Below are 72,089 nucleotides of genomic sequence, written 5' to 3'. Positions count from 1 at the left end.
TTTATTGCTAGATTCACTGAGAGCCAGATCACGCGACCAGGCCCTCCCACTGTTATGTATGTCCCGCTTTCCCCTCCCCCTCCTCAGTGTTCACTGAAATCTCTCCTTAGCTGTAATTACAGGTGTTTTGCATAGTGACGTGCTTTCTGATAGGCCCATCAGAAACATACACTTTGCCTAATTCCTGTTCTCTGTGTATAATGATTGTTCATTTCATCTCGTTTCAGACTACAAAATCTAAACTGGTATGTACTTTTAAGCTGTTTTTTTCCATTGTCAGTTCTGCCACTAATCTTAATGTTACAAACAGTTTTTTTCCTTTCTGTCTGTCTTTTTACAAATATGGATCTTACTTATTAAGAGTCAATACAATCAAACTCAAACCCAATCTTCCAGACAGATTCTATACTGCAGCTACACCTAATAATCAGCCCTCAACTGCTCAGAGATCTGGGAAATGCGATATTTAAATGTTTAATTATTTAAAAAACTTTTCATAACCAAAAGAGACAGGTTGGCTCCTAGCAAGCACTCTGTTTCCTCCAAGAAGACAAAAGACAGACGGTCATGTCACTGACCAGCATCCATCTGCAGTTTGCTTCGACTGCCAAGCGCTGACCATTGGCCAAAAACTGCCTATCACCTAAACTGGAAACCTCCAAATGTGGACATAATCACTGGAATCGACAGTCTAGCTGCGCAGGTAAGGTAGACCTGTCTTCCTAAAGATTTCTTAGTCCACAGGGTCTTCAAAAGCCTGGCAGCTCTACATTAAACAACAAAGGTCAAATGCAACCTTCAGCGACCAGGGAGGACCAAAGAGTAGCTCTAGGTGCCAACCAAGTAAGTTCTCTGTCATTTTTTAATCAGTAACTCAAATAAAATCTTATCCTTCTCAAAGATCTCTGACAGTCTGATAGCTGAGAGGTTTTGCCAGGTTGTCTCACCAAATAAAAATACTTTTCATTATAATTTCTGGTTTTACAAACCCAAAAAGTTCTTAATACAATATATATGTCTAAAACTTCTGTTTTTCTTATGTGTTCCAGGGAGCCAAATTAAAAAACCCATTATAAACAGGTCAGATACAAACTTCTCAATTCCCTGGTCCTAAAAAAATTTTTCCTCAATTTAACTTTGTCCTCTGTTCTGCCAACACCCTAACCAGGTACAAGAGACACCAGACATTTCCATGCCACAGACACCTGTCCTGTCGGAAACAGAGACCAGCTATGCCAAGATGTGACCAGCACCCAGCTTCTCTCGGATCTCCCTCACCCCCACACCCCCCAAGGACGACGCCCACAAATCAGCCGGAAGCAGTCTTGAGAATTTGCCGCCCCAATTCCTTCAACCTGTAATGTCTAACCTTCTACTTTTTATTATAAAAAGGATCCGGGAATGTTATTCCATTGGGACACTTTAAGAACTAACCACGCCCATCCCAGCCACTTTTGGACCCTCCCCCACCGCCATCTTCTCTCTCTCTCTCTCTCTTTCTCTCTCTCTCTCTCTCTCTCTCTCTCTCTCTCTCGCGCGCGCACATGTGTGTGTGTGTGTGTGTGTGTGTGTGTGTGTGTATGTGTGTGTGTGTGTATGTGCATGTGTGTATGTTTGTATGTCTTTGTTTTCTCTATGTTTGTCTATGCTTTTTCTTTCTTTAAGTAATAAATGTCTAGCTTTATGTATAGCCTTATGTCCATTTACTCTGCTGTTTACCGTATCCAGCCGCTTGACTCTGCTGCTCGCCCGGGGACCCTGCACTGCTTTGGTGGCGGCAGCCTCTGTCTGGCTCGCATGCTGCCGGGGCCATCCCATCATCATATTCTTTTAAAAAGAACAATACTACAAGGTCCTCTGACAAGTGTGGTCACAGTTCCTGTTGGAAACTTGTATGTTAGTCAGGGCTCCAAGAGAAATGAAATCACTTACACAACTTCAGCAAATTGAGAAGCGCTCAATATAGGAACTATTTATGAAAGTGTGGGTATGATATAAGAAACTCAAAGGCAACAGTAAAATAATAGCCCAACTTCAGTAAACTGGCTTACTCTTCCCAGCCAAGAGCAGGAATTGGCAAGGGGGGAAAGCAAGTAGTAGAACCAGGAGACATGCCATAGTGGACAGAGAGTCTGGTTAAGAGCTTTGGTGACGAGTGAGTGGCAGGGTGGAGCCAACCCATGATACAGAAGAAGGGTGAATTTGATTTTCTTTCCCCTCCTCCCCTCTCTCCCTTCCTCTGATTAGCTGTATGTGTTTTCTGTTGCTGAAACCCAGCTAAAGTTAGAAGCTGGAGCTGCTACTGATATGGCTTCTCGGGGACCTACACAGAATGCAGCAGGGTGCAGAAGAGAGCTGGAGTACTGAGGTGTTGGTAACAGGCCCACCTAGTTCTAGAACAGTTGTCACCTGCAAGGTTTCTCTCCAAACACAGGAGGGAGGTGTAGAGGAAAAGATGGCCGGCTCACACAGGACCAGGCTAGCTCCGCTCTGCTTGTGTAGCTCATCACAAGGACAAGCGGACACTCTTATGCCTTCCTCCCTCTCCCACTTCTGTCAATGTCTCAGTTGGATGTGGCATCCCACCCTCTATCCTTGCACAGGGTGGAGGTATTTCTGCTTCACTTTCCTCCAGCAGGCTAAGAGAGGCCAGCAGTCCACAGAGGATGGGATTTGGGACATGAATCGTCAGGCTTTACTGAGCAGCTGTACTTGTCCACTGATCAGGTCACAGGGCCAAGAGGTTGACACATACCCGCCCAGCCCCAGCCCCCAGATGTAGCAGCAGGCTAACCAGCTACTAGCAAGGATCTGTCAAAGCTTCTCTAAATGAGTCATATGGCCTGAGGAGGAAAGCAGGGGGAAGCTAAGCTTCCATTTCTTTGGAATGATGTCAATCATGCTTCATAGTTTTAGATGAGAATATCAAAAGCAAACAGATTTGAGAAGCCTGCCCAAGTTTGCCTCACTGGCACATCGCATGGGACCACACCCTCAGTCGCTAACAATTAGACACACTAGAGGCGGGCATCTGCCTCTTTCTTTTACATGTACTTGTTTACTATGTGTGCGTGAGTGTGTTTGTGCTTTATGTGTGCCTGGGTTTGTGTGTGTGTGTGTGTGTGTGTGTATGTGTGCATGTGTGTATGTGTGTGCACTCGTGTATATGTGTGTTTGGGTGTGTGCCTCTCTGTGTGTGTCTGTTTGCTGAGAACACAGTGATCACAGAAAAGTCAGAGGATAGATAACTCAAAGGAGTTAGTGTTCTCCATGTGGGTCCTGGGGATTGAACTTGGGTCGTTAGGCTTGACAGCAGGTACCTTACCAATCACCAATCCAGCCGTGTCTTGATCTGACATCTAGTCCTTACCACCGAAACAAGCAGACCTGGGAAACCACAGTAACATAATGTTAGATGGTAATCAAGATGACGCAGGAGAAGGCGAAACACATAGTACCAGATGTCCTGCAAATACTAAGGCACTGTGGGAAATAATAAGGCACTTGTCATCCTGCTGCCTAACTGGCAAGCTACCGAAGGGAGCTGTTTCTGTCCTGTGATTTTCCAAAGTCAAGCCTTCTCCAAAACAATTCCTCAGCAGGATGACTGCTAAAAGCACTGAAATGCATTTGCTAATAAATTTCCTTAGAACTGAAAAATAATCCCATTTTTCTTTTGTATCATTTCCTGTCCATCTCCCCCAAAGAGCTTTCACTGTGGCTTTTTATTTTTGGTCACAGTAAAGCCAACGTTAGGGGAGCAATTAAGGGCCCATTTCAATATATAGCACACCATCAAAGCGGCCTGCTGCACCAGAGGGATTCTGGGAGCTGCCCTAGGACATTGGGAAGCGATTCTGCATTTCAGGATCACTACAGCTTTTCCACAGCCCATTAAGCTGATCCCTAAGTGGCAAGGGATGAGGCCGAGAGGGAGATGGGATGAGGCAAAAAATGTGCTGAAGAAATGGGAATGAGTCAGCTAAAGGGAAGCCAGTTCGTGAAGGCTAATAGCTCTCCAACCTTCTTAACCATCTGAATTTATTAATCACATTTGAGCCTCTTTCATTATCCTTTACAGTTCTAAACTTGTAGATATTACCAGTTTTCCTAAGCTAGGATCAATGAGATGAAGAACGCTGTGACTAAACTTTAATGCTGGAATGCAGGAGAATTGTCTATGTGATTTTCTTTGGGGCTTGCCGGCTCTGGGGTACCGAGCAGGACAGAAAGCCCAGCAAGCAGGCCCCTTCATATTACATTGGAAGCTTTGCATGACCCTATCTACCCCCTCAGTAGTTGGTTAAAATACCTTGATAAGGAGAGAGCCAGCCTCACATCTTAGTTCTTTGGTAGGATGGTCAAGGAAGAAAATTAGTTGGACACTTTCTTTAGGTTTTCAATGCTGTATGTCAAAGAAGAAATGAGTCTGGGATGTTGTAATGAGATTGCTTGTTTGTTTCCCCGACATAATCACACAGAAACCATATTATTAGCAATAGTATTTGGCCAATAGCGTAAACATATTGCTGGCTAACTCATATCCTAAACTAACCCATCTCTACTAATCTATGTATTGCCATATGGCTGTGGCTTACTGGGTGAAATTCCACCCAGCATCTGTCCCCAGCAGGGCTACATGGCTTCTCTCTGACTCCACCTTCTTTCTCCCAGCATTCACTTTAGTTTTCCCCACCTAACTAAGTTCTGCCCCGCTATAGGTCCAAAGCAGTTTTTTATTCATTAATGGTATTCCCAGCATACAGAGGGGAATCCCACATTATTGGAGGGGGCATCCAGTTTATTAAGTTGGTAGGAAAAGATATTTTGTGATAGGAGAACATTTGACACCCAAAGCATACAAATTAAGTGGGTGCCTTAGCTTTCATCTAAGATGAAAACACAATAAACATTTAAAGTATAATGTTCATTTATTTTAAAAGTGGAATAAGCCACCGTTAAGATCCAGTGAGCTTTAATGATAGTACATAACCATATAACTACCGATTAAAGTTCTAGAAAGTTCCTTCACCCCGCTTTTTAACTTCTTCTCCATGGGAAGTTTGCCTGCTGTTGGGTTTATAAGTGAAGTCATGCCGTATGTATTATATCTGGTTCCTTTTACTCAGCACCCGTCTAGAGTCACCCATGACTTTGCCTGTCAGTAGCTTTTCCTTTTCTCCTTGTGCATACTCTTTCTATAAATACAAAATGTGTTGATCTGTGCTACTGGTGGACATTTATATTTTCTTACCTATTAAAAAATGTAACTGCTAGGAGCACTCTATTTGTTATGTTTTTGGATATGCTCGCACCAGCCCAGACTAGCCTGAAACTCACTAAGTAGCTAAGTAGCCTAAAGTAGCTGTCCTCCTGCTTCGGCCTAATGAATGCTGGGATTCCATGACTTCATCTTACTGTAGGGTAAATTTATGCACGCTCTCATGCAAGCCTTTTTGTGGGCATGCCCTTGCCTGTCCCCTGGGTATGTACCTAGGAGTACACACAGTAACTCTTTCATTGTCCAGAGAATTACCAGGCTATGTTCCTCATTTCCATCTCCACCAGCAATGGACAAAGCTTGCAATGTCTCCACATTCTTCCCAATATTTTTTTAACCAAATTTCTTAAATTGAACACATGCTAAAGAACGTGAAGTTCTATTCACTGTGCTTCTGATCAGCATTTCTCCTAGTGCGCGATCATGTTGAACACCTTTCAAGAGTTTATTGGCAAGCTGTCCATCTTCTTTGGATGAATATTCAGATTCTTTGCCCATCTTTTATTAGATGGTCTTTTGAGTTAAACAGGGCAGGGCTGCCCCTTTCAGTCAAAAGAAAGAACAAAAATCCAACACATTCTCTTAAGTGTACATGGATTTTGACTGTGTCATATGGAACCAAATGATCTTGGGAGTAGTTCTCAGAGCTGGAAGTGCATGCCATCAGAACCTGTTTTTTGCCTACTAGTCACTTGGCTCTGTTTTTTTGCTGAGTGTGCACCTTTCTCGGCTGGGCTCCAGCGGCTCCAGCCACTCCAGCCTTGCATTCTCTCTCAGGTTCAGGCCAAAGAGGAGAGAGCTGTTGTCCCTGCCAGCACTGCCGGCCAATACTGGTTCTGACTGCTTACATAGAAATTCCAACTACAGTGCCCAAGAGGAGTGGGATTTATAGGTCAGGCCTGAAACTTAAAAAAAAAAAAAAATCAATGGGGTGTAGGAAATTTTCCAGGGAGAAATTAAGTTTACCAATAGGGAAATGTATGGTAGGGTGTCGAAAACCAGCAAATATCTACCCTGGGCTTCCCAGCTACCAGATTGACTTTTACTGGGGTGTCATTAAGGTGCAGTGAGCCAGACTCAGGGAGTGTCTTTCAACCACAGTCTGAGCAGAAGACCGAGGTCACCGTATCAGTGAGGCTTCAGAATGTCAGTGGAGTGAGCTAATTCCCCTGATCTGACTTCCAGGGGTGGGAGTGAGTACTAACCCCACCCATTACCAAGGATACCAGATTCATATCTACATAGCAGGTCCTTTATTCCTTAATGTGGTGAAGGATGGGAACTGGGCCACCACAACCCAGAATTTCACTGTGAGAAATTCTTAGGACAGCAATCTGGCTAATGAGATTCTAAAGGGTGTTTTGACGTGGGTTACATTTTTACTAAGTCACTTCTGCTGAGGCTACTGCTGTCTGAGATGGCTCAGGCATGGTGATATAAACTGTCTGGAAGCTTAATTATCCCCTGACAGGACCTGGATTGGCCTCTCTTCCTCTCCATGGCCCTGTACTTGATTTGCATAAGCAGTAGAATGCAGGAAGTCTCTGTCCTGTCCGGTCCCACAGTGGTTCAATCCCAAAGAAACACAGAGATGCTTATAAAAGTTATGAACTGTTTGGCCTCTTAGCTCAGGCTTATTATTAACTAGCTCTTACAACTTAAATGAACCCATAATTCTTATCTATGTTTAGCCATGTGGCTTGGTACCTTTTCTCAGTGAGACATTCTCATTCTGCATCTGGCTGGTGACTACATCTCTGCCTTTCCTCTTCCCAGAATTCTCCTACTCTGATTGTCCTGCCTTTACTTCCTGCCTGGCAACTAGCCAATCAGAATTTTATTAAACTAATAGAGTGAAAAATCTTTACAGTGTACAAGAACATTATCCCACAGCGTTTCCCCCTTTTTTCCTTTCAAAACAAAATAGGCAGGGCAAAAGACAAAGAGAATTCTCAGGGGCATAATGGAGGTCTGTGATCATGGCAGGAAAAGAAGGAAGGCTGATTGGAGGGAGGTTGGTAAAACTTCAGGCTGTGGAACATCAATAGAAACTCTGAGGAAACCTAGCAAAGAGCCCTCACAAAGATTTTCACCATGAGAAATTCTCAGGGTTGTGATCTGGCTAATGGGTTTCTAGAGGGGCTGTTTTTGAGGTGGATTATATCTTCACTAAGTAGCTTCATTAAGAAAGGAGTCTCATCTAGGGAGTGGTGTTCACCATGCTGGACAACAGTGCCCCATCATTCTCAGTCACTGTGTGAGGGTGCTTGGGGAAAAGTGTTGCACCCCAGAGGCTAGGTAGATCCAAAAGCAGGTTTGTCAGCTCTCTGCACCCTGAGTAACAGGATCTTTGGTTTGTCTCTTTTATTTTGAGACAATTCTATAACCCAGGTTGGTAAACCCATTATGTAACCCAGGTTGGACTTAAACTCATGATCCTCCTACCTCAGGTCTCCCAAGTGCTATAAATTATAGGTGCAAACCACCTTGCCCAGCAGCAGGTTTTCTTGAAAAGAGGTGTTCACTGCACAACTCTATGGTGGCCCAGCTCCACAACTCTCCAAAAACCTGTGAGGCAGCTCTCAGAGGAAAACTGGAGGCTGCTGTGCTCCACAGGAATTGTCTGGCCACTTCCATTGGGATGTCTTTGTGTGAACTCTCACTTCTGTGCCTTAGACCTCATCTTCTGAAATGGTTCCTTTGCCTGGAATTTTTTTTCATCAGACTCCTGTCCTAGTTTCACTTAAACTGCTGTAATTTTAGTTGTTTTTTTTTTAATTTTGGCAAAAAGCAACTTTGGGGACAAAAGTTTTATTTTAGTGCAAGGTTCTTAGGTTACAGTCTATCATAGCTGGGAAGTTTAGATGGCAGGAAGAGCTAGCTAGTCACATCACAACAACAGTCAATATTGGAGAGAAATGAATGCATGCATGCTTGCTGCTCAGCTCACTTTCTCCACTCTCACACAGTTCTGGACCTAAAGCCAGGGAATGGTGCCACCCACAGTGGATTGGGTCTTCCCAATTAACATAATAAAGACACGCCCCCCAGGCCAACCTGATCTAAACAGTCCCTTACTGAGACTCTTCCCAGGTAACTCCTGATTGCAGCCACTTGGCAAAACTCCCCAATGGACTCAATCCCTCATTTATGTCTCAGCTCACAATCCTCATCCCCCTCCTGGTGTTACCTTTCTTTACCCTATCTGTTTTTAAGAATGCGGTTTTAAGTTTATTAAGTGTCTCGATATTGATTAGAATTGACTTCAGATGGATGTGTCTGCTCCTCTACCTCTACAGCCCAGGAGAGTGACTGGCACAGAGCAGATGCCAATAAATATGTCACCAGTGGGAAAAAGGAAGAAAGAAGGGAGGTGAGCAAGAAGGAGAAAGGGAAGCAGGAGGAAGAAGTTGGTGTAGTCACTTAAATCACACAAAAGTCAGCAGATTCCACTAACCCTTTTGCTTTCCGATACAAACTTTGTTTCTAAGGTCACTGCATCCCCAAAGGGAACAGTGAATTTGTATATCTCAAAGTCAGAATTCTAAGTTAGAGATGAAAATCATATTTGCTGACTACTTTCACTTACCCAGGTTCCCACACACATAATCCTCCCCCAATACCACTTCACAGCAGGTGATCATCCCTACTTCATGGCAAGGAGATAGGCAAGGAGATACTTGATGTGGCACAAAGCATAGAACTCACTGCCAAAATCGCCCACTATCAACGAATAAAAATATGACTTCGACGCTATATGAAGAGGGAGTGGTCAAATCCACTCACCATTTGCGAGTAAGTGAGATAGCAATTAAGAGTCACTTTACAGAACCAGACGTGGTGACATAAGCCTTTAATCCCTGTACTTGGGAGGCAGAAGCAGGTGGATCTCTGTGTTTAAGGCCAATCTAGAGAGGGAGTTCCAGGACTGCCAGAGCTACACAGACAAATCCTGGCTTGAAAAAAAACCAACTCCCCCAACAAAAAAGTCACTTACACAGGGTGAAGTGAGAAATTACTTTTGCAATCAATAGATGGAAGGTTCACCATCACAGTTATCCGATCCAAGGAAGATGCCATATTTTTATGACAGAGAGTATTTATTTATCTTTTTCCAAAGTATGTTACAGGGGCTAAGGAGATGGCTCCACCAGCTCATGCCAGCATGAGGACCTGTGTTCAGATCCTTGCACCCACAGTAAAAAAGCTGGGCAGAGCGTCTTTGTCCATGGTACCAGTGTCAAGGAGGTAGAATCAGGTGATTCTCTGGAGCTCACTTTCCAGATAGCCCAGCTGAATCAATCCAGGTTCAGAGAGAGACTTTGACTCAAAAATAAGATGGAGAACTATTGAGGAAGATACCTGGCATCAATCTACACACACACACACACACACACACAAGCATGCATGTCTGTTATGAAATGCATGTTTGCCTCCTGCTGATATCCATAACAGTGAAGGTATAAGTCCCAAAGTGATCATGTTAGGTGGAACTGTGGGAGGTGGTCAGGTTTAAACAAGGTCATGATCCATAATGGGATCCATGTCCTTATACAAAGAAGAGGAGACACCAGTCCTCTCTCCAATATGCAAGACACAGCAAGAAAGTGGCCACCTAAGAAAAAGAGCCATCAGCCACTGAACCTGCCAGGACCTCGATCTTGGGATTCTCAGCCTCACAACTGTGAGAAGGAAACATTCATTGTTTAAACTGGAGCTGGTGGTGTTTTTGTTCAAGTGACTGCTGCAGCCTGAGACAGAGCCCTTGTCGACTTGGAGCTACACGAAATTGAAGACCCCTCTGAAAGAGTCCATGTGGTAGCACACCAATTGATAGACGAAAGGGATGACAGAATTGTAAGCTCATTGTGAATGTCGAAGTTGGTGGGCGAGTGCTAGCCTTTACAAGATCTCAAAAATCTGCCTAGCAATGTTTTTAAATAGTTAGAAAGAGAAAGGGGATCAGTGAGAGGGGGAGGGGCGAAGGTTATGGGGTGAATATGATCAAACATTATATACATGTAAAGCTATAGCGAGACACAATTCTACAAGTAAGTACATTATATACACACAATGCTATAGGAGGCACAATTCTCTAAGTAAGTACATTATATACGTACAGTGCTATAACGAAGCACAATTCTACAAGTAAGTACATTGTATACACACAGTGCTATAGCAAGGAACAATTCTACAAGTAAGTGCATTATATACATGCAGTGGTATAGGCACAATTCTACTGTTCTACTTAATCACTATGTGCTAATTTAAAAAGATATGTAAAAAAAATCTGACCATCAACTATTTTTTTCCATTACCAAAGGAACCCCAGCAACTTCACAGTGGAGAAATCTTAGATACCTCCTCCCTGTGACTCATAGTTGCACCAACTTCACATGTTCTACCAAGAAACACCTGGACTGCAACAATGGCTGTTGGATTTCTTCCAGAAACAAACAACCTGGTTGTCACAGTGGCCCACACTTGAAGTCCTAATTACCTGGATGGTTGAAGTGGGAGGACTGCTTGAGTCCAGGGCTAGGGGACAGCCTGGGCAATACAGCAAGTCGCTGTTTGACATTTAGGGTGTGTGTGTGTGTGTGTGTGTGTGTGTGTGTGTGTGTGTATGTGTGTGTGTGCATGTGCCAACATGTGTTGAATGCATGCTTTTGCAGTCGTACTTATCCATGCGTGTGTGTATATGTGAAGGCCAGATGTCGAAGTGCAGGGTCTTCCTCTATTGCTCTTCACCTTATTTTTCTAGACAGGGTTTCTCACTTCGCCCGAAGTTCACCAGTTAGCTAGACTGGCTGGTACTTTACTCACTGAGCCGTCTCCACGGCTGTCCAGATCCCATTTCTTAAAAAATAAATAAATAAATAAAAAGAGAAATAAAAGGACAACCCAAATATAATTTAACTATCAGGTGAGCTGCAAAAACTAAACCAGAGAACATTCTCAAAAATGACTTTGCTGTCTTTTTCTTCTCTCCCCCCCCCACCCCCGCTGTCTTCTTAAAGGATGCTAAATTTGGAGGAAGTCTATCAAGGGCCCAGGACTGTTCCAGATTAAAGAGACCACTACAAAGGGCAACGCCTGCTCTGAACGTGGATCTCCCCCTGGTAAAATGAAATGCTAAGAGGACATTACTGGAGAAATCAATTTACTGTGTATATGGACCATTTAGGTAGGGGTATCAGGTAGCATAACTTTTCAGTCTGTAATTTCTCATTGTAGTCCTTTTCTCTCTGGCTATATGAGAGACTGTCCTCTCAGTAAATATTCTCAAATGTTTAAGGGGTCCCTAACACATAATGTGTATGTGGTCTCCAATAGTCTCAAAAAAATTTAAAAAAGAAAAACACAGGAGAGAAAAGGAATGATTAAAATGAGCCAAAGCAATCCCAGACAAGGGGCGCAGAGACGTGGGATCTGGGTACAAAGGGAAGTTCGAGGAATGTGCTCTTAGTCTCAAAGGCCCTCTCTTGGTGTGAATCTTGGGGCTGGGGACACATTTTCGGTAATTATTAAAGGATGTTTTTTTTTTTTCCTTTAGGCTTTTGAATTATTTTTTTCAAATCAAAATAAAATCAGGAGTGTTCCATCAAAGCAGTCCTTTCTGATGGAAATGTAAGCACTCTGCTCTAAGAGCTGGGTCATGCTGCCAGAAGGAGTTGTTTACCATGAGCTTCCTTGCAAAACAGAATGTTTTTATGATACCAATTTTGCAAATGGAAACAAAATGTATGCAAAGAACAAAAGAGAGAAGGAAGCACAATAAATGGACTTAAAATAATTTCCAATGGCCTGGCCTCACTTCCCTAATGCCCATGTTGATGTTATGAGCAGCCGGTGATGAAGCCCTCATGCCAGGCGGTGCAGGGAGAAGTCAGTCAAGGTCTGGTCTTCTACAGGGAAAGCGCTTGTAAATTAAAAACCACCATCTCTTTAATGTCGTCATTATGAATATTCAAAATCTCATTTTCTTATTCTCTGTCACTCTACCTTGCTCTCCACCAGGATTCCAGAGGACCCAGGGGTGCTGTGAAAAAATAAAAGAAGTCTGAAGATGGGTGTCGGTGGCCATTCCTTCTTGGAAACAAAATACCTTAAGATTGGGGTGAGTTAGCATATTCTGTGGTAAGCTATCTCTTGATAAATAAGAAATGCACAGACATTGTAGGATGAGGCTTCTAGAAAGGGTCTTTCAAATTAGGCGGGAAGGCCTACATTTTCTCCTTATTCCTTTGTTCCACCTTGCCTGAAACACAAATATGGTAGCTGGCCTTCAAGCAGCGATCTGCAAAATGTGAAAATAAGATCACTCTCTGGGAATAGCAGAAGAAAGAACTCTAAGAGGTAGGGTGGTAATGTTATCTTTGTTTTTTGGGGTTTTTTTTTTGTTGTTGTTGTTCTTGTTGTTGTTGTTCTTTTTTTCCAGACAAGATTTCTCTTTAACTTTGGTGTTTGTCCTGGAACTAGCTCTTGTAGACCAAGCTGGCCTTGAACTCACAGACAGCCACCTGCCTCTGCCTCCCGAGTGCTGGGATTAAAGGCATGCACCACTACTGCCCGTCGGTAATGCTCTCTTAAAAGTCAACATTATCAGTCTGTCCCAGGTTTCTCCTGCTGTGAGAAACACCATGACCAAAAGCAACTTGGGGAGGAAAGGGTTATTTCAGCTTACAGTCCTAATCACAGTCCATCATAAAGAAAAGCCAAGGCAGGAACTCAAGGCAGAACCTGGAGTCAGAACTGGAGCAGAAGCCATGGAAGAGTGCTGCTTACTGGCTTGCTCCCCATGGATTGCTCAGCCTGCTTTCTTATACAACCGAGGACCACCTGACCAGGACTGACAACACCCACAGTGGGCTGAACCCTCCCGTACCAACCATTAATCAAGAAAGGCTCTAGCCAGTAGTGGTGGCGCACACCTTTAATCCCAGCATCTGGGAGGCAGAGGCAGGTGGATCTCTATCCCTTCCAAGGTGTTGAGACTATCAAATGAGGGGCAGGAAGAAGGTCAGAGCTGGAGGAGGAGGTGGAAGGCTGACTTCAGGAATGGCATGAATGTCACACTCCTATGCTCACATCAGCTGTGCTGACTTGCACCTACATCTGCATGAGCGTGGGCCCAACAACATCCTGCAGTAGAGGAAAGGGAGGCTCATGGACTCAACCCTCTCTGACTTTTATATTCTGTTAATGATTGATGGGGGAGAAAGAGGTTTTTTTTGGTTTTTTGTTTTGTTTTGTTTTGGTTTTGGGGGTGGACTAGCCACAGGTAAGGAGCACATGTTCCTGGGAGCAACCCTGATGAAACTCATTGCACAATTTTAAAAAAAGAAAAGAAAAGATCGAGAGACTGGGTATATGACTCAGCTGGTAAGCACGCTGACTGTGCAGGAATGAAGAACAGATTTTAAAACCCCATCAGCCATGGAACGAGCCCGGCATGGCTGCACACACTTATAACGCAAGCACGGTGGGGAGCAGAAACAGGAGAATCACTAGAGCTCGCTGGCTGCCAGCCTAGCTCCATATTCAGTAAGAAACCATGTCTCAATAGAATAAGGTAGACAGAGACAGAACAGGCCCCCGATGTCCCCCTCCCCTGTGGAGGCACACGTGAATGTGCACGCACATGCTCACTTACACGACACATATACACAGATCTGAGAGTGAAAGGAAGGCGTGTTGGAGAGAGGAAAGGACTCAGAAAAAGTGAGCAGGAAATAAGAGAGAGGAAGGGGATAACGGGGAGCTGGCAGCATGGTTTCGCAGGTCAAGGCGCTTGTTGCCAAGTCCAAGGACCTGAGTCCACTCCCTGGAACCCATACAGTGAAGAGGAGCATCCTGAAAGTTGTCCTTTGAACTCTACGTAGGTGCTGTGCCGTATTCTAATTCACCCACCCATGCCCAGTGCTCCCCTACACAAAATAAATAAATACAAACAAAAGAGAAAGAGGAAGGCCAAGGAAGTTTTCTCTCCTGTCATAAAAAAAAAGAGGACTTAACCAGTTCTTAGTACTCTATGGACCTTTTTAATCTAGCCATTCCATGAACTTGTAATGAACTTGTTTTAAAGTAATGAATAGTTTTAACTATTTATCTGATGAATTATGAACTTGAACACCTTTTCATGTATATAAATTTTCCTTTGGCAGCATATCTGTTCAAATTGTTTGTCTGACAGCTCATAAAGTCTCACCAATACAGCCTCCCAAGCATGAGTCAAACAAGGAGGATGACAGCAACGGACAGGCCAAACATGACAGGGGAAAGCCCACCAGGCCTCAGCCCTATACAAAGGACTGGAGGCAACTGAGTAAATCTGAGAGCAGGAGAGATGGTCCTCACCACGGAGCACACCAACTGGTTGCCCAGTGCCAAATGATCAGCCTTGGAAAACATAGTGCATACAAGTGACATTATATGAACTCAGCGGGTTATATTTGAGAATATATATGTGTAGAAAATACATCTATAACAACAAAAAAAGGCCACACATTTGAAGGAGAGTGGAGAGGTAAGGAAAGAAAGAAGAAATGTGGTAATTAAACACAATCTCAAAAAGAAAAAAATTGTTTGCCCAATTCAAAATTGTGTTTCTAGTTGGGCAGCACTCAGGCGGCAGAAGCAGGCAGATCTCTGAGTCTGAGGCCAGCCTGGTCTACAGAGTGAATTATAGGACAGCCAGAGCTACACAGAGAAACTCTGTCTCAAAAAAAGAAAGGAAGGAAGGAAGGAAGAAAGGGGGAAATGAGCTTTGAAAAAGAGAGCAATAGAAAATGAATAAAATCAAAACATATCATGTATATGAATAAAATGTCATAATGAAACCCATTCTTATACATGTAAATAGAGTCACTGAAATAAATTATACCATCTCTGATTTAGTATCAAGAACAAATTGACCTTATTTAGTTATTACAGAGTAGAAATAATGGGCTTGGGAACATGAGAGGTGGCTCAGTGGTTAAAAGCATTGGCTGCTCTTCCAGAGGACCTGGGTTCAATTTTCAGCACTCACATGGTAGCTCCCAACCCTCTGTGACTCCAGTTCCAGGAGGATCAGACAACCCATTCTGGCCTCTGCAGGCACGAGGCATGAATGTGGTGCACAGACTTACCTGCAGGTAAAACACCCATACACATAAAATACTAATGATGACAATAAAATTTTAAAAATATACTAAACCTGGCGCTTAATGTGCACTTAGTAAAACCATAGTGGTAATTTATATTCCATATGAACTCAGAGAAGAAAGCAATCGATGTGGATTTTAAATTGCCAGGAGAGCCTTAGGAGAAATAAATTGGGTATTGTTGGTGATGAAGGGACATAGAGAAAAGACCCGACGTGCAGCGTGGGGAATGACGGATGCTGGTTGAACATAACAGACTTTTGTGGCTCAGGGGAACGAGTGTAAGTGGTGTAGCAGAGCTGAGAAGATGGGTTGACATGGGTGGGCTGGGACCAGGACATGGGCAGAGTGGGCTGAGGGTAGCATAGATGGGGAGGGACCAGGGTGGCATCTTTGAAATAGAATCAGATTGAAGGGCAAAGAGGAGACACATGAGTCAATATGGAAGAACACAAGTAGACTGTGAATCTTATATAAAAAGAATGGCCGGCAAGGACAGGAAAGGCCATCAAAGGAACTTCCTCCCTTACTGTGAGTAGTTTTCAAATAAGTGACAGGAAATGGCTCTCACCACCAAATGGAAGGTGAGTGTCTAATCCAAAAGAGTAGCCATTAATTTAATGGAAAGATTGCCTGAGAGCAAACACTATTCTAGCTGGTAGGAAAGTGTGTGGGGCAGCTTGGGCCCACAAAAGCTTTCCTCCTGTGAGTTTGGTTAAAAATGAAGTCTTCAGCAAAGGTGTTTTTCACTTAAAAAAAAATGCAATCAAGGCGATTGGGTGCAATATGTTTCTCTGTACAAGCCACGAAACACCAACAGAAATGCACACATTTCCTCTTAATGGCTTCTCTATCATTTAAGAAAATTGCCTTAGTAATACCTGCAAGTATTTTAGCACTTTTACAGTAAAAGTTAAGGGGTTCATTAACCCTTCCTCCACTCTGGGGTTTCCAAAATCACCACATTGTCCGGCATGAAGCTGTTAAGAATCCTAGTTGTGGGGTGGGATTTGGTAAACCTAGCCAGCTGTTAGACTTCCTGTAGGCCTTTGCTCATAGAACCCATCTACCAACTGCAAATTTGGAATCCTTCTCTCCCATTCTGAAAGTGTACCAACTAGGCTCTCTGAACCACCCAATGAAGTCTGATTGCACCACACATCTCTGAGATGTCATGGAAGAGGCGCATCCTTGGAATGAGAAGACTCCATCCCGACCAAGTGCACGCTCTCAGGAAGGTGGGAGAGGTGAGCAGGCCAGATTTTGCACACGTCAGTCCTGTTAAATGGGGATGGCGCTCAGTGGTAGCCCATCCTGGCATGCATGAGAGCTTGACTTTGTCATCCCTGAAGAACAACAACCAAGCCAAGCCTGTGGCAAGACAAGGACACATAAAACAATTCTCGCCAGTGCTCTGCCCCACTGAAAAATTTGATATGGGGTGGTGAGATGGCTCAGTGGTTAGGAGCTCTTGCTATTCTTGCAGAGGACCTGAGTTCGGTTCCCATCATCCACATCTGATGACTCACCATCATCTATATGACTCAAGCTCCCAGGGGTCCAGTGCCCTCTTCTGACCGCTGTAGGCAACTACACACACGGCAAGGGCATGTATGTAGACATAAACATTTGCAAAACAGAAAAATAGTGAGTTCTTTTTAAAAAAGAAGGCATTTTCTGTAGACATTGGAATGCCCAACTATTATGTTTCTTTTCTTTTCTTTTTCTTTTTTTTTTTTTGAACTACCTGCACATTTCTCGCAACAGTAGACTTGGGCTATATCTAGGAGAACTGTGAAAATAATTAAAAGACAAGAACTACAGTTTGTAAGGGTGGAAAAAAAATCTGCAGATGGGCAGGAGTGATGTTTCTACAACAGTAAATACGTTGTGAACCCTACTGAATTGTACACACAGAATAGTTCAATTAGTAAATTGTGTGTGCGCGCACATGACCATGTTTGTGTTCACAGTCAGAGAAAACACAAATCCCTAGGTTCTAACACATACAGGGAACTTAGGCGTGTGCTTATTTGGTAGGTCTGGGTGTTAGACTCCCTTCTGAGAGCAGCAGGCGGCGGTTCGGGGGCTGTGTCTTCTGATGGGCTGTGTGGAGTGGAATATTGCAGATTCCAAAGGACCCCTACCTCACCGTTCAACAGAATGTCCAGGTCACAAGGGCTGAAGAGCTACCCTTGTCAGAAATCGAATACCAAAAGACTGGCAAGCTCTGGTTAGGCAATGCTGCCTCCCAGACCTCTCGTAGAGACCTGCACGTCCAGCTCCAAAGCAGGTTGGGGTTTCTCAGGAGCAGTCAGACTTGGGAGGGGACCCAGGCCGCGCCTTTCTGGGTCCTCCAGGACTTGCCTGTCATAGCTTATCAGCAGAATCTCCCTCCCTCAGCAATTCCAGTGAGCTTTGGAATTTGTGACCAAGAGGGCTCTAATTTTTTGGCAAACAGTACTTTTTTAGAGCAAAATGGAGCCGAGCTGTGGGTTAAAAAAAAAAAAAATCTAGGGCACAGTTCATTGTAATACCGAAACACTGGAAAGAGCTGAGTCACCAAGTTCCTAGGGAATAGTAAATTGTGCTATGTCCACTCAATGGAATGCTAGGTAGTCATGAAAACCCACAAACATTAAAAAGCATTCTTAAGCAATTACACTAGTCATAAAAACTAGATACATATGCTTAAAGATTGAGAAAAGAGTGGAAATTCTTGTGGGACTAGAGAGCTCAGGAGGAAGTGTGCTTGTGGCCAAGCCAGGCCAGCTGAGTTCAACTCCCAGGACCCCTGTGGTAGAAGAAAGCATCAACTCCTGTAAATTGTCCTCTGACCTCTACACGTGTCCCGTGGTACATGTGCAAAGACATACACCCTGGCTAAGTAATTTTTTAAAAAAAAATTAAAACCATGTTATAATAAAAACCCATTATTTTGTGTACTAACTTAAATAATTAGTAAAAGAAAGGAAGAAAGGAAAAAAGGAGAGAGAGAGAGAGAGAGAGATTAAGAAAGAAGCTACAAGGTAAGATCTCTGTGAGTTCAAGGCCAGCTTGGTCTACACGGCAAGTTCTAGGCAAGCCCAGGCTATACAGTAAGACCCTGTCTCTAGATAGATAGAGAGAGAGAGAGAGAGAGAGAGAGAGAGATGATAGATAGATAGATAGATAGATGATAGATAGATAGAGAGAGAGATAGATAGATAGAGATAGAGAGATAGATAGATAAATGATAAATAATCGATCGATCGATAGATAGATGATAGATAGATAGATAGAGATAGAGAGATAGATAGATAAATGATAAATAATAGATAGATAGATGGATGGATAGATAGATAGATAGATAGATAGATAGATAGATAGATAGATAGATAGATAGATAGATGGATAGATAGATAGATGGATAGATGGATAGATGGATAGATAGATAGATAGATAGATAGATAGATGGATAGATAGATAGATAGATAGATAGATAGATGGATGGATGGATGGATGGATGGATGGATAGATAGATAGATAGATAGATAGATAGATAGATAGATAGATAGATGGATAGATAGATAGAAGCAAACTGTGCGGGGTTGGAGAGATGACTTGGAGGTTTAGAGCACTGGCTGCTCTTCCTGAGGAAGTGGATTTGAGCCTATTACCCACGTGATGTCTCACAACTTTTTAAAGTTAAGTCCCAAGGGATCTGACGACCTCTTCTGGTCCTACTCAGGCACTGCATGCATGTGATAAAAGCCGGCAAAACACCCACCCCCACACATAAAAATAAATAAATGAAAAAATGTTTTAGAGAGAGAGAAAAGCTACATAACTACATAAGATTCTGGGTTGGCGAGTCGGCCCAGTGGGTGGCTCTTGCTGCCAAGTCTAACAACTGGAATTTGGTCCTGGAGACTCACAGGCTGAGAGGACGGAATGGACCTTACAAGCTAGCCTCTGACTTCCATGTGTGTTATGGTATGTGCGTGCACACACACGCACGTGCACAAACACACACACAGAGAAAGAGAGAGAGAGAGAGAGCCACAAACAACCCCCACAAACAACAAAATAACAAAATAAAATGTATTTAAAATTTAAAAACATGTATCTACCAAAAGATTGATTATCAGGAAAGAGGCCGGTGCACATATGTTTCTGTATGTGAGCTCTATTTTGCTCTCAAATTCCACTGATTTTGTTTTCAGAAAAGCGTGGAAACTCAATATTCTTTCTTTAAAATATTAGGCAGAATTATTGCACCTCAGAACTGGAAATATTTCTGGAAATCCTTTAATACAACTTCTCACTTTTTCAGTCAGCTGAAAACCTCCCCTTGTATAAATCTGCCTTCCGCCTTCAAGGGAGCACCGGGAGCCCTAATGACCGCGGAGTTCGTTTTTTTTCTTTCCTTTTTGACTGGCCTGTCACTTCCTTCTCTCTCGCATCATTTTTCAGGTTCTTCTTTTGAGTTTTAGTTCTTACTGTTGAGTTCAAGTCTCCTATCTCTCTATCTCTCTCTCTATCTCTCTCTCCCTCCTCCTTCCCTCCCTTCCCCTCCCCCTCTCTCTCTTCCTCTTTCCCTTCCTCTCTCTACCCCTCCCTCTCTTTCCCTTCCTCTCTCTTTTCCTCTCTCTCCCTCCTTTCCCCTCTCCTTCCCTCCCCTCCCTCTCTCTCTCCTTTTCTCTCTCTCCCTCCCACCCTCTTTTTCCCTCTCCCCCTCCTTCCCTCTCTCCCTCCCTCTCTCTCTCTCTCTCCCTTCTACCCTCTCTTCCCCTCTCCCCCTCCCTCCCTCCCTCCCTCCCTCCCTCATTCCCACCTCAGCCCTCAGAGTCTGTGTCACCACGCAGGGCACCGGGCACTGTCTAATTTTTACCTGACAGGCTATATGCACAACCTATGCATCTGTGCTCAGAGGGCCCAAGCTTGGGTAACATCTCTTTCATAGCTATTTTGCAATTCTCAATGCTTTAAAGAAGGAACCCAGTTTCTTGGTTTGTGTTAGACCGATGCTGAACTGCCCAAATAGCTTTATGTCAAAACTCCCCGTCCCTTGAGACATTCATTTTTTAGTCTTTTAGCCATCTAGGGCTAGTTTTCTCTAATTTTGCCCTCATTTGCCATGGACTGTCTATATGATGGAGGTAATATGAAGAACAGGGGCCTCTCAACACTTTTGTTTTTCTACTATTATTTTTTGAGACCAGATCTCACTGTGTATCCTTGACTGATCTTGTACTTGATAAAATAGAGCAGGCTGGACTTGAACTCTTAGAGATCTCTCTGCCTCTGCCTTCTGAGTGCTGAGATTAAAGGTATGTACCATCATTCCTGGCTTGTTTTTTTATATATAGATTTTTTTATTCTATTTCGAATATACTATTTTTATTAATTTTTTTGAGAATTTCACATGCGCATATAATGCATTTTGAGGATACTCATTTCCCCGTTGGCCCTCCAACTCTTCCTAGATCCATTCTCATTCCCCACTCCTCCCAACTTCCTGGCCTCTTTATTTCTGCAGTTCACTGGTTCCAATCTTCACATATGGTTATGTGTATGGAGCCATCCGCGAGAGTACGGTGGGCCTACCAGGGGGCCACACCCTTAAAGAAAATTGACACTCCCTCAAAAGCCATTAACTGCCAACTCCTCAGCTAGGGGTGGGGGCTCATGAGTCACCCCGCCCCCAATGCTGGAATGCCACCTAGCTTGACCTCGGGCAGATCTTCTCCTGCCGGCAGACCTTTGCTGTGAGGTCATGGGTGGGGTGGGCCTCCAAGGTCCAGACGAAACTGTTTCTCTCCACTCCTCCCTGACCTTTGGCTCTTAGAATTTTTCCACCCCTCTTCCATGATGGTTTCTGAGCCTCAGATGAGGGAATATGATGCAGATGTACCATTTGTAATGCCTTTGTTTTATTTTACTTTTAATTATGCATATGTGCACGTCTCTCTCTCTCTCTCTCTCTCTCTCTCTCTCTCTCTGTGTGTGTGTGTGTGTGTGTATGATGCGCACACGAGAGTGCAGGTGCCTGTGCAGGGGTCGGAGGCACCAGATTCCCCTGGAGCTGGAGCTATAAGCTGTGAGCCACCCAACATGGATGCTAGGAACTGAGCTGGGGTCCTCTGGAAGAGCAGTATGCTTTACTAACTGCTGGGTTAAACTTCTTCTGTATGCATCGCTTCAGTTCAATGTCCTTGCTTTAAAGTGCTTCGGACTGAGTGGATGTTGTTCTTGGTGCTAATACATTCCAGGCCAAGAGTGAGACACACAGAGTGTGCGTGCCATGATTCTGGGGCAAGAGACTGACTGACCTCGTTTGTAGATAGCAATCTATGTGAGACTGTGAATCTTGAAGGGAGGGTTTCACACCCACGGTTATACCATTTCCCACAGTTCCTCCAAAATTACTGGACCCATTCACTATTTGGGAGCTTAGAGACTTCTTTCTAATTCATATTAGTTGCCTTATTGGCAACTCTCCTCTTTCTCTCGCTCCAACTTTTCTCACTTCCTCCTTCACTTCCTTTTTTCATTTTTTGTAAATCAGGCTGAACTTCAATGTGCAAACTTCTTTTGCCTCCCAGGTGCTGGAATTATGTCAACTACTTTTGATCCAGGGTGACAAAGAACAATGGTCTCTCTGGGCACTGATTCAGCTTCTCCAACAGGGACATTTCCTTCTTGAGTTTATGGTAGTGTCTCTTCTCCACCCACCACTATCCTCCTTCTCCTTCTCCTCCTCCTCCTTCTCCTCCTCCTCTTCCTCCTCTCCTTCCTCCTCCTTCTCCTCTCTCTCCTCCTCATCCTCTTTTTCGTTTGGCTTGGCCTCTGCATTAAATTCCAGATTCTGTTTTCCATTCTCAAATCTTAAACAGTAAATAGGGAGATTCTCCCACATTTAATATTTAACTGGGCAGAGTACTGCATGGGAATACATATGTGCAGTAAGCTGTGTGCTTGATATCCATAGGACACTGCTCAAAGCAGAGAAGGGTTCCATCAGCTGCTTTGAAACAGATAGCCACAGCATCAATGACAAGGGTGGCCCCAGTCTCCTTGGGTTTCAAGTTGAAGAAGCAGTTGCTGGACAGATACCTTTGCAGGATTATTTTCGGTGGTGGCCTTTGGGCAAGGCCGTGGCCCTGGCTGTCTGTTATCAGGTACTCATGGGAGCCAGGCTTCCCTTCATGCCTTCCTCTGGTTCCTATGACTGGGGCTGGAGACGCCATCTGAATCTTTCAGTTTAACATATTGCCACACACTTGTGTCTGATATACTTATAATGTCTATTGTATTATAATGCCTTATAAAATAAGATATATTTCTGCAATGCTGGAGGTCAGAAGTTTGAAGCAGACTTCAAATGGTGGAAACAAAGGTGTGGATCAAAGAGTTCCTCCCAGAGACACGGGGAAATCTGTTCCTGGCCTTTTCTCTTCTCAGCCACTAGACCTCCTTGGGCTGGCATTGGTACTCAGCTCACAGTCACCTGCAACTCTATTCCCAGGGCATCTGACACCTCTTCTGACCTCTGCAGGTACCAGGCATGCATGTGGTGCACGTGCATACATGCAGACACATAGAATAAGATACATAAATCTAAAACAACAACCAGAACTCACTGGAGGAGGGAAAACCGTGAACTCCAAAGACAAGGCCTTGTTCTTTGTGTCTGAAACATGGAGTCCAAGGACCAAGCCAGCAACCTTTAAGCCGTTCTCACTTGGTGTTTGTTTCTGACCGTACCACAGCCTAGAACCCTGGATACGCCTGGTGGCTGACTGTGCCTAGCTGACAAAACAGAGGTCGAGGGCTGAGTCTGTGTTTCCAGTCACAGAAATGTCACAATAACCAGGAAACCAGGGATCTCTGCTGACACCTTTCAGACACATAAGCAAGGGTGATTGTATGCACACACATACACATGTACACATGCACTCATACACACACATTCACACATTCCTACACACACTCACACATTCCTACACACACACACATTCCTACACACACTCACACATTCATACACACACACTCACATTCCTACACACACTCACACATTCATACACACACACATTCCTACACACACTCACACATTCCTACACACACACTCACATTCCTACACACACTCACACATTCATACACACACACATTCCTACACACACTCACACATTCCTACACACACTCACACATTCATACACACACACTCATATTCATACACACACTCACACATTCCTACACACACTCACACATTCATACACACACACATTCCTACACACACTCACACATTCCTACACACACTCACACATTCATACACACACACTCACATTCATACACACACTCACACATTAATACACACACACACTGACATTTACTATTCATTTTTTTTTTACATCTAGCCTCCCTAGTTCTGAAGACTGACCTTTCATTTAAAATCTCGTACATACACACACCAGAAGTCCCCTTTCCTGATGGCACACAGCCAAAAAGCTACTTAGAGAGGACTGACTTCGCGGTAAGTCAGGCGACTGTTGTGAAATGCTAGTATTTTATATAGCGCTCGTAGTTGGCCAAACATTTTCTGAGCTATTAATTTTGCTTCTTAGAACAACCTTGTCGAACAGTTGTCTCCGATGGGGTCCATTAAGCCCCATATTCCTGTTAAATCAAGTCCCCTTCTGGGAACTTTGACTGAACAGAGATTTTTCATTTGGCACCAAGTCGCCTAGAGTAATTCCTGCTCTTGGCCTACGAAGGACTAAACTCTATTCCCAATTCACATCTCTCGGCTAACCTCTGTCCTCGGTGACATGGATTCTAGACAGTCATCTATGGGACATGGGCATCACCTCCCCAGGCAGGCCCGTTTGGGGATGAATGTCATGGACAAGCCAAGAGAAAAGGTTGCAGGATTCACAAAGGAAGACCTCACTGAGAAGTTTGTCTGAACCTGCCATCCATTCTCCACATGGAATCAGCAAGCCAGTCTCTGTGGGGCAGTGTGAATAGGAGATACTGCCATAAAAGGTGAATTATTGAATCTAATATTTTTAAGGATTATCTTACTTTTACTTTATGGGTATACGTGCAAGTACCTGCAGAGATCAGACGAGGGTGTAAGAACCCCAGGAGCTGGAGTTAAAGGCGATCCACCAGTGCGGGAGCTGGGAACTGGACTCCAGTTCTCCACAAGAGAGACAGACACTTTTTAACAGCCGTTGCTTGTCTTCAGCCCTGGATCTGCTGTTTCTCCCAATCCCCCACATGCTGGGGCTTGGAGCTTTTCTGAGGCTACAGATGTTGTGTAGGGGCTGGAGATGCAGTTTAGCCACAGAGCCCGGGCCTAGTACATGTGAGGCCCTGGATCCCATTCCCAGCCCGAGGGAGAAAGCAAGACAAGGAACACATCCACTGCCTGGCCTCAGTAGCGAGGCTCCGTGCACAGTGAGAATTCAGTGCTGTGTATAAAGATTGGACTGTCCTCCCTGCTCTAAAGTGAAGACGAGCGTCCAGACGCATGCTGTCCCGCCTCGGAAATGGCCCAGATGCCCTCTCTAACCCTGGTTATAGATTTTGGTTACTAAAATATTCAACAGAGATGTTTAAAAAATAAAAATTTAATTATATAGATTTTAGATGTAAAAAAACCAGAAAGTAACAGGATAAAAATACACCACAATTTGGATAACCCTCAGGGAAATCTTCATATGTGAACAAAAGCCAATTATAAGATATTCCATGCTATGCCATTCTACTTACACAATAGTATTTTTGAGACAATGTCTTACTATGTAGTCCAGGCTGAGGCTGTGGCTCGCAATCTTCCTGCCTCAGCCTCCTAAACCCTGGGACTTTAGGTGTGCTCTATCATATATAGCACCCTACAAAATATTTCTCATAAGAAGTTATTCTTTTTTCTCTCTCTCTCTCTGTTTTTTGAAGGGAGAGGGGGTACAGAGTTTCTCTCTAGCTTTAGCCTGTCCTGGAACTAGCTCTTGTAGACCAGGCTGGCCTCCAACTCCCAGAGATCCTCCTGCCTCTGCCTCCCGAGGGCTGGGATTAAAGGTGTGCGCCACCACCACCTGGTTGAAGAAGTTTTTCTTTTACTTAAGAGCTGGTGGTTTGCCAGTCATGGTGGCGCACGCCTTTAATCCCAGCACTCGGGAGGCAGAGGCAGGTGGATCTCTGGGAGTTCCAGGCTAGCCAGGGTTACATGTTGAGACCCTGTCTCACGAAAACATACCAAACAAAAAGCGGCAGGGGTTTCTCCACGTTGCCTAGGTTGGGCCTCAGTTATGAAGCTTAAGCAATCCACTCTACCTCAGGACCTGTGTGCCGCTGTACCTGCCCAAGTGAGAAAACTCTAAAGAGCTTGGTAAGGAGCAGAGTCTAGACTCTAGAGCAGGGCTTCTCAGGCTTCCTAACGCTGCGACCCTTGAATGCAGTTCCACACGCTTTGGAACCATAAAATCATTCATCGCTACTTCATAACTATCATTTTGTTATTGTTGTGAACCTTAATACGAATGTCTGCTATGCGCCCCTAAGGGGTTGTGACCCACAGGTTGAGAACCACTGTTGTAGAACAGCATGGGGGTTGGGGCCTTTCTTATCAGCTGACTCCCCCCTCCTCCCCCCCCCCCCCCCCGGAGTGCAGGCAACTACTTCTCCTTATTGGCAAAGAGTAGCAGGAACTTTAGGCCGGTTGCCCTTCCATAAGCCCACCCACTGGAAGCTTCCAGGACAGTCGCTTGGTTTATCGTCTACCTAGGGAAAATGAACAAAGGTGTAGATCTTCTGATGGGTGGTGTGACACGAGAATAGGCCCCCCCTTCCTCCGTCCCTCCCTCCCTCCCCCCCATCTCTCTGCCACGCGCTTGCGAATCAGATGTAAACTCTCAACTACCGCCCCCGCACCATGCCTGCCCGCTGCCATGACGGCCTTGAACTCTAACCCTCTGACGCTGTAAACCCTCAATGAAATGCTTTCTTTTGTAAGTCGCCTTGGTCATGGCACCTTTTCACAGCGGTGGAAAAGTGGCTAAGACCAGCCCTAACGCTGATCACGTGACCAGGAGGAAAAAAAAAAGCCGTGTGCGGTAGCCAGTCGCTGAGATTCAGCTGGGCTCTGATGCGTGCGAGGTTGGAGACGACCGGTAGAGCATCGCCCCTGTGCTGTGACAAGTCAGGGTGACCAGATGACTTGGCAAGCAGAGGCTGGAAAACAACAGCTCTGCTTAGTCTCACTCCATGCTTTCCGAACTGGTGGCTGCTTGTGGCCAAAAGGCTGATGGCAAGGGGCGGAGATACATGAGCTGTCAGGCGCAGTAAAAGAGAGGAGGGAAGCGGGAGGAGGAGCTTAGTGCCCAGGCAGGACTCAACTCTAGGGGACCCGTCCAAGCTCTGTCCCTCAGGCCTCAGGTTCACAGCCTGAGATTCAGATCCACAAGGCATAGAACAAGGCAATGAACTCTTACCCAGGCAACGCCCCCGGATTGTTTGGAAGAATGATGGCAGTAAACACGGGTTTGTGGGCATTCCAGTACCACGTAATGCAAAGATTAGTAAGTTGCCCAGACTGCCTTGAATCTGTGACACTCTTGTTTCAGCCTCCTGAACAGCTAAGACGATGACGGTGACAATAGGCCTGCGCTGCCAGTGCCAACTCTTGGTTTTCTAAGTGGAGTCTCTTTATGAAGCCCTGGCTGTCCTGGAACTCACTCTGTAGACCAGCAGGCTGGCCTCGAGCTCACAGAGATCCATCTGCCTCTCCCTCCTGAAGGCTGGGTTTAAAAACACACTCCATGATGCCCTATTTGTTATTATTGTAGCGGTGTGGTATTCTTTCTTAAGACAAAGGCTCATAATATAGCCCAGGGTAGCCTTAAAATTATGATTCTCCTGTCTCAGGTTCTAAAGTACTGGAATTTCAAGCGTGTGCCACTATGCCTGTCTCTATTTTTAATTTTTTTTTAATTTTTTAAAATTTTTCAGGCATCATCCATACTGATTTCCACAATGACAGTACTAATTCACATTTCTACAATCTGTCTATAAGGATTCCCTATAAGGGTCCCCTGTTCCTTCGCACCCCTCTTCTTCACGATGGCCATTCTGAGTAGGGTGAGTGCAATCTCAAGGTTTCAAACTGCGTCTTCCTCATGGCAAAGAATGCCGAGCATTTCTTTATGGACGTATTGATCACTGGGAGGTGTCTGATCAGCTCCTTTGCCCTTTCTTTGACTAATTCATTTGTTCCTATGAGTTTTTTACATACTCAGGTTCCTGTAAGATGAATAGGGACAAAGGATAAGTTACTTCGGAATCGCTTAACTTTATCCTCCGTGCCAGGTTTTTTGTTTGTTTTTGAAGCATGGTGTAGCCTACGCAGGCTTTAAAAAGGGCTTCAAAGGCTGATCTTCCTTCCTCCACCTGCCATGAGCTGTGAGTAGTCATGGGCCATCTTGTCACTTATTCTAAAGCTAGGGATCAAACCAGGGCCTCTCCATGCTGGGCAAGCATGCCGCCCATTGACCGGTTTCCTAGCCGACAGAATGGTAACAAAGACAACACTTTCTTCATAGGCTTGTCATGCAGGAGCCAGGCATAGCAACGCACTTAGGAGGCTAAACCAGGCAGACCGTGAGTTCCAGATGAGTCTGGACCATATAGAGAGGCTTCATCTCAAATAAAGGGGAGTGAGGGCAAGAAGAGAGGCAGGATCCCGTGAGAAACAACGATACTCACTTTGTAAGAGCACTGGAGACTCGGGAGTAGCTAACGCCAACTGTTTGCTCTAAGTCCCTGCGAAGTGGAGCAAGCGTCAGTCTTGCGCCACAGGTGCACGGAGTGCAGGGAACATTTTTAAAGCCTGAAACACGGCCCTTTCATCTCTTTTGTGAATAATCAGGAGGGTGCAATCTTACATTCCATCTGAACCCGTCTTTCCCTCGGTCCTTTATGTTTGTCTTTTTTCTCAACAAAACGCTGGATGCGTTCATCTGTTTCACATCCTGTTTATTGTAACGCTTATCAGACCCTAACTAAGCTTGGCTGCGAGTAAACAGTCTTATGTGGGTGGAGTCGGCAGGCACACTTAGCAGAGCTGGAGTTTAAGAGTATCTTCAACTACGCGTTGACTTTGAAACTAGCCTGGGACACAGTGACCCTGGCTAAATGGTGCTCGCCACAGGAGTCTGGTGACCTGAATTTATTTCCTGAACTCCCGTATAGGTGGAAGGAGAGAACTGACTCCACAAAGCTGCCGTGGTACGTGTACCCCCCACCCGGCCCCAGATCTTACACACACACACACACACACACACACACACACACACACACACGCATAATAATAATAAATGAAATTTAATTTTTTTAAAGCTGAAAAGTGAAAGGAGGAGGCAAAGAAAGGAGGATAAGGGGGTGGGGAAGAGAAAAAGGAAGGAGGAAGAACACAGTGAGACCCAGGAAGAGTGAAAATAGATGTCTCAGACTGTAAATTGTACCCTTGGTAGTGCCTAAGCGCGTTTGTCAAACCTAGGATTTGAAGTCAGATATAAATGATGACCTACGCAGTCTTAGGCACTTGTGACTTTAGCCCCCAAATACAGCACAGAACCAACTTCTCTGAACCTCTCTAGCCCAAAAGCGAAATAATCAATTTATATGAAATGTCTGGGCTAATAAATACTCTTGTTCTCATAATGGCCCTGTGTGTGGAAGGGGGGCCCAGGAAGGGGGGATGGGATCCACAAAGGTCATTAGTAGTATCCTTATGACCAAAGGTGCTCAGCTCCATCTGTGGATTGCTTTTTTCCTTCTAGAGTCCAACAGAGTTCTCACTCAAACTGTGGGACTATGAGCCAGTGAAGTAGCGTGATTGCCAAAGCAGTCCCAATATCACATGGAGAGCACAGGAGGAGGCTGTGCAGTAATGTGCCGACAAGCCAAGGCGTGCTGGTGGGACAGTCAGGATGGGACAGCAGGTAGGGCGGTGCCTGTTAAGGGGATGCATCTCCTGGGACAGGAGAGATGCTTGTTTCTCTTGACCATAAAAAATGCCTATCTGAAGTAAAGGCTATTTCGCTTTCTTCTGCTGAGCCCTGGCAGTCAGAACTCACACCAGTACTTACCTGGGCATGAATTTCAGTTTAATACAAATAATTCCCCAATAACGCGACAATTTAGTGATGATGCAGCTGTCTATCAGTGGGATGGGCTGTCCATTTGTAAGAAGGTTGAGGCCCAGAACCCTGCATGGCTGTTCAAGTCTCTTGCAACTTTGAAGAGAGACTATGGACCAGGCTGGTGGCTGGCTCACACCTGGAATCCCAGCATTCAGGACACTGAGACAGAAAAACACATATTCAAGACCATCCTGGGCTACATAGTAAGACCTTGCCAGAGACACAGAGAGACAGAGATAAAATATAGATAGGTAGGTAGATAGATGATAGGTAGATAGATAGATGATAGATAATGATGATGAAGAAGAAGATAGATAGATAGATAGATAGATAGATGATAGGTAGATAGATAGATAGATAGATGATAGATAGATAGATAGATAGATAGATAGATAGATAGATTGATAGATGATAGGTAGATAGATAGATGATAGATAATGATGGATGAAGAAGAAGGTAGATAGATAGATAGATAGATAGATAGATAGATAGATAGATAGATAGATAGATAGATGCTAGGTCGATAGATGATAGGCAGGCAAGCAGACAGACAGACAGACACATAGCACATTGACTCCAAGGGAAGCAGTTTTGTGTTAGTCAGCCATATATGTTTCTCTTCTCTAGACTTGGGGCTAGCAGCATAGGGTAGATATAAGGCATCTTATTTAGTACTGGTTCTTCCACTACTATAGATAAGAGGAAGGATATTTTTATTCCAAAATTAGAATTATTCACCTTCTCTAAGGAGGGTGCATGAAGTACCATATTAGCCTCTCCTTGTGTTAAATTATTTTAACTCCAATAATACAGTGGGGTCAGGAAACTACTATTGCCACTAATATTCAGAAAACTGAGTCTGAAGTCAAGAATAACTACTTCTGCTCTTGAACACATGATTCAATACAAACTCCAGTTCCCTTATTTATAAATAGAGGTGGTAAATGTTGCTTTAGTCTCCATATTTGCCTGTATGCACTATTCATTCAACACACATTTGAATACCTATTATAACAGGCTCGAGGCTTGCAAGGTGTCTTAGCCAGTAAAAGTCACTGCTGCTGAGACTACGACGTGAATCCAATGCTCAAGACCCACAGGTAGAAGGAGAAAACGGACTCCTTCAAGTTGTCCTCTGTCTTCCACATCACAACCACCCCCCCCACACACACAATAAATAAAGTAAAATCCATACATATAGGATACTAGGCTTGTCTCTATTTGCTTGGGATATACATTATCAAGTGTATAAAAACATAAAGCTGCCTTTTCTAGGGAAAAGTGATGCAGCTAACACTGTAAGTTGAAGCGCACGAGTGTGAGCATACCATACGGAAGCGAGAACATGAGTTGGGGCAGCTTCCTGCAGAAAGAAGGGCAGTGCAGACAGTGCAGGAGAAAAGCACAGGCAGGTTCAGCAGACAGCCTTCAGGGGATGCTAACATCGCCACAATGCCTTCGGGGCTAGCAGGGCCTGTGTGTAAATGCCCAACCCATTTCTGAATTAAGTGAATGATGCAGATTCAAAACCAAAACCCAGAAGAGAATGGAAGTGGTACTGTTTTCAGATGGCTGAGAACACACTGGCTTGGGAGTTCTGGCATTCCCTCCCCAATGATAAGAACTGGCAGGAATTGGAAAACTTAAACCCTAAGGCTTGGGCTGAGTTATCAGCTTTGACAGATGTATCAGGTCAGTGATACCTATTTGACTATGGCTTTTGTGACATCCGGTCATGATCTATGTAACTGGGCACTGTGGCACATGCTTGCACTCCCAGCCCTTCAGGAGGCTGAGGCCACACAGGACAGTTTGAGCCCAGCAGCTCAGGGCGAGCCTGGTAACACCGTGAAACCTTAGGGATGCAGCCCGAGGAACATGCTGCCTAGCATTCTTTTCTTTTTTAATTATTTATTTATTATGTATACAATATTCTGTCTGTATGCCTGCAGGCCAGAAGAGGGCACCAGACCCCATTACAGATGGTTGTGAGCCACCATATGGTTGCTGGGAATTGAACTCAGGACCTTTGAAAGAATAGGCAATGCTCTTAACATCTGAGCCATTTCTCCAGCTCCCCTGCCTAGCATTCTTAAAGCTTAGGACACAAGTCCTAGGTCTGAAAACACACACACACACACACACATACACACACACACACACACACACACACAGAGGTATATAAAGATAGATAAGTTATCAAATACCAGGCACACAGCACATTATCCTAACTTTCATTATTATCACAACCCAAACGAATTTTCGGATTCATGAAGTTGAATCCGAAAATAATTTTTGCATATTTTCAGTCCTACCCAGGATGAAAAATAAGATCGTGTCTTCCAGGAGGGCACATTCCACAATCATGTGCTACTAGAAGTTAGGCTAAGGTCACTTTTTATGAGAACAAACCAGGAAAACATAAGGAAGTATTCAGCTAACTAAACGCTCCTGCTGGTGCTCCACCTTGCTAACTGGCTGAGGCCTTTAGAGTGCCAAAGCATGCAAACTAAGGCACTTGGGTTGGCAGATCTGAGAATTTTGCCAGAAGGCGTGGGGGAAGGATTTACACTGTGAACCTAGCCTGGCAGGGCTCTCCAGTCACCTGCACCTGGGCAGCGTAGACCTGGGCATTTTAATGTGTCCTCTACTGGACTCGTTCCTGTGTGGGCAGCTTCACAGTCAGCTCAGCACACTGCCAGTGGCAGAGGGGACATTTACCCTGCCACTCCCTTTTGTAACTCCTAGGTAAACAGAAACTCTGGGGTGGTCACTGGTGTTAGGGCTTTGTCTACTAGTAAAGGTAACCGAGCCACATAAAGGAATGTAGATTAAATGATATGGGTTAATTTAAGTTATAAGAACTAGTTAGTGTTGTGGAATAATTCTTCTTGTACACTGTGAAATGTGTTGCTCTCGTTGTTAATAAAAAGCTGATTGGCCATTAGCTCGGCAGGATTTGGGGGTCAGAAAGAATGCTGGGAAGAAGAAAGGCGTAGTCTGAGGAGTCACAAGCTAGACTCAAAAGAAGGAACATGGAATTTCATAGATGAGGTAAATGAGCCCGGGGCAGCACATAAAAAATGGGTTAATTTAAATTATAAGAGCTAGCTAAAAAACAAGCCTAAGCTATTGGTCAATCATTTATAATTAATCTTAAGTCTCTGGATGGTTGTTTGGGAGCAACTGCCAGGACACAGAGAAACTCTGCCCATAAGTTAGGACCAAGGCTAAGCTATCAGTCAAGCTTTCATAACTAAGAAGTCTCTGTGTTGATGCAGGATTTCCCTCTGTAGGCTGTGAATATGCTTTATTACCATTGGTTAATAAAGAAGTTGCTTTAGCCTATGGGAGGACAGAATATAGCAAGGTGGAAAATCCAAGCAGAGAGAGAGAGAGAGAGAGAGAGAGAGAGAGAGAGAAAGGAGTCAGAGAGACACCATGTAGCTGCTGAAGGAGAAAGACGCTAGAACCTTACTGTTTACAGTGTAAAATATAAAATAATAAAAATGGGTAAATTTAAGATGTAAGAGCTAGCTAGGACTATGCCTGAGCCATTGGCCAAGCAGTGTTGTAATTAATATGGTTTCTGTGTGATTATTCGGGTCCAGGCAGCCGGGAATCGAAAGTGCAGTCTCCATTTTTACACCATGTTGTGATTTGGGAGCTGCAGGAGGGACAGAAATATCTGCCTACAGAGACTGAGGCCCAGATTCTGACCCTGCTGTGCTCCTGGTGATCTGAACAAACTTCTGCCTTAACTGGCTTCAGTCCCTTGAGGCACAGAATGAGATGATCTGCTGAAGCCTAGTATGTAGATCAGTAAGAACAGCTTGACTGGAAGCGAAACTGCAGAGTACACCTGTGTCCCACCACACAAATCCCCAGCACACACACATGCAGACAAGTGCATTTCCCAAATCTCCCTACTGCAAGCTCTGCATTCTGATGGTTTCTTTCTTTCTTTCTTTCTTTCTTTCTTTCTTTCTTTCTTTCTTTCTTTCTTTCCTTCCTTCCTTCCTTCCTTCCTTCCTTCCTTCCTTCCTTCCTTCCTTTCTTTCTTTCTATTTTAAGGACAGGGACTCATACAGCCCAGGTTGACTTTGAACTCGCTTTGTAGTAGAAGCGACCTTGAATCTCTCATCTTCCTGCCTCTTTCTCTCACGTGTTAGGATTACAGCCTTGTTTTATGTGGTGCTGGGAATTGAACACATCCTTTGTACAAGATAAGCAAGCACTCTCCCAACTGAGCTATATTAAAAAAAAAAAAAGTGGGTCAAGAGACATTTTAATGAGTCAAAGACACAATCTGAGAAACACTGTAGCGAATGATTTCTAAGGGTCACAGATGGGACTAAGAGCTGGAGGTCTCGGTCAGTCATTCACAGGTTGAATTGGGGTAGGACTGATGTTAAAGCAGATGCATCTGGAAGCGTATCTGGGGGCCAAGCTGATGCCTTAGATGGCAAAGTACTTGTCTGGCAAACACAGAGCTTGTGTTCGAGTCCTAGAATCCACATTTAAAAATAAAGCTTGGTGCAATAGTGTGTGTTAGCACAGGGGAGGGGGAAAATGACGCAAGAGAAAGGAGACACGGGTATCCCTGGGGTTCGCCGGCCCAGACAGTCTAGCCTACTCGACAAGCTCCAGGTTAAAAAGGAAAAAGGAAGGAAGGAGAGAAGAGAGAGAGAAAGTAGCAGCTAAAGGCATTTACCAGAGCTCAATCACAGACTCAATGGTAAAAGGAGCGACAGGCATGTGCCTGTAAGCTGTCTTCTGACTCCCACATATAGCACGGATGTAACATGTATGACTACAAGAATGAATGAATGAATAAATAAATAAATACATAAATAAATGAAAGCTTGGTGGGACCTGAGGAAAAATACACAAGACGGTCCTCTGGTCCCCACAACCAAAAGCATCTGTGAACACACGAGCTCATGTAAATAAAGTGTTATTCTTTTAAGGCAGACGGGTCTTTATTATGGTAGTCTTAGTGCATCTGTATGTGGTGGTTTGAATGAGAAACGTCCCTCATAGGCCCTGACACTTGAACACTTAGTCCTCAGTACCAACTGTTTGGGGAGTCTAGGATGTGCAGTCTTGCTGGGGACGGGCTTTGAGGTTTCAGAACCTTAGGCCACTCTGAATGCTCGCTCGCGCGCGCGCTCTCTCTCTCTCTCTCTTTCTCTCTTGCTCGCTCGCTCGTTCTCTCTCTCTCTCATGATTGCAGTTGAGGGTGCAAGTTCTCAGCTTCTTTTCTCTGCCACCATGCCTGCCGACTATGGCCGTGTCCTCGCCACGATCCACTAATCCTCTGGAATGGCAAGCCAAAATTAAGCTCCTATACGTCGCCTTGGTGGTGGCGCTTTATCACTGCAACAGAAAGTGACCAAGACACCGCTGTGCACAGAGAACAATGGTGAAGACGCGGGTTCCCTGCTCCCTCCCTCCAGGATGACAGTCTAGGTGCTCACCTATTCAGGTCTCCTCTGGACAAATGTGCCCACTGGATTCTACTGTCTTGCTAAGTTGCTGTTTTGATTTTTGTTTTCTACGTTTTTATATTCACGTATTGATTGTGTTTGCATATGTATGCCCACATGTGCCCCATTAGGCGTGTGGGAGTCAGAGGACAGTTTGTGGAAGTCCATTTTCTCCTTCAACCATTTGGGTTCTGGGGATTGAATGCAGACCATCAGACTTAGCAGCAAGCGCATTTAACTGCCGAGTCATCTTGCTGTCCCACAGAGTTGGCATTTGTTTTATGGAGAAAGAGGAGAATTGGTGATGGAAGTTTCACAGTGCCTCGAAATCTCAGAACTGTACTGCTCCTTGACATCTCAGAGCAGCGAGTGTGTGTATAGGGAGGAAGGATTTCTTCCGTGAAGAAAGGTGGGCATACCAGCCTCTAGCTGAAGGGATACCGTGTGTCTTTTTCTCCTCTCAATGAATAAATCCGTCTAGAGTTTCACTCAATGAATAAAACATGGGCCTGTTTTCAACTGCTTCGACGGTTCTACCTCACCAAAGACAGCGTCTCCCTCTGTTTCTTTCCCTCTCTCCTCCTAGCTTCCCACACCCTGGGTGAGAGGTACCCTTTTTAAGACAGTGGCTCTCCAGTTTTCAGATGACGGTCTCCAAATTGATGCTCTGAGAGCAGTTCTCCCAGGGAGAGACATTACCCTGGCCTCCTGCAGGGGTGTGAGAGACAGGAGCAACTGGGGAGCTGGCTCTGCTGGGATCACATCTTTTGATGCATCTGTTGAAAGATGCGAGCTTCGGGCTGGAGTCACTCTTGGGCCCTGGGAAGCAGGGACGGAAAGCACCTTCTTCGCTCTTCTCACCCATTCTCAGAAAACAGGAAGGATTCCACCCAGGCCTCACATGGCTTAGAGTGCTGCAAACCACAAGCAGCTCATGCCAGCGTCTGGGACCTCTGGGGGTGTCATGATTCCTGCCCGCATAGAACTCACTCTAGGGACATCATAAGCACGTCAAACTCAGGGTCATGAGATAAGACTCAGGTTTGCTTTTGTTCTCTCTCTCTCTCTCTCTCTCTCTCTCTCTCTCTCTCTCTGTGTGTGTGTGGGGGGGGGTGGGGGGGTAGTTGAAGGTTGGGGGAAGAGGTGAAGGGGAAAGAAGAAAGACAAGGAGAAAATAACTGAAGTGGATGGTGTGGGTGTCCCAAGCAGAAGGAAATAGTCCAGATAGAAAGAGAGTCTTCTCTGGGAAAAGAACAGTGCAGTGGACTGGATACAAGAGATGGGACATGCCTTCAGGTGGCACCTGAAAAGCTGTCTCAGAATCAAGTTAAAATGTAGCTTAGTGGGAGGGTGGCTGTCTAATAGGTAAGAAGACATGGACTCAGTTGTCGGGACTGCAAAGCAAGGAAAGGAGGGAGGGAAGGGAAGGGTTCTCAAACCTAGTAATGTCAATGCCAAATAATCACTCCAAAACGGTGGTGAGGGCTTGGGGTAGCAGTGCACAGCTTTAATCCCAGCGCTTGGAGGCAGAGGCAAGTGGTTCTCGGTGAGTTCAAGGCCAACCTGGTCTACTCAGCAAGTTTCAGACCAGCCAGGATTATAAAGTAAATAAATAAATACATAACATTGAGATGGCCCAGTTGATAAAGGTGCTTGCTGCGGAAGCCTGACAACCTGGAACCTGTGTAAACGAGGAAGGAGAGCAGCAACCGCACAGAGTTGTGTACCATGGCAAATGCAGCTTCTCCTTCTCTCTGTCTCTGTCTCTGTCTCTGTCTCTCTCTCTCTCTGTCTCTCTCTCTCTCTGTCTCTCTCTCTCTCTCTCTCTGTCTCTCTCTCTCTCTCTCTAGTCCCTGGTTGTCCTGGAATTCATGTTCTAGAACAGGCTGGCCTCGAATTTACAAAAATCTGCCTGCCTCTGTCTCCCAAGTGCTGGGATTAAAGGCGTGCACCACCACTGCCCAGTTACGGAAAAACTTGTAAAGTACCTAGGGCAGGGGATGTAGCTCTGTTGTGGGATATTTTGTTCACACTGTGAAACCAGAGACTGTGTTAATAGAATTAACCTTGGAGGGGGGTGTGAGGGGCAGGGAGTCAGCAGCTAGCTGACTGGAATTAGCCGTAGAGTACGGAGGTGCCAGGAATACAGGAATACAGGAATACAGGAATACAGAATGTGAGACTTACAGGAAGAAGTAGGGAGGGACTTGGGAGTTTTGGGGTCTTTTTGGTTTGGGATGACTGGAGAGATGATCTCTTGCTGGGTCTTTGGCCAAAAAGAGGTCAGCTGGTTGCCTCTTGACCTCTTGAGCTAGTCACCCCTACATCTGACTCCTGAGTTTTTACTGGTAAGTAGAAGGAAAGAGACTTAGCTAAAACTACATTTGGCAGCAATGCCCGCAGCCTGAGCAGCGAGGACACTGACTGCAGGGCCACGGGGCCGCAGATGGTAAATCAGTAGATTCAGGTGCAGTCTCTGTGCCGAAGGGAAAACAACATAGCTCAGCCGGCAGGGTACTTACCTAGCATGCTCAAAGGACACTGTCTAGCATGCTGAGTTTGATCTCTAGCACAGCAGAAACTGGGGGTGGCAGTAAATCCCTGCAAGCCTTAAGCTGAAGAAATGAGGCCTTGGGTAGGACGACCATTTTTAGCCACAAGTTCAAGGCCAGCCTGGGAGAGGATGCAAGAAGACAGTGTGTGTGGTGGAAGGTTTCACGGTGATTTTACACATGCCTGATCTAGTTGTTCCAAAATGTCACCTATTATGATATCCGAAAGCCAAGTGGGGGCAGCAGCATTGCTCAGTGGGTAAAGGCTCATGTTTCATAAACTTGGCAAACTGGGTTCCACCCCTGGAACCCAGGTAAAGGTGAAAAGAATGAACTAAGCCCACAAGGTTGTCCTTTGACCTCATGGCATTCCTGTGTAAATACGCAGTGCAACCACTTTCAAAGCAATGCTATATTGACTGATATAACTTACATTTGTGTGCTTGGCATGTGCATCCATGCCTGCATGGTGTGTGTATATGTGACTGTAGTTTCTGGGTTCATACTTCTACTCTTCCGCTCCTTAGCGGTGTGGCTGGGGACTCGGAGCATCCTCGGGTGTTTCGTTATGCAAACCCTTCTACTCTTCAAGGGTGAAATGGGGTGACTTACTGCACAGCTGCTAAACAAATATTGACTTACCTTAACCAAACAATACTGTCAATCAAAAAAATAAAAGGGCTAGGCGGTGGCTCCCGTTGGTTTCAGCGCTTGGAAGTCTAAAGCAGGATTTCCATGAGTTTGATTGCCCGCCTGAACTACACTTTATTTTTTTTTAAAAAAAACCAATAAGAAATAAATAAGCAAATAATAAATAAAAGCATTTTTTTAAAGTTTATTAATTTATAAAAGTTTCCATTTCCGCCCCTCCTCCCAACACCCTCCCACTCCCCCCCACTCCCTCTCTCCCTCCCTCTCCATCCCTAAGAGCAGTCAGGGTTTCCTGCCCTGTGGGAAGTTCAAGTTCCTCCCCCCTCCCTCCAGGTCCAGGAAGGTGAGCATCCAAACAGACTGGATCCCAAAAATCCAGTATATGCAGAGGAAACAAGTCCCAGTGTCATTGTCAATGGCTTTTCAGAAAGACCCGTGCCAGCCACATTCAGAGAATCCGGCCACATTCAGAGAATCTGGTTGGATCACGTGCTCATTCAGTCCCAGTCCAATTGGCCTTGGTGAACTCTCATTAGATCAGTCCCCTTGTATCAGTGGGTGAACGCACTCCTCTCAGTCCTGCCTTTCTTGTTCATGTTCTCCCTCCTTCTGCTCCTCATTTAGACCTTGGGGGCTCAGTCCAGTGCTCCAATGTGGGTCTCTGTCTCAATCTTCATCCATCAACGGGTGAAGGTTCCCTCTGGTCTTGCCTTCTTTGCTCACGTTCTCTTTCCTTCTGCTTCTCGTTTGGACCAAGGGAGTTAAGTCCAGTGTTCCAATGTGGGTCTCTGTCTCTATCTCCATCCATCGCCAGATGAAGGTTCTATGGTGATATGTAAAATCTTCATCAGTATGGTTATGGGCCAAGGCCGGTTCAGGCACCCTCTCCTCTGTTCAGAGAACAATCTGGGGATCTCTCCTTGGACCTGGGATCCCCTTTATAATCAAGTCTCTTGTAAACCCTAAAATGACTCCCTTAGTTGAGATATATACTTCCCTGATCCCATATCCATCCTTCCTCCCTCCCCCCATCCCAATCCCCCAAGCTTTCCCCATTCCTCCCCTACTCCCTTCTCTCTAACCCTCTCCCCTTCCAACAACCCCTCCACCCACCCCCATGCACCCGAGGTTGCCTGGCACTCTTGTCTACTTCCAATCTCCAGGAGGATAACTACATGATTTTCTTCATGTTCACGTTCTTATTTAGCTTCTCTAGGATCACGAATAATAGGCTCAAAGACCTTTAATTACGGTTAGAATCCACATATGAGTGAATACATACCACGTTCCTCTTTTTGGGTCTGGGTTACCTCACTCAGTAAAGCATTTTCTATGTCCATCCATTTGCATGCAAAATTCAAGATGTCATTTTTTTTTTTTTTTTTTACCGCTGAGTAAAACTCTAATGTGTATATGTTCCACACCTTTTTTAACCATTCTTCTATTGAGGGGCACCTAGGTTGTTTCCAGGTTCTGGCTATTACAAATAGTGCTGCTATGAACATAGTTGAACAAATGCTTTTGTGGTATGTTAGGGCATCTCTTGGGTATATTCCCAAGAGTGGAATTGCTGGGTCTTGAGGGAGGTTGATTCCCAGTTTCCTGAGAAACCGCCACACTGATTTCCACAGTGGCTGCACAAGTTTGCATTCCCATCAACAATGGATGAGACTTCCCCTCTCTCCACATCCTCTCCAGCATAGGCTATCATTGGTGTTTTTGACTTTAGCTAACCTGACCGGTGTAAAATGGTATCTCATAGTTGTTTTGATTTGCATTTCCCTGATTGCTAAGGAGGTTGAGTGTGACCTTAAGTGTCTTCTGGCCATTCGAAGTTCTTCTGTTGAGAATTCTCTGTTCAGATCAGCACCCCATTTTTTAACTGGGTTAATTAGAGTTTTAGTGTCTAGTTTCTTGAGATCTTTGTATATTTTGGAGATCAGGCCTTTGTCTGATGAGGGGTTTAAAGGCATTTTTTAACTGCTTGCTTCACAGAAACACACACACACACACACACACACACACACAAATTGCACAAAGGACTGATGAAAACACATTCAAGTGGTAAATTTTATATTAGAAAAATAAGATTAGAATAAGTTTGAGACTTGGCAGGTGGCCTTTCCCCACTAGTGCTGAGGATGAAGCCCAGGGCCACAGCATGCTGGGCAAGTGCTTGACCTGGATCACTACACTCAGCCTCAGCTCTGGATTCCTCTTCACAGAAATGAGACAACGGGGAGTGGGGAAGACTCGTGTCTCGACAAAACGCATTCCACTGTTAAACTTTGCTATGAAAGCTCTATTGATGCCCTTCACAAAAATGGCTCCCTAGTCCCAAGGCATACCCTTTTAGAAGTCAGCCCATACTAACACTTAAATCTGGAAACTTCTGCCTTCCTGGAGGACCTAAACCGCTATATCAAAGCTGCTGTCTTATGATACATGGGTAGCCATCAGACATGAAGCCTTGCTCCTCAGTCCGATGCCCCCAGCACTGCTGGAGGATCACAGAAGAGGTGGCTGTGTGGTAACAGCATTCATGTTCGGGCACAGCCACACAAACCTCGGTAACATTCTGGGGCAGCCATCACTAATAGCCCCCAAGGCTGTCTCAGCCTCAAGACACTCTTTTCAAAATGAGAATACCAATGCCGGGCGGCGGTGCCAAGAAACTATCTCCATCAGTGGGATTCACAGAAATTCAGCCACCTCTCTTCAAAGACAGCAGCAGAAAGTGGACATGAATTTTCTAAGAACGTGAGAACTTGCCTGCTTCGTGCTTTTCGACATCACTCATCTCCCCCGCTCCTGGAAAACAACAGTACAGGAGTAGTCCGAGCACATAAAGATATAATCCCCCTCACTCCATCCCAGTCAGGCCAGTCCTCTCAGTTCACACTTCATTACAGGCTTGTATTCCAACCCAAAAGAAAGGGAGAACGTCCCAGGCAGGCCTTCTCATCTGTGGCTCTTCTAGCAAGTGTGTGCGTCGTGTGCTGGACTGAGCAATAAGAAGACGAAGTGGACTCCAGTCCAGTGAGCAGAAACTGTGTCTGAAGAAGGGAACAGCACAGAAAAGACGTTTCTCCTGCAGTCTGTTTTCTGGTGTGTTTTAAACAACTTTAGATCTGCAGAAACGTGTCGAAGCTCCTAGGGAGGTTTCACACAGTGCCTCCCAAGCATCCTGACAGGTGACATTTGTTACAGTTAGTGGACCAGTCCTGCCATGTTACCCTTGCTTTTATCCCTGCTTTACTCATTGAGTTCCTATTTCTTTTCTAGTGACGTTGGCTTTATCTCATCTAGGAGCTCAGCTAGATCCACCGAATTTAGTCTTCATTTCTTCCTAGGCAATTTTCGCTAAATCAGAAGTTTTGTTTTGTTTTGTTGCTGTGTGTGTGTTTTATGTCTGGAGACAGGGTATCTGTCACTCTGTAGACTAAACTGACAGAACTCAGAAATCTATCTGCCTCCCCAGTGCTGAGATTAAGACTGTGTGCCACCACGCCCAGTAGAGTTCCTTGTTTTTGACAACCATTGTGGTTCTTGGTAGTTCTGGTCAGATGTTTGGTACAATGCTGGATATGAGTGTTTTCATGCCTTTTTGAGTTTTTAGAAGAGACCACAGAATGAAGTACCATTTCGTCACACCCTAGTAACTGAATGTACTCGCTCACTGTTGATGACCTTGAGTACACGGCTAAGGTCATACAAATCATACTTATTCACTGCGGTTGTCCCCTTGGCCACTCTTCATTCTTTAGAAAGAAGTCAGTATCCACAGCTCAAACGTGACAATGCGGAATATGTTCCACCTCCTCAAGGGCAGGCTATCTACATTAATTATTTGACATTTCTCGAGAAGGAAACAATTTTTTTTAAAAAAATCAGCCATGTATATTGGCTCATACCAGTAACCCCAGCACTCAAGTACTGGGACTGCATTGAGTTTAAAGCCAGTCCTTGCTACAGTGAGAAACTTGCTTCAGAAAACCAGGCTAAGGCAGGTAGACCAACCCTGCTGCTACCCAGGCCCAGAATCAGGGTCGTGACCTGGCCCACGCCAACATCCACCCCATCTATGGTCTGCTGGAGCATGTGAAGGGACCAGATGTGCAGACCCAAAGCAGCAGGACCTCCATGACACAGGACAACAGCAGGACAGCCAAGAGGAGTCCCCGGTGGGGGGCCACAACTGATGGTGTAGTAGAAACCAGATGCCTTGAACCAGACCAATGACTCCTTGCAATGAACACTTGCAAGTAAAGATCTAAGAATAAAAGGTTTTACCACGTTGACTCAGTGCGTCACACTGTAGCTTCTGCGATGAGATTGATTTGTCTTTTTATTTACTTTTTTTTCTCTTTTTGTCTTAAATTTTATTTTGGGGGGTTTGCAAGGGCAGATATAAAGGGATGGGGAAATATAAGGCATTGAGATGCATGATGTGAAAGACTCAAAGAATAAATTAAGTTTAAAATAAATAAGTCAAGGGCTGGGCATGTGGTTCAGCTAGTAGCGTGATCACCTAGCACACACAAAGCCCAGAGTTTTATCCCCAGCACTGTATGAAACGGTAAGTTGTTGCAGGCCTGTAATCCCAGGATTTGGAAGGCATATGTGGTAGTTTGAATACAATTGGCCCCCAGAATTTCAGGGAGTGGCCTTCTTAGGAGGTGTGGCTTTCTTGGCATGGCTATGACCTTGTTGGAGGAAGTGTGCCACTGTGCGGGTGGGGCCTGAGATTTCCTATGCTTAGGACAAAGCCCAGGGTTTTAGGTGACTTCCTGTTGCCTGCAAGCTGCAGGACTCTCAGCTGTTCCTCCAATATCATGTCTGTCTATATGCCGCCATGCTCCCCAGCATGATAACGTGGCCAGGCAGGCAGTAGAGGCGGGAGAGCAAAGAGACTGGGAGTAGTCTAGGAAGCAGGAAGCTCCCTCTGCCACTCCTGCGCAGACCACCGAAGAGGCAGGATGTAGCCTGCCCAGCTGAGAAAGGTACTGAGCCGTGTGGCTAACATAGATAATGATAATGGATTACTGTAAGTTACAAGGACTAATAAGAAGCCTGACCTAATGGGCCAATCAGTTTATAACTTATAGAGATCTCTGTGTGATTGATTTTCTCTGGGACTTGCCGCTTGTGGGGTACCGGGCGGGAACAGATACCCCAACAAGCCGGCCCTCATGTTACAATAATGAATGCTGAAACTGTAAGCAAGCCACCCCAATTAAATATCTTCTTTACAAGAGTTGCTGTGGTCATGATGCTTCTTCATAGCAATGGAAACCCAAACTAAGATGTTAGGGGCTGCAGACCTCTGGCCCCTTTACTTTCTTTGCCTGCCTCAGACCCTTTGCCTGCTGGAGTGAACTGAGCAAAACAACTTGTTTACCTGTGCCTGCAGCCACTCTGAGCACGAGACCCTGATGGCAGGGGAATGGGTTCCGGTGAGGCCTGCAGCTGATCCTGAGAGCTGAGGTGTGGCCAAAGTCTTATATAATCTGCCCCTGAGCATAATAAAGTTGGCATTCTTGCATCAAGGATGACTGGTGTCCCCATGTCTCTGTCTGTGTGTGTGTTTATATGTTTTTAAGTCTTCAGCCTAGTTCCCAGCTCGCATACCATAGAACATAGAGCAGACATGGTGTTTTACAAGTGGAGGCTCCCAGCGAGATCGGGGAACTAAGGAAAGGCTGAGAGATCGCCCTCGGGAATGGTGAGGGTAGATTGAAGATGGGTATGTGTCTATGTGTTTCATCCCCAGGCTCTTGCCCAATAGTGGTTCCAGGTGGTGCAGGCCCCACAGCAGGAGGCACTGCTAAGACTGGGAACTAGGGGTTCTCTGAGGGACGCCCTCCAGAAGGTTGGCCAACAGGAAAGTAATAAAGAGGAGGTGGGAGGGTGAATTGAAGGCCTCAAGAAGAATGGAAGAAAAAGAGTAAGTTTTTAAAGAGACAGAGTATACACAGTCAGACTAAAAGAATGGAAGAGAAAGAGTAAGTTTTTAAAGAGACAGAGTAAATAATAATAAGCCATGTAAAGATGGAACATGCACAGAGAATTTGTATTATGTATATTACTGTGTTGTCTTGGTTTTTTGGCTGGAGAAAGACATTTGAGTCTGGGAACTGCTAAGAAAGGTATCTTGACTGTAAAAGACGGGCCTATGGATTGGTTGCTTTGGAAAAGAGGTTCTGCTTTTGTTTCCACAGAGAATGAGAACCTGTGGATTCATTCTAGGCTAATGTGGTTTGATGAACTAAGACCCCCCTGAAATGTCCCTGTGAATACCCCCAAAGATACTTCACCCAATAAACAGCAGGAAGTAGTTTACAGAGAAAAAAACACCCAAATCCCCTAGATGATTGTTTACTGGAGAAATTAGGGCTCCAGAGCCTGTCTGCCATTGTGGGCCTGGCTGGGACGAGCAGCAAGCAGTGTGGAGGCGGCGAGCTTGGGCCTCTTTGGAGATTCCCGAGAGCAAGCCTGCCTACCAGCTCCCAGCACAGGTGGCCCGCCGCCCTGGCCCAGTCAGTGCCTGGCCTGGTGGAGCTGCCACAGGTGGTGCTAGGAACATTGGTGACCAGGGCAACAAGTGCTGGAGCTGGGGCTGGCCAGAGTGGCTCAGACCCCATCTGCGCGCAGCGTATGGAAAAGGCTTAAGAAGTAGCAAGCTTACCTGAGGGACCCACACAGTAGCCGTGGAAGGTCTCCAAGCCCGCCTGATGCTCTGGTCAGTTATGTTGGTAGGATTTGTTAAAGGAGGCAAAGGCAGGAGGATCAGTTATGGAGACTATCTGGCAGTTTGTGTTTTATTTTTGCTGAATTTTCTACTATGACTTATGGCCAGAGAGCATTATTCATTGTGGTGACGGGGACCATGATCACTTTACAAGAATGTTAGCAAGGAGTCTCAGGAGTTTCGTTTCCCGAATCCAGCCCAGTGTGGTGTAGTGTCTACCTTTACGGGATGGTATCTCTGTGGACTTCATGCCTGTTTAAATTTTGGACCCCTGGCTGTGCAGGATTCTACCTTAATAGCACAGCAAGATGGAAAACCAGAGCCAAAATAGGGCTTCTCATGTGGCTGTCTGTGGCTAATTAATGATTCTACCCTTAATTGTTCTCAAGTTTTGTGTCTTTTGAACAGCTGTTGGGCTAACGAGATGACTGCCGCTGTGGTCTGGGTTCTGAGCTTGGTGCAGAACCAGTTTGCTGTTCCATTGAGTCAAACTGGTGCTGAGCCATCCTGGCCGAGACTTGGGGATCACCATCACCGTGGGTGGCTGCTATTGTCACCACTGTGGCCTCTAAGACAACTAGGATTGCCACCAGTCAGACTGCTGTGGCTAGCACTGCTTACCCCCTATCCAGACAGATTACCATTGCCTTAGAGATACAGAATTCCCTATATAATTTTCGCCAGGGCATTTTTCGGTTTGACCTATAGACCTCCTATTATAAGAGCAGTTGGCGTATATGGTTGGCTGCTCTCTTTCCTTTCATTACATTTGTGCCACGCCCATGCCAGTCCAGCCACTCCTCTGTGGCCTAGGCTTGCTTAACAGCTGCCCTTAGGAACTCCATAGCTGGAGGGTTTCTGTTGCTCTGCCTCTACAACAGGCGTCAGTAGCAGCAGTGGTGATGTAAAAAATCACTATTTGCCCAAGAAAGTGGGCTTCCTTCGAGAGCAGTATGGGTTAGCAGGCTACGGAAAGACCAGTAAGCCAGAGATGGGCAAGACAGGAGCCTGTCATGTGCTTCTGCAACCCAAGGCAGGCCTGGTCTAATTATATAGAAAAGAGGAAGCTGTTAGGGGCTGCAGCCCCCTGGCCCCTTGACTTTCTTTGTCTGCTGGAGTCAACTGAGCAAAACAACTTTGGCTGTGCCTGCAGCTGCTCTGAGCATGAGACCCTGATGGCAGGGGAGTAAATTCTGCTGGGTTCTGCAGCTGAAAGATCCTGAGAGCTGGGGCGTGGCCAGAGCCCTATATAAGCTGCCCCGAGAAGAAAACAGTTGCCATTCTTGCAACAACGATGACCAGTGTCCTCGTGTCTCTGTCTGTGTTTGTATGTTTTCAAGTCTCCAGTTTAGTTCCTGGCTCGCACACTGTAGAGAGTAGAGCGGACAGAGTGCTTTACACTAAGACGCTATAGAAGAATCTTCAGTTCAAGGTCATCACCAGTGAGCCTGGGCTACATTAAGACTTTCTCAAAAACGAAACAAAACCTACACAAAATTAACAATGGAAAGTCCGAAGTATAAGCTGCTTGTTGCCCCAAAGAGCAACTGATCAGAAAGCAATAAAATTTAAGAACAATAGCTTGTCACAATATAATTAACTCGCTATTACAAGGGTTTAGGCAATGTTCTAGGCACAGCAAAACATTTGAAGTCTGTGTGGCATTAACAAAGAGTTAGCTGCCCCAAAGAAAAACAAAACAAAAAGTTAGCAATTTGCTCCGACTCCAGTGCTGACTGTTGTAGAAGGCCCAGTGGTCTGGTAAGGGTGGCCCAGTATCCCAACTAGCGTGGCTTTTTTTGTTTGTATTTTTGAGACAGGGTTTCTCTTTGCAGCCCTGGCTGTGCTGGGACTTGCTTTGTAGACTAGGCTGACCTTGAACTCATATTCTCTTGCCTTTGTCTCCCAATTGCTGGAATTAAAGGCATATGCCACCACCACTGGTTGGCTTTTTAAAAATATTTTTATAATTTATGTATTCCTGTTTTATGGGCATTGGTGTTTTGTCTGAAGGTATGTCCATGCAAGGGAGCCAGATCCCCTAGAACAGAGTGACTGACAGTTGTGAGCTTCCACGTAGGTGCTGGGAATTGAATGCAGGTACTCTGGAAGAGCAGCCAGTGCTCTTAACCCCTAAGTCATCTCTCCAGCTCCTTGGCTGAATTTTTTTTTTAAGTTAGGTCGATCACTTCCTCACTGGGTCTGGTATGCAAAGTTGTAAGTAACAGCTTCCTAAGTAGTGAACCCAGCCTGCTGCTTCTGTTGGGCACCATGTCACTCTGCATCAAGCTACAGATTAAGACGCGTGTAACAAATGCCCCACAGAGACAAATCCAGGGCCGCCAGAGGATGCGTATCTCAAAGAGCCGGGGCTTCGCCACGTTTAATGTAGATGCACTTGAAGACACAGTGCCTAAGAAGTGGCTCTTCGTCTATGGTGGTCAAACACAGCCTTAATTGTGGTCTCCTGGACATGTGGGGGGTTCTGTGCTCCTGAGGGCTTCCCCCGTGTCGAGCCGCACACCGTCCCAAATACACTCACCAAAGTATCTCACAATTAGTCTTTTTTAAAAAATAGTTTTCTTCTCTCTTTCCAGTCTTGGGTTTTAGTCTTTCAAAATTAACATTTTTTAAATAGGAAAGTCATTCATGAACGACAGAGAGCAAGAATAGAATGCCCCATTTAATGAACTGGTCATATCTGACGTTTGTTATAAAAAGAATTACCAAAACATTAAAATAAAACATATGCCATTACCTCAGATATGGATGCTGTATGTTTATGATCTAAGAAATAACATGCAACACTTCATTACTTTGAAGATAAATACAATTTTAATTTTTTCATTATTTATTAGTGTAGATGATGTAGCTCTGGGACAAACATGTAGAGGCCAGAGGACAACTTTTTGGAGCCAGGTTTTCTTTCCACCTTTACAAAGATTCCGAGAAATGATTGCAACTTGCCAGGGACCTTTACCCACTGAACCAACTCGAAGGCCCAAGAGATGGATGTAATTTTTATCTTTACTACTGTACCACAGAAGCCCAAGTCAAGGAGACTGCCTGAATTCCAGCACTGCTCACTTTTGCCAGCAGAACGGGGCCTTTCTCATTCTGTTTTTAATGCTCTTGTTTTTCTATTTTACTAAACTAAAGCCATCTTATGTCTGGAAATATACCCAAGGGGCTACAGATTTGAGAACTTTAAACACAAAAAGACATGACAATTACATTTTAACTGCTTTGAATAGTACCTCTGAGATCTTTACAATTGAAATTGAGGCAAGCATGCCAGTCTTGTTGCAGGGCATCCAACAGCATCATCACCCTACATGTCTTATTGTTGACATACACAGAACTTAGCTTTTTAGGCAGGCAATCCTGTGGGCGTCAAGTATATTCATGCTGGGCAACCATCACCCTCCCCAAATGAAACTTTTGTCTGCTTTAGTACAAATTCCCCACTTCCTCCTTGTTCCAGACTCTGGTAACAGTAACCTTTTCTGGTCATACCCTATCTATGCCTTCACTTAGCATAGTACCAAGGTCAACCCACGGTGGATGGTGTGTCCCAATTCCCTTCTCTTTAAACGCCTAATATTTTACTGTACTTAATGCAGCTTTCATCCATCCATGGGCACTTGGGTGGCTTTCCCCCTTCTTTTGCTTCTAATAAGATTATTTATGAATATGGATATTCAAGGATCTTCCCTCAGCCCCTTTTTACTTCTTTTGGACATGCAGAGATATGTAATGAACACATCAACCAAATCTATGTAATGAGCTTCCCACCAGCTTCTTACATCAAGCCTTTATTCTTCTTGTTGTTGAGATAGGACCTTACTATGTATGTAACCCTGCCTGGTCTGGCACTCTATAGACCAGGCTCACAGACACCAAACTGGCTTTGAACTCATGGGTAATCCTCACACTTTACCTCCTGAGAGCTGAGATTACAGGTGTGTACCACACCCAGCTTTTTGAAAACCCCAAAGTTTTCAAAGACCCTGGGCCTGGATAAGCATCTAGAGTCACTGCCTCAGTTCTCCTGACTCAGCCTGACTCCTGTCCAAATCACAGCCAATATTGTTGCTACAGTTCTGTAAACTTGACATAACCTCGAATCACCTGGGGGGCAGGTAGCTTCTGGGCATGCCTGAGGATGGGGCAATCCTTTGATTACATTATCTGAAGTGGAAGAGCAGCCCATTCTGCTTGGTACCATTCCCTAGGCAGGGACTCGTGGATGGTGTAACAAGGCAGGAAGTAAACAGACCACTAGTGAACACACACTCATTGCTCTCTCCAGACTATGATTAGAATGTGGCCAGCTGCTTCAAACTCCTGATGCCTTGGCTCCCCTGCTATGGTGAGACTATAATCTAGAACTGTGATTTAAAATAAACCCTTTCTGGGGGCTGGGGAGGTGGCTCTTGCAGGGAACCCCGCTTCAATTCCCTGCACCCACATGGCATCTTGTAGCTAATTCCAGTTCTAGAGAATCTGGCACCTTCACACAGACATACACGCAAAGCACAAAAAATAAGTTAAGTCTTTAATAAAATAAAATAACCCCTTTCTCCCTACCATTTGCTTGTCAGGGCATTTTACTGTAGCAAGAGCAAAACGAGTAAGACAACGGCAATGTCCCATGCACATGAATGTGTCTTCTGGGGTCAAGCTCGGGCAAGTAAAAGACCTGATGAATTTTTGTAAAACCAGTAAGCGGGAAAACAGGAAGGTCAGGAAGGTGGCGAAATCCACACGCAAGCCAAGGATTACAAAAGCAGTCCTTCTTCAAGCTTTTTTTCCACCTGCTAAAACACTGAAATGTAGGAGGGTTTCAAATTACTCACCGATCCCAAAGCTTTCTCGCGTTTTTTTTTTTTTTTTTCAGAGTTTCTGTCAAAAGTTCCTATCCAAGGAACTGCAAGACCGACCCCTCCCTCTCTGTCAAGAGCAGCCTAGCCAGCTCATGGTTTATGTAGAAACCGCGCGGGCGAAGTCACTTGAAGCACTGGGCTGTACACACGGTCAGTGTTTCTGGCCAAGCAGGTGTGACCCAAGTCACTGCTGGCGTGGCTTCTTTTTGGATGGAGAAGGGAAAGAAGAAAGAAACTAAGCCAGCAGAGAGGCAGTGATGGCAACCAGTGTCTGGCTTTCCTCCTTCTGTCCAGGTAGAGAAAGTGACAATGTCCACTTTTAGCATATGCTAAAAGTCACATGGGTTTTGCCCCCCCTGGCCCATCTGGACCCTTCTCGCAGCTATGGGGCCTGATTCCACAGAAGTCACTCCTTGAGCTCCCTCACTACTCAGCCATCCACAAGGAGGAAGGTTCCCAGGCAGACATGTTAGCCTATGAAGAGGTCACAGGACCCTGTTTAAGCGTGGAGCCTAAAAACACAATCTATGTGATCATCTGGGCCCCTATGGTGAACTGTGACCTAACAATGTCATCACCTGCGGTACTCACTGTCTTGTCGTCATATGTAGTGTCCTCAGCAAGAGGGCTGACTGGAAGAGTGGGATAAATCCCAGGTCCTCTAACAGCCCTACTCTATTCCAACTATCCTTCCTACATGTATGTGCATGTCTACATGCACATGCCCTTGTGTGTATGCACGGAGAGGCCAGAGAGAACCTGAAGTGTTCCTCCCAGGGGCTGTCCACCTTGTTTTTTGCCATGTCTCACTATGGCATGGGGATTCAGTAAGGCTAGCTGGCCAGGAAGCCCCAGGGACCGTCTGTCTCTGTCCTCCAGAATGGGGATTGCAAATGCCTGTTACCATGCCTGGATTTTCACCCGGGTGCTGGGGTCCAAACTCAGGTCCTCTCATGTCTGCATACACGTGACAGAGCCATCTTCACAGCCCCACCCATGGTACTTTCGAAGATGCCGAGGACTGAAATCACATGCTTTTATTAAGGTCTACGTTTTCACACAACCATGACACTGGTTGGTACCTTTAACTTCGTATCTGTGAAGCTGATTTGTGCTGCCATGTAGAGTGGTCCTCCTTTACTTAGTAGAATAAATAACCTGTTTCCACGTGGAGGTGATGTTCCACATACATGTTTTGGAAACGCCATGTCACTACCCATTTCCTTAGGCATGGGTGTAATTTTTTTCCTGTGACATCGATACTGTTTGACACCCAACACTCATCTCCTCTCTACTTAACTCTGAACATCTAACAGTGCAGGGCTAAGTGCGAAGCTGTTAAGCAAGTTGCCTTCTGCATTTACAATATGGCTCATTTCTCTCACTACCACTCCAGATATACTGATTCGTCCTTAGGACTTCGGTAACACCAGCCTCCCGAAGACTCCAAGGCTCCACAGACCTTCCATCTACTCAGTAACCACAGCATTTACATCCCAGGCAAACGACAAGGCCCTTTTATTTCCTGCTATCACCACCTGGAGCCTAGAAGAGGAAGGTCTCGTCCCAGCGGGCTGCTTCCCAGTTCTCTTTCATCTTCTGTGAGAAGGCTTCTTGGGAGGAAGGCAAGATGGCTGCCATCCTTCAGTTATCACAGTACTGTACCTTTAGAATGGACAGCATCAGCACTGTGATAACTGAGCCAGGGCAGCCTGTCAGTCACCAGGTCCAGGAAGGGTGCCCCGTGCAGTGAGGAACTGGAAGACAGGAGGAAGCAGGAGAAAGGGGGTTAGATGATGAGGGTGAACTGAGCTACACTAGAAGAAAGGCGAGCACACGGCTCACACACACCCAGCGAGTAAACACAACTGAATTTCCCTTCTGGTTATCCATCTATCCACACTTCCCAGTGACGTCTGCCGTGTTCACAGACCACATCCTGCAGCCTCATTTATACAGCCAGTTTTTCTTGAAGGAAGATTACATTTCAAGACCTGTCCTAGAGTTGGGCTTGCTGGCATAGGCCTTTATCCCAGCAGGCAGGAGGCAGAGGCAGGCAGGTTGCTCTGAGTTCGACAACCAAACATGACAGCCTACTTCACATCTGCCTAAGGTTCAGTCGTTTCCTATAGGTTTTTCATTTAATTTTCACAAAAATCCTATGGAGTTAACTATGAATGGTTCACAAACTTATCTAAAAAGGAATTCTAAAACTAGGTTATGTATTATAAGACCACCTTACTGATACAAGAAACAACCCAAAACCACAAAGGAGGTGGAGATGGATAAAATCCAGCACCATGGTGTACATGTATGAAATTGTCAAAGAATAACTTTAGAAAGTAACAGACAGACAGACACCATACACACACACACACACACACACACACACACACACACACAGAGGGGGAGGGGAGAGATGATGGTCCCCTGGTAAGAGCACTGGTTGTTCTTCCCGAGGACCCAGGTTCAATTCTCAGCACCTCCATGGTGGCTCACAACTTTTTTTGACTCCAGTTCTAGGGGAACAAACACCCTCTTCTGGCTTCCTTGGGCACCAAGCATACATGTGTTTCACATACATACATTCAGGAAAACACTCATACATATAAAAAATAAGAATAAATCATTCCACTTTAGGAAAAACAAAAGCAAAAGGAGCCCAGACTACTCTCACAGAGAACCTTAAGACGTCTCTTCTAGAGAATCTATTCCCAGCACCTCATGGTGGCTCACAACCATCTCTAACCCCAGTTCCATAGGCTGTGATGCTCTCTGCTGGGCCCTGGAGGTACTGCACACACATGGCACACAAGCACGCATGTAGGCCAAAGACTCACACCATTAGATAAAAAGGAAGTTGGTGTGGTAGCGCTCATCTTTAATCCTAGCACCCAAGAGGCAGAGAGAGGAGGGTCTCCGTGAGCTTGAGGTCAGTCTAGTCTACATGGTGAGCTACAGGACAGCCAGGGATACATAAACCCCATTCTAAAAAAAATAAGTAAATAAATAAATATCTAAAAAAAAATTAAAAATCCCAGAAACTCTTGAGACATTGTATGATTTACCTAAGATCTTATAACTAGGTTAACGGAAAATGGAGGCCCCAATTAATTTCTGTAGAGTGGATGAGGTCCTTTTCTGCCCTATTCATCACTAGCCAGGATAGTCAGTTTACATTCTATAATACAAACTACCATTCACAAACATTTCTTTCTTTTCTTTTTGCTTTTTGATACAGAGTTTCCCTGTGTAGCCCTGGCTGTCCTTGAACTCACTCTATAGACCACACTGGCCTCCAACTCAGAGATCCACCTGACTCTGCCTCCTGAGTGTTGGGATTAAAGGCGTGCACCACCAACACCTGGCTATTTTTTTTTTAGGTGCACTGGTGCCTGCATGCATGCCTGTGTGAGGGTGTCAGGTCTTGGGGTTACAGTTGTGAGCTGCTGTGTGGGTACTGAGAACTGACCCAGGTCCTCTGGAAGAGCAGGCAGGACTCTTAACTGCTGAGCCATCTCTCCAGTCCCTATGAATGTTTCTGAGTGTTTTGTTTTAGTAACCCAGACCACTTAAAAAAAATTAGTGGTTTATAATGTAGAAGCAGTTCCTCGTGAACTATGAGTCTCACTGCTCTTGATGCTAAACAGTCAAGAGCTGATGCCGCTGGACAGTGGTCTGGGCACCCATGGCATGTCTGTCACTGGGCTTTATGCCAATTCCACAGCTACAATGGAGTTAGGCTAAAAATCTGTGGAATGCCTTATTTATTATTATTCTTGTTGTTATTGTTATGATGATGATATGTTGGGGTTTTCTTGAGACAGGGTTTCTCTGTGTGGCCCTGGCTGTCCTAGAACTCACTCTGTAGACCAGGCTGGCTTCAAACTCAGATATCCACCTGCCTCTGCCTTCTGAGTACTGGGATTAAAGATGTGTACCACCACCACCCTGCTGGAATGCCTTTTTAAAAAAGGCAACATTGCCAGGTGGTGGCAGCGTACATCTTTAATCCCAGCGCTTGGGAGGCAGAGGCGGGCAGATCTCTGTGAGTTCGAAGCCAGCCTGGTCTATAAGAGCTAGTTCCAGGACAAGCACCAAAGCTACAAAGAAACCTGTCTTAAAACAAAACAAAACAAAACAAAAAAGGCAACACACACATCACTTTCATTACTGTTAGTTGTACCTTGGACACATACCCTGAAGTAATTTCAGGGATGGGTCCTGTTTTTAATAAAAGGTACAAAAAAGGCTGCACATGGTAGTACATGCCTTTAGTCCTACTAGAGAGGCAGAGGCAGGTGCATCTCTGAGTCCTGGGCTACAGACAGTGAGACTTTGTACAAAAGCCTCTAAAATTAGAATGCCAGCCTCAGAACACCAACTTATTAAAACCGTGATTCATCCCGTTTTTCCACACCAGTCACCATGTCTCAAACTATTTCAGCATGAGCAGAACTTGACAGGCATTTTAAAAAAAATAATTATGTTTTCAATTAGGAATTCGCTCAATTTCAAAGACTCATTATATGCAGATCAGACATTAAGTCTGCCTCAAATAAGTCAGTTGGATGAATCAATTCTTTAGATCAGGATTTAGAAACCAGAATAGCACAATGAATCTAGCTAAATAATTAACTTTATGTACTGTGAAACTGACCTTAATCTTTAGAAAAGTATATCCAAATGAAATAATCCACCTCCACAGAAATTCAAAGCAATCTCTCCAAAGTGCAGAAACAGCGAAAAGTTAAGGCGTCAGCGTGCCGGTCTTAGCAAACTGATGTAATACAGCGTTGAGGCACAAGGTGGCAGTGAATATTAAAATAAAGAGTTGGCTACACAACCCATGTTTCCTGGAAATGGTTGCGTGTTTTCACCCAAATCATAAACATGTTATGTGAACAAAGCTATTTTGATTGTTATAAAAGAAAATTTTGGAGAGCTGAACCACCAGAAAGCATAAAAATACTAACACCTAGTTTCTCCTGACCGCAGGATCGTCTCCACTTACAGAAACACACGAGCTCCAGTAGTCACTTAGCCATCAGCAGAAAGGTCCCTGCCTGGATGGGTACTGCCGTAACTGGATGTCCAGAACGCCAAAGGGGATTTAATGTGTGTCGTGGATGTCAGAGGCGAAGTTCAGTGTACTAGCCAAATTCACTCTACCGAAACGTACATGTTTATGAAACATTTCTGGTGGAAAAAAACTACATGATACTTTCTTTAAAAAAAAAAACAAAAACAAAAACAAAACTTTTTCCCTTCATTATTTTCATCCTTAAATTAGAGGAAAAAAAAAAAAGCCAAGCACTCATAATAAAAAAAAACTTCACTACTGTGTGAATAGTAAATCTTGCCTCAGACTAATTGTAATGAGGTCTCGAGGGGGAAAAACGTGGGTTTGAAATGGCCCTTTACGGCGCAGTCTCAGCAAGTAGTCTAAGACCACCCCAGACAACTTAGCAAGGTTCCATCTCCAAATATAAATAAGACTTGGGGATGTAGCTCAGGGGCTTGTCTCACATATGTGAGGGTACCTCAAAATGGAATCTTAGTTTCTTCTTGAAAACTCCCTTTTAAAAGACATATTCTTGCAAAACTAAATCACAAACACGTCTTCAATTTATTTCTCTTGCAAATAAAATTATTTCAGTGGAAACCAAGAGAGCACAGGTAGTCGGGCTACAACAAGAAAGTCTACCACACTGCAAGAGAGGAACAAAGACGGTGACCTGGCCTGCTCTCCTCTGGATGGGACTCGGTTCTCATGTGAAAACCAAAAAGCAGCCAGGCATGGTGGCTCACGCCTGACCCCATACTTGGGGCAGGGTGACTGCTTTGCCTTCCAGGGCAGCCTGAGCGGGAGGGAATTCTGGGCCAACCTGGAGTAGAGACGCTGTTTCAAAACCAACCAACCAAACACACACACACAAACAAAACTAACCCCACCAAAGGTAAAAACACAACAACAAAAAGAAGGGAACCAATTTTCCATAGTGCAGGTAGAAAATGTCTTAAGATCCGAGCTGTTCACTGACAGTGCTGTGCCTTAGACTTTGCCCTGGAGAGACACAAAATACCAACGGCCAGACTGAAGACACGTCCCACTCCTGCCCTCTGGAAGCTAAAAAAAATTAACATATGACCTAAAACCATTAAATGCTGACTGTATATTATATAACTGCGGGCATCTGAAGTTGCCTGTAAGTCAGAATGTTTTAAAACTGTTGCTAATGTAAATTCATAGTCCCTTGAACTTGAAAATCATAAGCCAGCCCAATGACAATATTAAATATGACATCGATGTATTAACAGAGGAGGCTGGACGCCAGCACCCGCTTGGCTTGGAGCACGCAGAATGTGCATGGAGCGTGCACCTTACTTCAAACTCTGCTGCACTGAACTTTGAGAAACTAACTTGCTAGCCGGGTGTTGTAGCTCACACACGCCTTTAATCCCAGTACTCGGGAGACAGGGGCAGGTGGATCTCTGTGAGTTCGAGGCCAGCCTGGTCTATGAAGCAAGTTCCAGGACAGCTAGGGCTGTTACACAGAAAAGCCCTGTCTCAAAAACCAAACCAAAACAATTAAAAAAAAAAAAAAAAAGCAAACAAAAAAGAAAGAAAAAAGACTGTGGGAAGCCCGGGGGAGGGTTACAGGGTTTTTTTTCTCCCTCAAGGAGAAAGATCGGCAAAAAGTCCTGCTCGAAGCCACCCGCCAGCCATGACATTCACGCACAGCTCCACCAAAAAGGTGTCACTGTTCCTTCCACTCCAAGGACTGGCCTCAAGAAAGGCCCCTGCTGCCCAGGAGCAAGTTCACATGGACAACAAGCAAACACCCTCTTAGAGAAGACATGTACAAGGTCACACAGGCAAAGGACTTGCAAGATGGCCCAATGGGTAAAACTGTGAAAACTGATGCCCCGAGTTCCATCCCTGGGGACCTAACATGGTAACAACTTCCACAAACTGTCCTCTGACCTCCACACAGCGCCATGGCTCGTGCATAGCAGCACATATGCATGCACGTGGGCATACACACACACACGCACACACGCACGCACACACGCGTGCGCACACACGCACAATTTAATTTAATAAAAACAATTAAAGACAGCAAAGTAAAACAAGCAGAGAAAATAAGTTTTGTTCCTCAAGCTCATCATGATTTTAGCCTAAAAAGGCTCCAAGAGACCAAAAAATAAGTAAATCGACCCACATGCCGTCTTTTAAAAGCCTTTCTTTTTAATACTCAGTGCAAATGCATTTAGTCTACTCAAGTTACTTTACTTAGAGTCTGCTCTGGATTGCATTTTATACCCAGAATTTAGATTTTATAGGTTTACTCACAAGTTATCCACTCCGGGTTTACCTCGATAGAATATGCTTTTACAATAATCAAAACCATACCAACTGAGGCAATGTGTGCTGGTACACACCCACACTCCCTGCCCTTGGGAGGTTGAGGAAAATAACTCATTTGTTTGAAGCCAGCTTGGGCTGTACAGTAAGTTAAATGCCAGCCTAGGCTACAGGGCAAGACCCCATCTTAATAACAACAATAGGGGCTAGAAAGATGACTAAGTAGTTAAGAGTACCGTTGGTCTTCCAGAGGACCTGGTTCAATTCCCAGCCCCCATGAGGCAGTCCCAGGGGATCTGGTGTTCTTTTCTGCCATGGCACACAGACATGCATAAAGACAAAGCAACCATACACATTAAAAAAAAATAATAAAGGTTAAATTTTTTTTAAAAAAAAAAAGATTTACAAATAATAACAATAAAAGGAACCAGTCAGCCAAACAGCTTCTCTTACAAAGTTACTCATTACAAAGAGAAAAAAGGATTAGTTGTAGCTAGGCATAATCCCAGCACTAGAAAATTACAGCAGGGAGATCTGGAGTTTACCCGCCTCCTGATCTAGGTGATAAAACCACTCCCATCAAAGAACTTAACTTCAGAATGACCACCCACCAGCAGCCATCCCTAAAGTGTCTGATGGTTTTCTGCTGGTCTACAGTGTCCTCTTTACTGAAGCACTGCCATTTAAATGTCGGGTCTCAGGTTCTGAAATTCCCCTAATGCACAGACAGATAAAGGGGATAATACCAAAGATTTAACACTGATCTCCAATTCTAGAGCCTTTTGGCTAGACCATAAGTATAACCACACACCACTTCTCTGCGGGTCCACCATGCTCACTACTGTCCTGACGCCTGGAAGACGAACACATCTCTAGTGGCAAGGCATGCCACCGTGACACCCCACTCATTAAGTGGGGACCCTGCACCCCTTGACACTGTGTGTAGGTAGAGACTAGTCAGCTCTTTCAGAAGTCACACAGTGTTCTTTTCACGTCCCTTCTCAGTACTTACTTATCAGTCATGCCCACACGTTCAGCAAATATTGGCTCTTCATTTCTCTGGCTATCAACAAAACTGTGTATTTGATTCCTTTCTTTGCATCATACTGGACAGCTGCCATTTAGAAAACAAGAAGATAACATACCCAGGAGGCAGAGGCAGGTTGCTTTCCGAGTTTGATGACAAGCTGGTTTATGGAGTGAGTTCTAGGCCAGCTAGAGCTACACAATGAGACCCTGTCTCAAGAAACAAGCAAATACCTACCCTCCTGGTGCCACTACTGAATTTCTTTAGACAAAACAACCCCCCACCCCAAGCAGTGTTTTTTATTCTTTGGTTTTGCTGGGTTGCTGTTTTTGACGAGTAAGGAGTAGACAGTCCTGGCAGCTCTAAAACAGGAGCAGCAATTAAATTAAAAGGAAAGGCAAAGAAAATAAAGGGAACAGAACTGACAAGATTATCAACTTGTGTCCTAACCGCTACCCTGTCACCTCGTATTTTCTGACACATTCTACTACTCCCTTTTAAACAAGGAGCTGCTCATTGGTATGTTGGTTCTTCCAAACTTCCCACAATCCACTGCTATCCAATTTCAGGTTTTTTTTTGTTTGTTTGTTTTTGTTTTTTAACCTCTTGAGAAGCAGACACTAGGAGCTCAGTCTTTCCATGCACCACAGCAGTAGAAAGTAGACAGTTGATGGGCCTCTTTGCAATTAATCCACGGCCGGAAGGATGGACAGTGTAGACCAAAGTAGTCCCAAAGAGGCCTCTGTCAGCTGTGATGTCACACTATCTACAGAACACAGTTAAGGTGCTAAACAAAGTAAGACTTTAAAAAGTTACAAAGTTTCATATGTGCCTGTAAACTCTCTGGAGCCACATTTTTAAAAACTAAAATTAGTTGGACTGGGTGGGGCACACCTTTAGTCCTAGCACTTGGGAGGCAGAGGCAGGCAGATCTCTGTGAATTCCAGGCCAGCCCGGTCTATAAAGAAAGTTGCAGAACAGTCAGGATACATAGAAAAATCCTGTCTCGGAAACACCAACCACACAACCAAACAAGCAAACACCCGAAAATTAAATAAGGGACATATTAATAACCTGTCTTTCTTTTCTATACCGTCTTCAAAAATCTGCACTGTATCTTACATTTAAAACATATCTTGATTGCATTACTGAATTTATAAGAGATATTTAATCTGAGTTTAGTATATGTAGTTTACTTAGACAAATACGCTAATGCTTGTTTCTCAAACATACTTAAGTTTTTAATACCTGAGTCAAGTATAGACTTTAAAAATTAAACAAGTTTAAAACTTCAGCTCATCAGCTTCTATTTCTGATGGCTGATGCCTAGGGTTGCTAGCGACTACTGTAGCAGCAGGTACAATCCTGTCAGTCAACTGGATTCTTTTAAACCTGAATCAGAATGAAAGATGTTACCCCACTGACCAACAAGTCTCGATATAGTATATACCAAGTGCTCCACTGTTCTCATTTCCTGTAATACTTTGGTAAGCAGCTGTTTCTGGAAAGCCTGCTTGGTAAGGAGAAAGGCAAACTGCAATTCATAGACATATGGGGACATTAAGATTGGAGATAGCAGCCCGGCATAGTAGGACATCCTTTAATCCCAGCACTCAGGAGGCAAAAAGAGGCAGTTCTCTGAGCTCAAGGCTAGCCTGGTCTACAGAGTGAGTTCAGGAGCAGTAAGGGTTACACAGAGAAACCCTGTCTTGAAAAAAAAATTGATACTGGGGTTCATTTCCAAGGAAAAAGAGAGAAACTTTGACACTGGGGCTTCTTTGTCTAGGGAGTTAGTCACCCCGTGAAAGTTACAACCATTGTTTACACTAAGTCTCCCAACTTCCACAGACCAGCTGTCAGTGCACACTCAAAGGCCGCCCGCCATCTCGGCACCCCTTGCTAGCTTCTCCACCCGGGCTACTCTCCAGGATAGGGAGTTAGTCACCCCGTGAAAGTTACAACCATTGTTTACACTAAGTCTCCCAACTTCCACAGACCAGCTGTCAGTGCACACTCAAAGGCCGCCCGCCATCTCGGCACCCCTTGCTAGCTTCTCCACCCGGGCTACTCTCCAGGACTGCAGAGCATTCCCCACAGAAACCAACCTCGAAATGAACACACCAAGACATATGAACAATAAACATATACCACACCAAATCACTCCTCACCAGCCTGGGTCTCCCAGCCTACCTTGAGAAAAACACTTCCTACCGCTGTCTCCAACAGCTTTCTCTTCCCGTTGGCTCAGGGTCAAAGTTCACTTGGTTCCCCCAGCAGCTGGTTTCAAAGTTGATCTGGTGAAGGCGCTGGATTCCTAAGGTAGTTCTATTTTGAGCCTTCTTCCTGTTCTGAAGCTAAAGTTGGAAGGGTTGAGGTGGTGATGTCATGGAAGGGAGAGGTGGCTTTTTCAGAAGGATCTTCCCTGGCAACTCTGGGGACACTTGGGTGGTGAATGGCCCCAAGTGTTCCCTTTTCATCGGGAGTGCTCCCCTTTCACCGTTCTCCTCTCCTTCCCACTGGAGTCCCAGTTAGTCACTAGCCAGGAAGAAAATGAATTCTAATAGCAGGCAATTACACTTGCATATTTTATATGTGAACCATATAAAAGAAAAGACAGAGGCGAAAATGCTGAACTCTAGGAAAGGGGGGGGGATGACTATCTGTCTCCACCCACTCCCACCAAACATCTATAAGGCCAGGAGCAAAGGGGGCTGAAGAAACAGCAGTTAGGAAGAATTTAGGAATTACACGTAGGAGGCTCAGAGAGGCGAATGCTACTGGGGTATTCGGAACCGGAACCCGAGGGCCCCCCCATCCCTTTTCTTTCCCTCCCTGCTGTAAGAGACTTGGGTTGGGTGTGCCTTCTGCTTGGGAGGCATTTGGCTCTAGAGAACGGCAAGGGGCCAGGGTGCGGCCCACAGGGAATAAAAGCTCAGGCCTGGTTCGGGGCTAAGTTTAGCGGAAGAGTAAAGGAGACCGGGGAAGTGCAGATCTGAGTGGAAGACCCGTTGTAGAATTTAAAAAAAAAAAAAAAAAAAAAGGTCTGCTGTGGACTGGGGGGGGGGCACATCACTCTTTCTTAACTTAAGCCCAACAGTTTATTGCTGGGGGTATGGGAAAAGGGTGGAAAAAGAGACAAATTCTAACGTAAACTGTAAACTGCAACTTCTTGGAGGTTAGAGGGCTGACGTACCAAACGCTATCAGCAGGTGAAAAGAAGCGCCTTTTCCCAATTCTGGGGCATGGAGGTCTGGCCAAGCCCTGGTGGGCAGGTCAGTGCCTGGCTTCTAAGCTCACCTCGCCTCCAAAGCGTGAAGAAGCATAGGTGTGGTCTTTCTCCGGGAAGGTGGCAGCTGGCTACGCAGAGCGAGGGAAAGGATTCCTCACCGGGAAGGAGGGGAGGAGCCCCGGGGTCAGCTGCGGCCGGGAGCCAGGGTCTCCGCCAAGTCCCCTCCCCCCTCCCTGAAAACCGACCTGGACCAGCATCGATTTCAGCAACACCCTCTCACCTCCCCAATAATCTTGCTAATAATAATGATAAACCCAGCCCCTTTGGCCCACGTTTAAAAACAAACAAACAAAAATCCCAGACCTCTGAGCGATGGAAATAAACAGGTGAGTCCAGGGAGAAGCGGGAAAGAGTAAGGATGGAAGAAGGGGGTGGAGGCGTTCCCGAACGTGCGGGGAAACCGAGGCTCTCCCACCCTCTCTTCACTCGGCTTCTCCCAGTCCCCGAGACTCTGCGTGACAGGTTATGAACCGCAAACCCCACTGTGACAGCCTTCCCGCAGCCCGCGCCCTCCGCCTACCTACCCTAGGCTCCCGCGTCCAGGTTTCGGGGACCGCGCGGGGCTCGCCCGTACCCCGGCCCACCGCCGCCGCCGCCGCCGCCGCCGCCGCCGCGGGGACTCCTCTCTTCCTCTCTCCGCCTCCTCCTCGCAGACTCCTCCCGCCGGATCCGTCATGTAAACAACATCCCGGCTCTATTTCCAGCGGCCGCGGGACGGCGAGGGAACCGCGCCAGCGCCCAGCCACCGGGCGGGGGTGGGGAAAAGCGAGTGCGCCACAGCTCTCGGCCCGGCCCCGCGCCGCCGCCCCGCGCTGTCCGCCGCCTACCCGAGCTGGCGCCGTGCACTCCTGGGCGTCCGGCCGCAGCCTCCGCCCCCGCCGCCACCGCCTCCGGGCCACGGGGCACCCGGCCGCCCGGGTGCGAGCGCCGTGCGCGCGCCGCACAGTCGCTCTCCGCGCCCCGCGGGCCGGCCCGGGCGCGCCGTCAGCCCGGGGGCCGAGAGCGCAGCACCCGAGCGCGCACACGGACGCCGCCCCCGCGGCCGCGCGCGCCCCGCACCCACCTGCGCCCCCGGGGGTCCCGGGCCCCCCTTCCTTTGTTCTTCCCGCTATTTGCATGAGGATTATCTAATGACGCAGCAAGGCTCGCCACAACGTGACCGTCGCCATTTTTCTGTTTTTATTCTAGCTCTGCCATGTGATAGATTGGGGAGGGGGGTGGAAAAGGGAGAGAGACAGGATTGAAAAAAAAAAAAAAACTTCCGGGTCTCATGACCGGGAAGGGAGAAAAACAAAAGGGAGACGAGACACAACTCCCGGCGAAGGCCTTGGTGCGTGTGCGCGCGTGCGCGCCCGCCTCTCCCGGCCCCGGAGTCGGAGGCTGGGGCGCTCAGAGCATCTTCCCGCTAGGGTCCAGTGACCCGGCCGTGCGGGCCGCGTGCTCGCTCCTCCCTTCTGCCAGATACCCGGTTGCCAGCCCTCGGCTGGCTCCAGCGGCCCAGGGTTCCATTCAATTGAGAAAATTGAAAGACCGCTTCGTTTTCCTAAGTTGTAAAACAGTACGCTCCGCTCCGATGCTGGTCCTTGCGACCACCGCGTGGCGAGGGCAAGACGAATCAGACCCGTTCAGATTTTCTTTCTGCTTCCTTTTTGCTCTTTTCCCAAAGCGGCACGTGCAGCTTAGGTGTGATTTGTGGCGTTGCGGACTTTGTTGTTGGGTTTTTTTTGGTGGTGGTGGTGGGGCATGCATCACGGCTGAATTTATTGAGGTAGAATTTTTAAATAAATGGTTGTTGAGTGCCAGGGAGGGTTGAGAAGACAGTTGAAGAGCTCTGGGTGGATTCGCCTTTTACCATGTTAATTCCCATTCACGGGACGTGAAAGGTGCCCCGAGTTCATGGCTGCTGAAAGGATAAATGCCTGGAACTCTGCCAGGTCTCTCAGGGACAGAATTTGGTACTTTAGGTTACTAGTCTGTTTCCTGGAGCTTTCACTTTTGTTTCTCTTCTCTGAGTGCCTCTCTTAGGATTGAAAGCAGAAGTAGACGGGAACATTGACTGGGCTGAGAAACACAGCGCAGCGCCAGACCAGATCATATTAGACCCCAGTTTAGATTGAGGCGCATCTGAGATCTTGAGTGGGTAGAGGGGAGCATAGTCTGTGCAACTGTGGTCCCGTTTGTAACGTTGTGTGCCTAGAATTTAAAGATGGAGAACTCTCAGAAGTGCTGATCCTTCAGGACCGTCGCGGGGTTCATGACCTCTTTCCCAACCTTCTCTCTTGAGATTTGACTCAAATACGGTGAGCTCGCCTTCCCTTCCCCTTCTGCTGGGGAGCTTGCCTTGTCATTGAACATGGCTACATGTTTGCAGTGAAGCGTTTCTGTTCTGTTCACAGAGTTGACAGGTCTCCTCCTTGTGCCATTGTGCCCTTGTAGCATTTATTTCATGGTGCCGTTCAACATCGGTATTCAGGACAATGACTGCATTTTCCAATACTGGGGACAAGCTTTGAGAACCACAGCTGTCTCCAGTCATCACTATTTTCTGACCATGAAAGCCAAGGGAGGCCCGAAGCAGACCTTTCCCACAATCCCATCCTCACCAGGCTAGGAAATTCTTTGCATGCTTCCGGGGAAGGTTGGACACTGGAGACGTTTTATGGATCTTACACCTTTGCCAGCCGTTCTTGGCGGGCTCCTTTAGTTACACATCCAAGCAAAACATACTTTGTTCTCTCAACTTTTTAACTAACTGCTTTTCCCCATCTTACTTTTACTATATTTGGCTCCTCTCCTTTAAATTCTTTCTGATTCAAATAAATGAATTAGTTATGCTAACTCTTACTGCTCTGCTTTCATGGACTAGACTACGAATGCTTGGTGAACTTTGTGCCGTGATTTAATCGTATTGAGCCTAGAATCAAATCATAGGCTCCATAACCCAGGGCCTCATGTGTGCTAGGGAAACACTGCCCCGATCGGCACCCCTGAGTCACAGAACTCCAAGATCTGGTAAACAGGCCAAAAAGGGCGGTTGAAGTTATTCTAGCATCAGGACAGGGTGCCCATTCAACAGATTGGAAAATAAATGCTTCATACAATTCTGTTTAAGCTCCAAAGAGCATTATGTATTTTTAAAGTGGAGAACATATGTATTTGGATCTGCAAGATTCTGTTGCATAGCTGAGTTTATATGTGTCTATGAATAGGACAAATAATAGCTAAAGGCCCCCAGGTGCCACTTCAGAGAACAGCAGGATGATCATAACTTAGCTTTAACATCAGCAGCTTCTATTGAGGTGGGGAGACACCCAATTATATAACTAAATCATCTGGTTTTTGGGGGTTTTTGTTGTTGTTGTTGTTGTTTATTTTTTTGAGACAGAGTTTCTCTGTGGTTTTGGAGCCTGTCCTGGAACTAGCTCTTGTAGACAAGGTTGGCCTCGAACTCACAGAGATCTGCCTGCCTCTGCCTCTCATCTGTTGTTTTAACTATAAAACTATAGAGGAAAAAATGGATGAGAACTCCAAGAAAGCAATTATAGGAAACGCCCCCATGTCTCTTGCCATCCGTATGTGAGTCCTCACACATCAAGCAGTCCTCACAATATACATAGCTACTGACTCACCGGAATCCCAATAATCTCCTTCTAATTGTCAAATGTATACTTGAAAAATACTCATCACTGGTGTCCTAGTGAGGGCACGGGCTTCGATGTCATTCACTGGTTACTTTGGTGTTGCTGCGGTTAATCGCCATCCGCCGTGATAAAACACTATGATCAAGGCAACCTACAGAAAGAAGGGTTTATATGCGATTGTGGTTCCAGAGGGACAAAAGTCCATCGTGGAGGAGAGGCCTAACAATACACAGATGTGGTAGCAGATGCAGGAAACTGGGAGTTCACATCGTCAACAGCAAGCAACAAGCAGAGCGAGCAAACTGGATACGGTAGGAAGCTCCTGATCCCAAAATCTGCCTCCAGTGACACAGTTCTTCCGGCAAGGCTGCCACATCCAAACATCCCCAAACAGAACCAGCAACTGGAGATCAGATGTCCAAATGTCTGAGACTATGAGGTCTCTCTCTCTCGCACACGCTCGCTCTCGCTCTCTCTCTGTTTTTTGAGACAAGACTGCTCTGTGCAGCTCTGGATGTCCTGGAACTCACCAGACTGACCTCAAATTCACAGAACTCCTACCTGTCTCTGCCTCCCCCGACTGAGAATAAAGGTGTGTGCCACCACACCCAACTGACATTTCTCTTTCAAAGCACCACAAGCCAGTGCTGAGTTCGGCTCTGACAATCTGTTAACTGTGTCCTCTTGAGCGAATTTCTTCTCGGTTGTGGTTTTTACTTCTTTATCCTTACGATGAGCATAACACTGACCTTAAATTATGAAGAATTTTTAGGATTGGAGTTTAATGAAATTACATGGACCACACTAACCATGGTATTCGGAACATAATCTTCACTAAAGGATGGCTAGTCCGGGAGTGGCTCATGCTGTAATCCCCAGCACTTGGGAGGCAGAGGCAGGGGGATCTCAAGTTCCAGGCTACCCAGGGCAGTATTGCAGTAGAAAGACTCTGTCTCAAACAGAAGGAAGATTCAACGCACTTACTACTAATGTAAAGTTCTGTGACATAAAATAATCCATACAAGCTTCTGCCCTCGAGACATTCATATGTAACCCGGGGGAGATGTATACAGGCGACTAGACGAATAGGTGGGCTGGAAAAAACAAACAAAATACTGCCCACCGCTTTGTGGTGATCTGCCTGAGATGTAATTAGGATCTAGCCTTATGACTATCCACACAATAACGAAGCCTGTAGGAGCATATGCCAAACGCCTCCTTCTCTGAAACGATGAAAAGTTACCCTCTCATACCAATGAAGACCATTACCTTTGAAACTCGGTCTAGTTGGCGTGATTCTGCAGTTTTAAGAAGCCGTTTCTCGGCGGGTTTCTTTCACCCCGTGGGAAGTATGCCAGCTTGTATCTTTGAAGGACTGTTGGAGAAATGTAGTTAATAGGAAGCCCTTCTGGTTGTTAATTAATTCAAACAGTTTAATCAAGAACCATCTTCGAAGGCACTCGTTCGCGGCCCCGAGTCAGGTGCTAAGAAACTAGCATGGTGAAGATAAGGACTTTGCTCTGCAAGAGCGCCTAATCCAGCGCTGCTTTATTAAATAAATATGAAGTCATTATTCACCATGGGAGATTCAACAATGGACAAGACACTGAGCTTCATCTATTGGGAAATCTGGCAAGTTAATAGTACACTTATTTGCTCAAATTCTTCAAGAAATACGTGATTGGCTGGCAATAACCCACACCTGTAATTCCAGCATTTGAGAGACAGAAACGAGAGACTCAGGAGTTGAGGGCTCTTCTCGGCTACAAAACGAGATTGAGACCAGCTTGGGTTATGTGAGACCCTGTCCGAAGAAATAAAGGAGTATAAAATGAACAGTGTGTGACTGGCACACAGTTTGAGCAAGAAAAAAATACACATAACCTATGATTATGGTTTTTTAGGTCTCCCTGAAAGCTTTTGTTTCTCCAAGACAGAAATTACCTTCGAAAGAGATAGTTTTAGGACCCAAGTGAATTTGGGAGTCTCACTGATAGAGCAGTGTGCTGGCTTCCCTTCCTTCCTTCTTTGTTCGTTTGTTTGCTATTTGTCAACTTGACACAAACTCTGGTCATCTGGGAAGCGGGAACCCCAATTGAGAGAAATCCCCCATCAGATTGGTCTGTAGACAAAACTGTGGGGCCTTTTCTATATTAATAGTTGATGTTGGAGGGCCAAGGCTGCTGTGAGCAGTGCTGTCCCTGGGGAAGTGGCCCCGGGGTTGTATAAAAAAGCAAAGGGAGCAAGCCACAAGGAACAGTCCAGAAAGCAGCACTCTTCCATGGCCTCTGCTTTCCTGCCTTGCCTTCCCTTCATGTTAGAGTGTTAAGTTTGTAAGATTAAAAAAATATATACCCTTTGGGGGTGTGTCCCGGGCTCTGAGGAGAAGGCATGGTCCTGCCCAGTGCTTTGATGGACCGAGCAGGATAAGGAGACCCACAGGAATGCCCGGGGCTGTCTGCCCTGGGCTCCAAGAAGAAAGCATGCCCAGCACTCTGACGAACTGAGCAGGAGAAGGAGAGCCACGGGCATGCCTGGGGCAGTCTGCAGTGGGCAGTTGGGCACTATTATGGTGAGCAAATGTATAGAGCAGTATGGGGGGAGGGAGAAGGGAGGAGAGAGAAAGAGAGAGGGAGAGAGAATGGCACATGGACAGAGGCAAATCTGAAGAGGTGAAAAGTGGTGAGGAGTGGGCTGAGGTGGGTGACTTGCTTGTCATCAAGGGCCGTGGGGATGTCTGGACCCGGACTGCTGCTGAGGCCCATGTCTGGGATCACGGTCCTGCTGCAGCCGCGGTCTGTGTTGACATCCTTGGCTCCTGATACCACCAAAGGCCCAAAGGATAGGGCTGTACAGAGTTGTCCCCGCCCCTCACTGGCTACAACACTAGGGAGAACTGGTCCTGCCCCTCACCACTGAAGCACTCAGGAGAGAGTCCTACACCTCACTTGAGCAGCACAATAGAGCTGGCCCTGTTCTCAGGAGCATGGGCCAGCTGGCCCCGAGGGCGTGAGAATGGGAGAGCAGGTCGTACCCCTTCTCATCTGCCATGTGGTGGCATGGGTGAGGGAAAGTTGCCCTCCTCACCTTGCCCCTTGACACCCCCGTGGCTGGCAGGGAAGATGACATCCCCCCCTTCCCAGCTGCAGCACTCAGGAAAAGGAGCCCCGTGCCTTGCCTGGGTAGTACAGTAAAGCTGACCCTGTGGATAGGGGTGCAGGTGAGCCAGCACCGAGGGCGTGAGATCCTTGTCTGTGGTGTGGTGGTGGGTGCAAGGGAAAGATGCCCTCTTCTCTCACCCCTACCGCCTCCAGTTGACAAGGGAGCTTACCAACTGCAGCTCTGGGGAAAGCAGGCCCTGCATCTCACCTGGCAGTCCGCTAGAGCTACCTAGGAGTAGTTGATGGGGGTTGAGGGGATGAGGGTGGTGAGTGGACCCCAAGAATGTGAGCATGGGAGACCTGGCGGCCCCCTCATCTGCCATATGGTGGTGTGGGTGGGGGAGAGATCTCCCCTGGCCCCTGGCCACTTGTGGCAGGTAGGAGCCCAGAGGCCATAGGGTGGGAGAGCTGCCCCTGCCCCTCAGGGACTGCAGCATTCTGGAGCGTGGCCGCTGCACCTCGCCTAGGCAACACGGTGGTGGAGCTGGCCATGCGTGTGTAGGTGTGGGAGAGCCAACCCTGAGGGCATGAAAGCAGGAGAACCGGTCCTGCCCCTTGGTCAGGTCTGCAAGGGGTGAACCAGCCAGGGCAATGCCAGAGAGCTCACTCTGGGCGTGAGGATGGGGGGGGGGGGGAGTTGGGGGACGGGACACGGACACGGGACTGGCAGGCTGACCAACCCCACCACTACCCTGGCCCAGAACCAGGGTTATGAGTTGGCCCACCCCAATATCCACCCCTCTGTGATCTGCTGAAGCATGTGAAGGTGCCTGACCTGCAGACCCAATGCTGCAGGATCCCCGTGACACGGGGCAGCAGCAGGATATCCAAGAGGAGACCCATTGAGGTCCCAGTGTTGATGGTACGGCAGAGGCCTCGAACCAGAGCAATGACACTTTTCTATGAGCAATTCCAAGTAAAGATATATGGATAACAGGGTAAACTGTGTGACTCATTGGGTCACACTATAGCTTCCGTGATGAGAGTTTTCTTTCCTCTTAAATTTTATTTTGTTTTATTTTGTGGGGGAGGTTGCAAGGGCAGAGGGTGGGTATGAAGGGACAGGGAAGTGGATGAATGGGTTAGAGATGCATGATGTGAAAGACACAAAGAATAAGTAAAAAGAAAGTTTAAAAATAAACCTATAAATACCCTTTCCTCCCCAAGTTGCTTTTGGGCATATTGTTTATCACAGCCAACGAAATAGGCAGAACTGTGAACTCTGTAAGGTGTTTTCAGCACCCAAGGCTAGACTATTAAAGATAGTGTTCTGGTCTCTCAGTTCTTGTCCTCTGAACCCTGAGTCTTCCCAAGCCTACTACAAAGATGCTTCAAAAAATCAACCCTGGGGCTGGAGAGATGGTGGTAACCATTAGTAACTCCAGTCCTGGAGGTCTGACTCCCTCTTTTGGCCTCCATAGGCATTGCATGAGCATGGGGCACAGACAAAATACTTGTATGCCAACTTACAAGTAATAATAATAATAGTAATATTTTTTAAGTAAACTCCGTTTTATTTTCCCTCCATTAAAACATGCAGGAGGCACCACAGACACCGCTCCTTCTCCTCTCTGCTGCGACTGACAAGGGCTCAAGTGGAATCTCGTCTGGGAAGGTGGTTAGGAAAATGTATGGCGCTAGTGTGGTAATTTAATTCACAGGCAAATCTCAAGCTCTTCCGGGCATTGATGGTGACAGCGCCTCCCATAGAGGACCTAGCATTCCTCTTGCTCCTTTGCCTGCCAAGGTACAATGAAGATGGACATTTCCAAATGTCCTCTGATTATTCTCTCTCTGTCTGTCTGTCTCTATGTGTGTGTCTGTCTGTCTCTCTCTCCCCTCCCCCATTACCCAGGATGATAGAGATTGTTTTACTTCTGAGCCACATCACATACCCCGCCTGTCCTCCGTGAGCAGTGTGTTCCCAACCCTGGTCATTGTAATATCAGTGCACAAGTGGCTTTCATTGTTTAATTTTTGACCCGGGGAATACCTCATTACAACTGAAACCAACGTCTCACAAGCTCTGTCTTATCCTGAATATGTATGATACACTTTGATATTTTCTGCTTTAAAATCTGTTTGATTATTACACATTAGCTATGAATGACGGGTCTCATCGTGACATTCTCAAATGTGCTTACATCCTATCTTGATTATACTCACCTTTTTAAGGGTGTTTATTTTTTTTCATTGTGTGTGTGTATGTGTGTGTGTGTGTGTGTGTGCACACGTGCAAATGCCCATGGAGGTCCGAGGAGTCAGATCCTCTGGAACTGAATTATAGGTTATGAGCAGCCAGAGATGGGGTCTGTGACCTGAACTCGTGTCCTCTGCAAGAGCAATGCCTGCTTTAAACCACTGAGCCATCTCTCCGGCCTGCACTGGTTTTCTTTTTCAGACAGGGCCTCAAATTTCTTAACCAGGAATGACTTTGAACGCTTGTTCTTCCCACTTCGTGGGACTATAGACATGATCCATTAGGCCTGACTGATATTTTCTTATATATTTCACTTTTTTAAAAGCTAGAAAGTGGGAGATCTTCTTGGAGTGGGGGGCAATGCTTTGTTACCCCAGACCTCTGGCTTAGTCTATTCCACCTTCACTTGGAGAGGCAGTTAGGAGAAAGGTACAGTTGGTAGAGAGAAGAGCTGGAACCAAGTGGTTTGTGACTTGCAGCCAGATCTCTGTACTGAGGTTTAGTCTAAACCCAGAGGGACCCTCTATTCCCACTGGATGCGGACAGTCATGGGTCCTGTCCACTCAGCACAATGACTTCTTACCGACAGCTGCGACAGTCAAGCCAAGGCTCAGCGGTGGCCTGTCCAGGTGCCCTGGATTTCCTGCTCTCTGTGGCCCGTCCTCCTCTGTGCTTCCTGCTCATCGCCACCTATCCGACCACCAGATATGCTAATATCTGACAATGTTGGTGTTAGGTATGTAGTAGCAGGCTGCCTGTTCGTCTCGGCCGCCCAGAACTGAAAGAATCACACAGAAACCACATTATTAATTAAATCACTGCTTGGCCCATTAGCTCTAGCTTTTTATTGGCTGACCCTTACATATTAATTTAACCAATTTCTATTAATCTGTGTATCGCCACGTGGTTGTAACTTACTGACTTGTCCCGCGCTACCGTCTGGCCAGCAAGAACGACGCGGGGCACGGCACTTAGGATCCTTCTGCAGAAAAGCTTTAATGCGTCTTGAGAGAGAGAGCATAAGCTTCCAAAGCGGAGACCCAGAATGAGGGGGAACCCATCCCTTATATAGGAAACAGTCCTCGCTTCGGACGTGTCACTCTTGGATTGGTCCGCTGCCCATCAACCCAGATGACGCCTCGGGAGTAGGCAGGGACGCAGCAGTGGAAAGTTACCAAGCACATGCGCATTATAGTCCCTCTGTCTCTGCTTCCCCAATGCTGGGATTAAAGGCGTGTGCTACAACACCTTGAACTCACAGAGATCTGCCTGTCTCAGCCTCCCAGGCATTGGGACCAAAGGCGTGTACTACCACACCTTGAGGTCACAGAGGTCAATCTCTACCTCTGTCCCTTGAAGCAATGGAGAATGTGGTTGTGGCCCTCCACACTGACTAAAGTTCTGGCGTCTGTCTGGCGGGGTGGGAGTGGGGAAGCTACATGGCATCTCCTGACTCTG

At 45.9% G+C, this 72,089-nt stretch overlaps 4 long non-coding RNA genes across 4 annotated transcripts in view; 2 read left to right on the top strand and 2 right to left on the bottom strand.

The window, feature by feature from the left end:
• Nucleotides 1-28,415: 28,415 nt before the first annotated feature.
• Nucleotides 28,416-35,623, top strand: LOC146895113 (uncharacterized). Its single transcript, XR_015000730.2, has 3 exons — nucleotides 28,416-28,698; nucleotides 29,253-29,414; nucleotides 34,852-35,623. It is a non-coding gene; the product is annotated as an uncharacterized LOC146895113 (long non-coding RNA).
• A 12,251-nt stretch (nucleotides 35,624-47,874) lies between these two features.
• On the bottom strand, nucleotides 47,875-62,433 carry LOC125412420 (uncharacterized). Its single transcript, XR_015737550.1, has 3 exons — nucleotides 62,154-62,433; nucleotides 60,531-60,694; nucleotides 47,875-51,701 (listed from the first exon to the last, which is right to left on the bottom strand). It is a non-coding gene; the product is annotated as an uncharacterized LOC125412420 (long non-coding RNA).
• A 352-nt stretch (nucleotides 62,434-62,785) lies between these two features.
• On the bottom strand, nucleotides 62,786-66,806 carry LOC146895115 (uncharacterized). Its single transcript, XR_015000865.2, has 2 exons — nucleotides 66,540-66,806; nucleotides 62,786-65,421 (listed from the first exon to the last, which is right to left on the bottom strand). It is a non-coding gene; the product is annotated as an uncharacterized LOC146895115 (long non-coding RNA).
• Nucleotides 66,807-69,877: 3,071 nt separating this feature from the next.
• The window catches only part of LOC146895114 (uncharacterized), a 4,324-nt gene continuing 2,112 nt past the window's right edge, over nucleotides 69,878-72,089 (top strand). The window contains exons 1-2 of the long non-coding RNA XR_015737373.1: nucleotides 69,878-70,178; nucleotides 71,221-71,367. This is a non-coding gene — a long non-coding RNA (uncharacterized LOC146895114). The remainder of the gene's footprint in view (nucleotides 70,179-71,220; nucleotides 71,368-72,089) is intronic.

Source organism: Myodes glareolus, chromosome 3, assembly GCF_982192425.1.
Source record: "Myodes glareolus chromosome 3, mMyoGla1.1, whole genome shotgun sequence".
NCBI lineage: Eukaryota > Metazoa > Chordata > Mammalia > Rodentia > Cricetidae > Myodes > Myodes glareolus.
This window is presented reverse-complemented; position numbering and strand designations above follow the sequence as displayed.